This window comes from Rana temporaria, chromosome 3 (assembly GCF_905171775.1).
Source record: "Rana temporaria chromosome 3, aRanTem1.1, whole genome shotgun sequence".
NCBI lineage: Eukaryota > Metazoa > Chordata > Amphibia > Anura > Ranidae > Rana > Rana temporaria.
In genome coordinates, this window is record NC_053491.1 from 356112996 (window position 1) to 356185084 (window position 72089).

Sequence of the window (72089 nt, forward strand, 5' to 3'; positions counted from 1 at the left end):
AGAAATCGATCCGCTGGAATCCAGTCCAGCGGATTGATCCGATGGTCTGTACAGACTCACCGGATCAATCCGTCCGAATCCATCCCTCGCATGCGTCGTAATGATTCGACGCATGCGTGGAAGTCCTTATATTACAGCGTCGCGCACGTCGCCGCGTCATCATCGCGGCGCGACACGTCACCGCGGAGGGAATTCCGCGGGGATTTTGATCTCATGGTTAGTACAACCATGAGATCAAAATCCGCCAGAGGATTTATCCGCGGAAACGGACCTCCGGACCGTTTCCGTGGATCGATCCTCTCGTGTGTACTAGGCCTAAAGGTAATTTTAGTACAGCACATGCTTTCACTCCGGTGTTATTAGGCATTTGTACTCAAACAAAAATCACAGAAAAGACACCTCTGTTTTTCTGCATTGCGGGTGGTAGGTTCTCTTTAATTCTATTTTAATTTGCCCAAATAGTTTATTCTCCCATCAGTTGCTGGTTTGTCATTATTCATCTTATCATCATCATCATACAGTGATTGCATTGTTTTATTTAGATTTACTGCACAATTTCTAGAAATGAATATACAGCCTACCAGAACAGCTCTGGGTTATTTAATTTGCTCACACCCAGTCTCTGGGAAAATTATTAATCAGGTTGAACCTGAACAGAATAAGTAATTTGATTTTCTTCTAGCCAGATGCATATGAATTTGAAAAGTGGAGGAACTTGCTGTTGGTCAGGCATGACTACTCTCCTCTGTCTTCAGAGCAACCAACTGTGGTTCCCAGATTATGAATCAACAGTGCAACAAGAAGGTTCATAGCATGTAACACAATGTCCAATAGAAAATTACTTCAAGTATAAAACTAAAAGCAAACTTTTTTTTTCATTTTGGACAAAGTTAAGTTGAATTATAACACCTATTCTATTTTAATTGTCGCCTATCCCCCTGTTAGGCACCTATCAGTGCCCACAGTGCCACCTATCAATGTTCCCAATCAGTGCCTCATCAACAGTGCTGCCTATCAGTGTCACCTACCAGTGCCACCTATCAGTGCCCATCAGTGCCATCTTATCAGTGGCCATCAGTGCCGCCTTATCTGTGCCTATCGGTGCCCATCAGTGCAGCCTATTAGTGCCCCCCAGTGCAGCCTATTAGTGCCCATCAGTGCCACCTCAGCGCATATCAATGAAGGAGAAAATTTACCTGTTTGCTAAATTATATAACAAACTTTGAAACATGTTTTGTTTTCAAAATTTACCGTCTTTTTTTTGTTTGTTTAGCAAAAAGTAAAAACCCCAGTAGTGATTAAATACCACCAAAATAAGGCTCTATTTGTGTGGGAAAAAAAAGATAAAAATGTCATTTGGGTAGAGTATAGCATGACCACGCAATTGTTATTCAAAGAGCGACAGTGCTGAAAGCTGAAAATTGGTCTGGGTAGAAAGGGGGTTTAAGTGCCCAGTAAGCAAGTGGTTAAAGCGGGATTCCACCCACAATTTTTTTTTTTTAAAGTCAGCAGCTAACACTGTAGCTGCTGACTTTTAATAAGGACACTTACCTGTCCTAGTCGCCCACGCTGATGGCCCCCCACGATGCCGATCCCTCGATCTGTGCAGGTCCTGCACCGCCATCCACACTATGGGAAACAGGCAGTGAAGCCTTACTGCTTCACTGCCCGTTTCCTACTGCGCATGTGCGAGTCTCACGCCGACTTATGAATAGGCAGCTGCTCTCTGGGATTACACACAGTTCCCAGAAAGCAGTGTGCCTCATTCACTAGAAGAGGATGCAGAAGAAGACAGACCGTGGTTACGGAAGAGGCAGATTATGGACTTCCGCATAACAACAGGTATTTCTGGTGAGTATACAGTATAAAAAATATATATATTTTCTTTTTTTGGAGGATTTTTGGTGAAATATTTTTTTCCTGGGTGGAACTCCACTTTAAAGTCTGCTCCAATGCACCTTGCTAACGAACATGCATTGCAGCGCACTACCACCCACTACTGTGCATTGAAGTGCTCAGCATCACAAAAAATACTAGTATGCACCTTTTTTGCAGCCAGCAGTCCATCAGGAATGAGATCTGCATACGTACATTCTGCCAAGCTGCACCAATGTAAGTATTTACGGTAATGCAGAGTTTACTCATTAGTTTTGTTTTAAAATATTTGTTATGTTATGTTTTGTTGTTGAGTTAGGTTTACCATAATTAACCCCGTCTGAACTATGCTTGCAGATCTCATTATCAGTTGAAAATTAGATGCGTACATTGTCTGTCCTAACAAAGGGTTAAAGATCTCAAGGCTTAGGTGGTACATTGTATGCATATGCACTTTTACAAAAGTTTTCCCTCAGTCTGTGCTCTAGTTGCACATTGCAAGTTATTCTGCACAATACAAGCTGCGTAAAGAGCCCTGTGTATAAACCTGCTCAAAACAAACAACTAGAAAAGCAAGAAATATATATTTTAAATATTTTTTTGGTATGTATGACTGGGAACACATAGCAAACACATAGGGGCAGATCCACAAAAGGATTACGCCGGCGTATCTACTGATACGCCGGCATGATTTTAAATTTCCCGCGTCGTATCTTTGTTTTGAATCCTCAAAACAAGATACGACGGCATCTGGGATCGATCCGACAGGCGTACGTCTTCGTACGCTGTCGGATCTAAGATGCAATTTTTCGGCGGTCGCTAGGTGGCGTTCCCGTCGAAATCCGCGTCGAGTATACAAATGAGCTATTTACGGCGATCCACGAACGTACGTCGGCCCGTCGCTTTTTTTTCCGTCGTTTGAGTTCGGCTTTTTCCGGCGTATTGTTAAAGCTGCTATACTGAGGCGTACTCAATGTTAAGTATGGTCGTCCTTCCCGCGTACAATTTTGAATTTTTTAGGTCGTTTGCGCAAGTCATTCGCGAATAGTAATTTGCGTAGAATGACGTCACCGTCGTAAGCATTGGCCGGTTCCGGTTTAATTTCGAGCATGTGCACTGGGATACCCCCAGGGATGGCGCATGCGCAGTTCCAAAAAAACATTGTTTACGTCGGGTCACGACGTATTAACATAAAACACGCCCCCATCACTTCCATTTGAATTCCGTGCCCTTACGCCGCAACAGATACACTACGCCGCCGTAACTTACGGCGCAAATTCGTTGAGGATTCAAACCAAAAAGAAGTAAGTTACAGCGGCGTAGTGTATCTTAGATACGCTACGCCCGGCGCAATAATGCGCCGTTGTATGTGGATCTACCCCATAGTTGGGGTTTTGTGTATTAAAAGCAGGTCTATAAAGATAGAGCAGGCTGAAATATGATGAGGTTCCTTGGCTTTTCCACACTCTCACTGCTCCAAAAGCAAAATGCAGACATACGGTAAGTAGGCAAATATTCTCATGGCATATTTATGAGCACGTACCACCATGTTTCCTCTGCAGTTGTACTGTAATGGCCATGTTTTTCAAAACAACTGATTAAAAAATCTCAAACATTTTAAATTAGCCCATTAGCCCAGCCTTTCTCTACCCTTTTACAGCTTAGGAACCATTGAAATCATTTGGAAGTCTAAGGTAACCCCCTTCTACTAAGAAAAATTACTAATAGCTGGATTTAGATAACTTTACGCCGGCGTATCAGTAGATACGCCGACGTAACTCTGAATCTACGCCGTCTTAAATTTAAGCTTATTCTGGAAACCAGATACGCTTAAATTAGGCTAAGACACGAGCAGCGTAAGTCTCCTACGCCGTCGTATCTTAGGGTGCAATATTTACGCTGGCCGATAGGTGGCGCTTCCGTTGAGTTCGGCGTAGAATATGCAAATGACTAGATACGCCGATTCAGAAACGTACGTGCGCCCGGCGCATTTTTTTTAAGTCGTTTACATACGGCTTTTTCCGGCGTAAAGTTAGTCGAACAAATAGCTGGCCTAGTCAATGTTAAGTATGGTCGTCGTTCCCGCGTCGAAATCTACAGGTTACATAACAATTGCATTATCAGTTTTAAATAGAAGAATAAAAAAAATGCATAAGAGTATGAAGACTTTTTACAACACTCCCCTGCTCCATATACAGTAATTATAATCAAATAACTAAAAATATAAAAAAAAAAAAAGCAAACTGGAAAAAATTGTAGCTTCCCCTAATACTACTTGTCAGTGGAAAAGTGTCCCCTTGCTATAGTAAGGAAAATGTACCTTTGCATTGATGGTCACTGCATGTAGAAGTGTTGAATGCCAGGTCAGTAGTGTGGACTCATCCCGCATACAGACGGTCATTTTTTGCGATGGAAAAAAAATGAAGTTTGAAGTGATGAAAAAAAACTTCATTTTTGAAACTTCATTTTCAAAAACGATGTAGCATACACACCATCGTTTTGAAAAATGGTGAACAAAGTGACGGCACTCTAAAGGGGAAGTTCTATTCGCCTTGAGGCTGCTTTTAGCTGGTTACTTGTTAGTAAAAGACGTTTCGTGCTTTTTTGTCTGTTACAGCGTGATGAATGTGCTTACTACATTATGAATAGTAGTTTTACCTCCCGTCTCAAAACTTGCTTCTGGGCATGTGCGGGTTTAAAACGTCATTTTTGCCCACACACGATCATTTTTTATGACACAAAAAATGACATTTTAAAAAATGACATAAAAAATTCGAGCATGTTCGAATTTTTTTTTTGTCATTTTTCAGAAGACATAAAATGACATTTTGCCCACACACGATCATTTTAAATGACATTTTTAAAAATGTCATTTTATTTCATCACAAAAAATGACCGTCTGTACGCGGCATCACAATACATCCTAAAATAGAAAAACAGCAAGAAGAAAAATATACGGATGTGCAGTACAGCTTTTTTTTATCCGATTGGACAGGTCGTTAGTTTTGAGGTACAGAACAGGCAGATTGCATCTGGAAATTTTTAGAAAATGTTCTACTTTTATGTCAAATGTAATATAGTAAGATGTTAGGGATTTCATGTTAGGGATTTTAAACCTGCCACAAAAAATGACTTGTCTTTGCAAAAGCTACATAGTAAGATTTTGTTTTTCAATCAATCATATTGGGTTGATGCTGCTGTATGTGAGCCAATGGAAATTGTAAAAGGAAACAAAATTAATAAACGTGCAATTTATGTGATGCCACAATATAGTGTTGCTGATGCTGTCTCTGAGAATCATAATGTTCTGTAAAATCACATACAGTCTCAAAGTGGTTCCAGAGTCTAGGTGTTTTTTTTTTTTTAACTTAAAGGGGGTTGTAAAGGTTCACTTACCTTTTTCTTTGATTTCCCTTCTAAATGTTTTTTTTCTTTGTCTGAATTTCTCACTTCCTGTTCCTCCTCAGTAAGCTGTTCTGGCTGGCTAACCCCCATGGATGATGGGGGCAAGCTTATGGAGGAGAAACAGGAAATGAGAAATTCAGACAAAGAAAACAATTTTTAGAAGGGAACTCTGTCTGTAACTCTACACAGTAATGCAAGGCTTTCTCCCTGGTGTGGAGTGTCGTGTTCGCCCCCTCCCTTGGACTACAGGAGAGTCAAAACGCTCTCTACGTTGCAGATGGAGAAAGGAGCTGTGTGTTAGTGGGCGTCCTGACTCTCCTGTAGTCCAAGGGAGGGGGCGAGCACAACACTCCACACCAGGGAGAAAGCCTTGCATTACTGTGTGTAGTTACAGACAGAAGAACAGGAAGTGAGGATTTCTCAGAAGAAATAAGGACATTTAAAAGCAAAATGGAAGGATGAGGTAAGTGAAGGAGGACTGCACTAAGGTAAAGGAAGCTATTTAGGGGGAAAAAATTGTACCTTTACAACCCCTTTAATGACCTTCCTGCACTGCAGATTTCCAATCATCAGCAGGAATGGCTGGATGTCCTTTATATGAAATGACAGGGCTGGAACAGAACAACACCTCCTTGGAGGAGGAAGCATCAGTCATCATTCCTTAAAGTATGTCAGCGAAGCAGAACAGAAGTGATATGCATACTAAGACAGCTGCTATACAAATAGCTGTTTCAACCCTGTACATTTTATGTAAAATAAGATGCTAATTCATGTTAATATTTTTGTTAAGAGCTGAACTGTGTAATCATGTTTGCCTCCATACAAGTATATAACAATGCCATCCCTTTAATTATCACTCACTTTACATAATTGCAATTATACATAAGTTATTTTTGAAGAATCAACAACAAGTGGGACACAATCATGAAGTGGAACGAAATTTAACGAATAAAAAACTGAAAAATTGGGCGTGCAAAATTATTCAGCCCCTTTACTCTCAGTGCAGCAAACTCTCTCCAGAAGTTCAGTGAGGATCTCTGAATGATCCAATGTTGACCTAAATGACTAATGATGATAAATAGAATCCACCTGTGTGTAATCAAGTCTCCGTATAAATGCACCTGCACTGTGATAGTCTCAGAGGTCCATTTAAAGCGCAGAGAGCATCATGAAGAACAAGGAACACACCAGGCAGGTCCGAGATACTGTTGTGGAGAAGTTTAAAGCCGGATTTGGATACAAACAGATTTCCCAAGCTTTAAACATCCCAAGGAGCACTGTGCAAGCGATAATATTGAAATGGAAGGAGTATCAGACCACTGCAAATCTACAAAGACCCTGCCGTCCCTCTAAACTTTCAGCTCATACAAGGAGAAGACTGATCAGAGATGCAGCCAAGAGGCCCATGATCACTCTGGATGAACTGCAGAGATCTACAGCTGAGGTGGGAGACTCTGTCCATAGGACAACAATCAGTCGTATACTGCACAAATCTGGCCTTTATGGAAGAGTGGCAAGAAGAAAGCCATTTCTTAAAGATATCCATAAAAAGTGTCGTTTAAAGTTTGCCACAAGCCACCTGGGAGACACACCAAACATGTGGAAGAAGGTGCTCTGGTCAGATGAAACCAAAATCTAACTTTTTGGCAACAATGCAAAACGTTATGTTTGGCGTAAAAGCAACACAGCTCATCACCCTGAACACACCATCCCCACTGTCAAACATGGTGGTGGCAGCATCATGGTTTGGGCCTGCTTTTCTTCAGCAGGGAAAGGGAAGATGGTTAAAATTGATGGGAAGATGGATGGAGCCAAATACAGGACCATTCTGGAAGAAAACCTGCAAAAGACCTGAGACTGGGACGGAGATTTGTCTTCCAACAAGACAATGATCCAAAACATAAAGCAAAATCTACAATGGAATGGTTCACAAATAAACATATCCAGGTGTTAGAATGGCCAAGTCAAAGTCCAGACCTGAATCCAATCGAGGATCTGTGGAAAGAACTGAAAACTGCTGTTCACAAACGCTCTCCATCCAACCTCACTGAGCTCGAGCTGTTTTGCAAGGAGGAATGGGCAAACATTTCAGTCTCTCGATGTGCAAAACTGATAGAGACATACCCCAAGCGACTTACAGCTGTAATCGCAGCAAAAGGTGGCGCTACAAAGTATTAACTTAAGGGGGCTGAATAATTTTGCACGTCCAATTTTTCAGTTTTTTATTTGTTAAACAAGTTTGAAATATCCAATAAATTTCTTTCCACTTCATGATTGTGTCCCTCTTGTTGTTGATTCTTCAAAAAAAATTACAGTTTTATATATTTATGTTTGAAGCCTGAAATGTGGCAAAAGGTCGCAAAGTTCAAGGGGGCCGAATACGTTCGCAAGGCACTGTATAAGCTATTATTGGCAGCATGTGATCTGGTTATTCTGGACAGATTCCAATGGACCACTAATAGTTTTATGCTTGTGATTAGGGTTGTCCCGATACCACTTTTTTAGGACCGAGTACAAGTACTGATACTTTTTTTCATGTACTCGCCGATACCGAATACCGATACTTTTTTTAAAATGTGTCCCCAAATGCAGCCATGTCCCCCCACATATATCCAGCCGTGTCCCCCACATATATCCAGCCATGTCCCCCCCATATATTGCAGCCATGTCCCCCCATATATTGCAGCCATGTCCCCCCACATATTGCAGCCATGTCCCCCCACATATATCCAGCCATGTCCCCCCACATATATCCAGCCATGTCCCCCCACATATATCCAGCCATGTCCCCCCACATATATCCAGCCATGTCCCCCCACATATATCCAGCCATGTCCCCCCACATATATCCAGCCATGTCCCCCCACATATGCATCCATGTCCCCCCACATATGCAGCCATGTCTCCCCACATATTGCAGCCATGTCCCCCCACATATATCCAGCCATGTCCCCCCATATATTGCAGCCATGCCCCCCCACATATTGCAGCCATGTCCCCCCACATATATCCAGCCATGTCCCCCCATATATTGCAGCCATGTCCCCCATACCTAGTAGATGATGATGCCGCCGCCGCTGCCGCAGCATGCGGGGAACATTACAGGCAACTTTCGTTTGAATAGCTGTCCATTCCTTGCCGCGCCGTGTATAGACACTCCCCCTTGCTCGGAATAGGACGGATCTGTCCAATACCGAGCAAGGGGGAGTGTCTATACACGGCGCGGCGGGGAATACAGCTATTCAAACGAAAGCTGCCTGTAATGTTCCCCGCGCGCTGATTAATGCGGCAGTGGCGGCTTTGCGGTATGTGGAGTGCGGCGGCGGCGGGGTCAAGTATTCTATTCAGGCATTGGGGGCATTTGTGGGAGTACAAGTACTCCCGCAAATACTCGGTATCGGTATCGGGACAACCCTACTTGTGATGCTGATCAGTTCTCTCTGAAATGGTAATGCCCAAATTAATCTTCAATTTAAATTAGCAAAGTACATCAAAATAGAAAAAGTGCAAAATCTTACCTTTTTCTCCGCCACAGCATGAGTAGAAAATCCTGTCCCCTGCCAGCAGCTGCATTGTGGGACACACCAATAGTTTTACCTTTAATTCAACCCAGCAGGTTGAGGCCCCGTACACACGGACGGATAATCCGCCCGAAGATTTCTGTCTGATGGTTGTACACACCATCAGACAGAAATCCGTGCGTAAACAATACGCGGGGCGTGGCCGTGCCGTCGCCGCGTCATCGTGCGCGGCCCTGGAAGTTCAATGCTTCCACGCATGCGACGAATCAGTACGACGCATGCGAGGGATGGCGGTCGGTCGGACGTGTCCGGTGAATCTGTACAGACGACCGAACACGTCCGACGGACAGGTTTCCAGCGGACAGATTTCTTAGCATGCTAAGAAATTTTTATCCGCTGGAAACTGTCCGATCCGCCGGACAATTGTCCGCTCAGGCCTACACACGACCGGATCTGTCCACTGGAACTGGTCCGTCGGACCAGTTTCAGCGGATAGATCCGGTCGTGTGTACGGGGCCTCAATGGGAAAAAAAACCTGACAGCTCAGATTGGAGCTGCTGTACTAACAATACAATGTTAGTAGAGCGATTTCCCCTGTTGAGCTATTGTGTTCCGAAAGGGGGGTGCCCCCCCCCGCCAAAACTCTCTGGTCAGTGCAATTGGCTGAGAGCGCTGATAGGGAGCCAGTCAGCTGCTGGTTTTCCAGCATGCTTTTCCGACAGAAGCTGGCCGACCAGTGATGGATGGTGTGTGTTGGTGCATTGATGCCTGTTCACACCATAACGAGTGCTGGTCAATGTGGTGGCATTTTTTTCTGAATTGCAAACTATCTTTCTAAAAAAGCTGCATGTACCTTTGTGATGCATGTTGGTGCTTTAGGTAGTCTATTAAAATAATGAGGCTACCCTAACGCAATGCACAATAATCTACAGTAATGCCGCGTACACACGATCGGTTCGTCTGATGAAAACGGACTGTTTTCATCAGACGAACCGATCGTGTGTGGGCCCCATTGTTTTTTATCCATCGGTGAAAAAACTAGGAACTTGTTTTAAAATTATCTGATGGTTAAAAAAACGATAGAAAAAAAAACGATCGTCTGTGGGCACGTCCATCGGCTAAAAATCCGCGCATGCTCAGAAACAAGTCGACGCATGCTTGGAAGCATTGAACTTCATTTTTCTCAGCACGTCTTGTGTTTTACGCCACCGCGTTCTGACACGATCGTTTTTTTTTAACTGATGGTGTGTAGGCACGACTGATGAAAGTCAGCTTCATCGGATATCTGATGAAAAAATCCATCAGACCATTTTCATCGGATGAACCGATCGTGTGTACAGGGCATAACAGTGTGAAAGCTGGTTCACACCAGATGCAGCGGAACTGCATTGGGTGGCTATTGCAGTGCAGCTCAGGGGCATAATGCCTTGTCTACTTGCAGTGCAGCGGCTGGTTCACTCTAGGACGCGGTGCTTGACAACACCTGTATATTTGTACATGTGGGAGTCGCATTGGGGCATGTTGCATTGGACAGCTCATTATAAATGAACGCACTGTAATAAATCTCAACACACACATATTTAGTGTATGTTGCCTTTTATTGCAGTGCACCACAGTGCATTGTGGCTGCGTAGGTACATCTGGGTGCTTTACTGCAAAACTCTGGTGTGAATGACCCCCGGGGAGATGCTGTCATTTTACCCAGCCACACTTTTCTTGTGTTTTTTAGTAGGGGTACCCAATTTTTGTAAAAGGTATCAAAAAATATTTATTATATAAAAAAAATTGCACATGTATACATATCAAAAAACATACAAAACACACAAAAGCTGCACATAAAACATAACCAAAACCATCTAGTACTCCTTGAATACAAGTTCTTGGTGGCTCCCCTATGGAACCACCCTATGGACCATAGGGGAGCCACCAAGAACTTGTATTCAAGGAGTACTAGATGGTTGTGGTTATGTTTTATGTGCATCTTTTGTGTGCTGTATGTATTTTGATATGTGTACATTGAGTACGGTTATAGCCAGGGCTGGACTGGGACAGAAATTTGGCCCTGGACTTCATCCAGACTGGCCCACTTTGACAGGTCTCTTCCATGGCAGCTGGGCAACTCCCGCACCCCAGCCACCCAAGCCCCCTCTCCCCCTTCACTAGCTACTAGCAGTTCTACTTTTATTAGAGTAGAACGGCTGGTACTGGTCCTCTTATAGGCAGAACCAGTGGGGAAGCTAAACATTATTTAACCCGGGGCAAAGAATCAGTTCCGTGCCCCCCTTATGGGTAGGGTTGCCAACTCATCCCTTTAAAACAGAACACATATTAATTACACAGGTTCTGTGGCTGATTAAGGAGGTAATTAAACTCACTTGGTGCCTTATTTGCATTAAATTAGCCTCAGAACCTGTGTAATTCATATGTGTTCTATTTTAAAGGGATGAGTTGGCAACCCTACTTATGGGACAAGATTAGGCAGAAGTGAGAAACTCCCAGGTCATAGCTGTTGAGTCAGCTGTCTGCCCCCTCCCCCATGCTCCTCTGTCGTCCCCCTTGCTCCTCTGGTCCTCCCCCTGCTTCTCTGTTCCCCCCAGGTGAACACTGCGGGAAGGGAGAGACAAAGGAGCAGAGGGGGGCGGCAGTCCGCTGTCACTGAAGCCGGCCCACTGAGCCATCGGCCCACCGGGAAACTCCCTGTAGTCCCAATGGCCAGTCCATCCCTGGTTATAGCCCTTGTATTTAGTGTGTTATTGTCCATATTCTGTATATAATTGATTAGGATGAGGTACCAGACCTATATGGTCTACCAAATGGGGGTCTTCCTCCCAATTTCCTATTTTCATATTACTGTAGTGCAGGGATATGCAATTAGCAGACCTCCAGCTGTTGCAGAACTACAAGTCCCATGAGGCATAGCAAGACTCTGACAGTCACAAGCATGACACCCAGAGGCAGAGGCATGATGGGACTTGTAGTTTTGCAACAGCTGGAGGTTCGCTAATTGCATATCCCTGCTATGCATGAACACAAATCACTAAATATTCCATAGTGCAATCACTTCCCTTGAAAGTGGCTGGAGAGAACTAAAAAAAAAAATTATAAAAATATTTTTAAAAAAATCATGTCCTGTGTAAAGCTGGCCATACGCCATACAATTTCCTTATTCAATTCCCTTTGATTTTACCTTCAACTATGTAGTGCAAGGGCCTGCCTGATTACATACAGATTGAAAGTGTTAAGGTTTGACCTCCTATTATATGGTTTTGGTAAATCTAAAGGAAAGCTGTAGAAGAAAGATGTGTAATTTATGGCCAGCTTTAGTGAATGATGGAATACTAATTAATTAATTGATCAACAGGATACAGGTTTAACCTGTTCAGCTGGGTGACGTGTTTCCTATAGACTCGGCTTGGTTGTGGTTGCCCAGGAGAGAAGGGAGTGATTGCTGCTGGTGCTGGATCGCCTGGTAATTTGGATGTGTGTGATAGGGAACGATCTATGGTAGGAATGTTGCAGATTTGTCCCTAACTGAATGATCGATGGCTGTGATTTTTACAGATTTATCACTAACTGAACATTCTATGGCTGGAATGTTGAAAAGTAAGGTGCTGAAAAGTCTGGTAATGTAGTATGAGTAACCTGAGTTTTCATGCACTAAGGGACTGACACACATAGTTACAATTACTGTTTGTAGATCCGTTTTTAATTTAGTAAAAAAAATCATATTTTGTTATAGGTATTTTACAAATCGCAATGAAACCTTTTTGTATAAAATAAGCCAGTATTATATTCAGAATAAATACTCCCTCATTTAGGGGAAATGGCACTCTGCTCCTCTCAATACAATACACTGCAATAAAAGCTATGACGGTATCCCAGCAGCTAACTGTCCATTGAAATAATCTAACAAAGTTGGCATCTAGTAGGGTTGTTGCCTGCTGTATCAAACTTTTGGGTGGATTTTTTATTTAATTTTTTTTATTTTATTTTTTTGTGTTCCCAGCTAATTTTCTGGCTGTCTGACTGTGCGCACCTGTAAAATATAGATGTGACTTTTTTTTAACTGTATTATGTTTCCTTTTTGCTTCAATGCATGTTTGGTGTGGTTTTGAAAAGCATACCAAAGATTCAGAAATTTTACCAATGTAAATTATTTATTTTGTAAATCTGGTCAAAAAATAATCAGCGTGAAAGGGGCCTATGCTCTATTCGCACTAGTGCTATTTCAAATGTGACGCAATGCAAATCGCTTGGTTTACACCTATGCAGGTTGTGAGTGATGTGTTTTTCAGGTGCGTGTTTTTTTTAACAATTTTGATGTGTGTGTGTGTGTGTGTGTGTGTGTGTGTGTGTGGTGTGTGTGTGTGTGTGTCCGTTGCCTTGTGGGAGTAACCAGCAGAAATGCATCAAAAACGTAAGCACTGCCATTTTGATGCATTTCCATTGAAGTCTATGGAACCAAAAATTAAACCTACTGCGGGAGAAGGGGAAAAAAATCTCTGACCCTTTCCTTAAAACACACCTGTGGAAAGAGCACAGATGTGAACATGACCCATAGGAAGCCATGTTGGACTGTAGTGTGCTTCTGCACTGAAAAGCATAGGTGGGCCTTCAATGGTGCCTGTTCTCAGTGCAACTCAGCATGGTGTGATTTATGAGAGGTTTCTGTATTACTTTGGTGTGATTCCAGGAAGGATGCCAACTCATCCCTTTAAACCCAAACCTATATGAGTTACACAGGTTCTGAGGCTCATTTAATGCAGATAAGGCACCAAGTGCATTTAATTATCCCCTTATTCAGCCAGAGAACCTGTGTAATTCGTATGTGTTTGGGTTTAAAGGGATGAGGCGGCCATCCTAGATTCTAGTGCAGTTATGGCCCAGTAGAATAGGCAAACCGCATCCAAGTTGCACGACCTAATTGCACTGAAAATCTTATTGCAGCAGGGTAGACTTGGCCTTATGTGTAGTCTCGGGTTACACCCACGGGTGGTTTGGCCCATGAGCATCAGCTCCCAATGTTTTTGGGCAGCTGCCAGACACAGGTAACGGTACTCAGAATTGTGCTTTGAGTCTAGTAATCCAACCAAAATACACTTAACGCAGTTGCAATGCCTTGCAGGCTGATTGCAAAAGAAGAAGGCTCGGTTCACACTTGTGCGATGCGGGAACCCTGCAAATCCACTGCGGGTTCCCGCATCGCACCCGTCTCGCATGATAGTTCACACTGCCATATGCAAACTGCTGGGAATGCCAATACAATGTTAATGACACCCCCATTTCAGCTCTCATATCGAGAACTGACCGTTTAAACATGAATCCATGCGATCCCGCACCATGCACAAGTGTGAACCTGGACTTAATTACGTGCTTTTTTTTTTTTTTTTTTTTTTTTTACTGCAAATATATGTGCATTTATAATTTTGTTGCAAAAGGTGGATATGCAGTGCTCTCTATATAAACTTTTTTTTTTTTTTTTTTTTTTCCTCCACTCCTTTTCAGTACACGTGCACAAAACGGTAACAGAAAAGTGTCAAAATCTGCAGTATCCTATGAAAATACTTCTGTATGCATGTCCAGCTCTTCCAAAGAGTCTGGTCCTTCAGCTTAGAAATTGCCCTTTGGAGAGGCTCCAATGCTGTGTGTGCATTGGTAAACATCCTGTAGGTTTACCTAAGCAAACCAAAAGCCCACGCTGTTCTCATCAGTTGGGATGTCTTCATATGCATTATTATAAAGCAGCCCATTCGTTTGATTGGGCTGCCAATATTAGGAAAATAATAAGTTGCGCTATAAAAAGTGAATAAACATATTTGAAATAAATATAATATATGAGAATGTACTCCTAGAGGCAAGTACCCCTGTAGTCATACACACACACACTGCAAAGTAAAACATATGACTCAAATACATTCAAATAAGTGACATCAATATTGGAACAGAATGAGGAAGGGAAGGAAAGTCAATCACAAGTCAAGTGAACTGCCAATATGCCAGGACAGATTATTATTATTATACAGACAGTTTTCGCAGCGCTTTACAACTTGAGGGTAGACAGTACAAATACAATACACTTTAATAAAGTAGGAATCGGAGGGCCCTGCTCCTTAGAGCTTACAATCTAAGATTGTACATACTGTATTTTCCACTAAGGCGTGATTTCACACCTATGCATTTTTAGTGCTTTTTTTTTTTTGCTTTTTTTCCTGTAGCGCCCCCTGGCTTTCAGCATGGGCACTACGCCTAAATTTAGTGGGACGGGAGAGTTACTTTGCTCGCTTCCAGTGTTTGTTTAAATTTGGGACCTTTGTCATTCTGGAAATATTCACTGGGTCAGTCTGTGGTCAGGAAGTGCAATGCCACCCCTGGCCGGCAGCTGGCGCCAGAGGGGTTCTAGCAGATCAGATCTTCTCTCAGCAGCCAATTAGAGGATGTTTTCCCTCGCAGGGCATGCTGGGGGAGGGTATATCTGGGACAGAGGTCATGTGTTGAGGTTCTTCTTTTCCGTGGGGTCCCCGTTCCAGGTGCGGTACCCACCTTCAGGGTACGCGCATCCATGGACCCCGCCGGCGCGGCCCACCTGGCCAGAGCTGAACTCTGCAGCGAACCTCATCCTGATGAGAGAAGGGATCTCAGCGTTCCACTGGGTTCCAAGGCCTATTGAAAGAATCCCAGCCTGGGGTCAGGTGTCCGGACCACTGACAGGTATGCTTGCTGTCATCCGGGGACCATTTATAGAAAAGCCTACTGGGAGCATTCTCCTTCCTTATTCACTCAAGTCCTCTATTGGAATTGGCCTGTGGCAGGGGCCCTAGAGACAAGTCTGTGTGAGAGACCTGTTCCTCCTAGTATTATCCTAAGTGACGCTCCGGCTGCCGGGCCTATCATAGGAGTCTGTCCGGGGGCACTTCACCCACTCCGAGTAGAGTGGCGACGTGTAACCAAATTGGTTCAATGCAGAGCAGTGTATTGCTCAGTTCTATATCCAGGCCTGATACCGATGGTTCTCTTCTTCTTCCTTCATCAACTTTGACCTCCCTAAATTGTGTTGATGTTGGCCGTGTTTGGCCTGGGCAATAAAGCATTGAAACTCTTTATTGAATGTCTGGACCTTCACTCACTGTTGCTATTCTCACTGTTTTTTTTTTTTTTTTTTTTTTGCAGATTTGCACTACAGCCAATTTAACAATTTCCTATGGACCAGGTTCTGTAGTGCAAAAAGCACCAAAAATGCATAGGTTGTGCGCTGCCATTAATTTTTAATGGCATCCAAATACATGAAGGTTGTTACAACACATTGGTGCCAAAGGACTACTTGGTTTTGGTAAATCTGAAGACAAAAATCTGCAGAAAATCGAATGGTGTGTGTGGGGCCTTAGATTCAAACCTGTAAACAAAGTGCCAGTAAAGGCCAGGTCTTCAAGTGCATACCAATTTACGACATTCTAGCTGTACCGTTGCATTTTTTTTTTTTAGTGTTTTTTTAATAATTCAGTTTACCACTAGATGGCAGTGTAGTCCTTTCTGATGGTTGTCTGACCTAAAAATTCCTTTTCAGTTTCTGTATAGCTGGGCTTGCCAACTGTGCATAAAAAATACAGATTGTATGAAAATAAAATGCAGACAAAGGCTGTGTTTGGAAAATAAAAATGGCCACAAAATTTCCTGCGCTTGAGTATAAACAGATTACAATATTTTATCGCCTCTAAAAATGATTTTTGTTAAATGGAGACGTTTTCTGTACTCCAGTGTGATGAGCAATTGTCGCACAACAGTTACATGCCAACATTTAACTACTAAAGTGTTACTTCTACAACACAGCTGTGCAGGGCCGTCTTAATAGCATAATTGGCCCCTGGTCAAAGTAATACTCTGGGGGCCCCTACAATGGAGACAGTGCAGGTAAACGGACATCAAGTAGGTAGGAGACAGACAAGTGGGAGTTTCCCCTTTTGGGTGGAGCTCCACATTAACTACATGAACAATCATTCTGTACAGCAAAGAAACACTACATCCCTTCCTTCGAGTCCCGAGCATTCAAGCTGCCAGGGGTGGGGTCAGAGCATCACTGGCGCTCCGGCCCTCCCTGCTGGCTGTGAAATGGGTATCATTCTGCACAGCGAACCCCTGCCAGCCTGCCTCCCCTGTATATCTATCACTCTGTGCCATCATGGGGCCCCCCAATTTTGAGGCAGCGTGGGCTCAAGGACCAGCTGCTTTGGGGAAAGTGCAGGGGCCCCCCATGCAGCTGGGTCCCCTGGGCAGTGCCCAGGTGTGCCCTCTCATTAAGACAGCCATGCAGCTGTGTACATAAAAATGTAGGCCTTAATGTTTTTAACGCTTCTCCTAGAGGTGTGTGTGTGTGTGTGTGTGTGTGTGTGTTTGTTTGTTTGTTTGTCTGCCTCTTGACACCCCTGTATGTTGGCCTATGTGTCCATGCACACACCTGCATTTAGAAGCAGAAATCCCCACTGCCAGCAGTGTTTTAGCAGGGAAAAATTTCTAAATGTGTGTGTGTGTGTGTGTGTGTGTGTGTGTGTGTAGTACTACCCCGGGAGGAGCTGCTGGTTATTTTTGGGTGGCACGTTGCCTCTATTTTCTCGCTGTCCAGGGTGAAAGGAGAGTCTGAAGAATTTCAATGTTTACACAATGCACATCTTTTTCTTGTATTTATTTTTGCAGAACTTTAGAAAAGAAGGGTGGAAGGGTAGGTAGGTTCAGGTGCATAATCGCAAATAGGGAAACACTCCTGCTTCCCACAAACCGTTCTCGTCGCCAGAGTGGGTATTGCTCTCCCGGATAGGTCCCTCTCACTGGCCTAGCAGCAGGGATGGCGCACAAAGTAAAGTACAGTCTCTGCCACAGACCTTCCTTTATGAGGAGACACTTTGGTCCGGAATCCTCTGCCACAGGATTCAGCCCCCGCATCTCTCCAGCTTGGCTTCAGTAGAACTTTTGGACCCGACAGGCGACACTCTCAAGCCCTCCTCAGACAGTGGTATCCAACCAAAAAGCTGCAAAAGAACACACAGGGGGGCGCAAACACCTAGTGCATTACTCAAGGTTTATTGGAGAACCAAATAGCCAAACTAATACTCGCAAACAACCAAAGTAATGTGCAAGACATTCTCTGATGGTCAATCAAGGTGATGACAGATGACCACACAATTGGACATGTGCATTAGTTTTCGTTCGAATTTCAGGTATTTTTATTAGTTCTAACAAGCGAAAACGAACGTGCAGAATCTGAAAGATCCGACATAAAAAAAATGCTTTGTTTTCATTGCTAACTGTTTGATATAGATAGGAGATTCAACATGATGCTGACAATAGTAATCTGTTTCTATCGAACCTGTGGTCGAATGTGCCTAACCTTAACTCTATTAGTCCAAGATTATTTGACCTGGAGAGGAAAGATTCGACATTATAGAGACAGTGTTTGGGTAGACCATTCGACATGACCGACGAAGATTCGACGAAACAACGAAAAACGTACAAACGTCAAATCTGTCATTGAAGGCTTATGGTGTCTGTCGCAAGTTCTAAGAAGATTCGACAAGCAGCTAAACTGTACAACGCCGCAATCGTATATTTTCGGTCAAAAGCTCGGCCCATAGGCTATAGAAGAATTTTGAATGTTGGTTGACTAGTAGTAGTAATTTATAAATATAATTATTACTAGTGTCATACAACATTAACATTGTTCTTCTATAGCTTGTAGGCAGAACATTTGACGGAAATGTACGATTGCGGCGTCGTATAGTTTAGCTGCTCTGTCGAATCTTCTTGGAACATTCGACAGACGCCATAAGCCTTCAATGGCAGATTCTACCTTAATTCGGATTTTTCTCAAAAAAGCTTTTTTTTTTTTTTTTTTACGAAACGGATAAAAACGAATTTCTGTAGTAACTAAATACATTTATTTTTTGGACGAAAATGAAAGTCCGAAACAAAATATTTCAGTGTGCACTTGTCTAAACACAATTGGCAAGCTAATGTGTTTTGGGGACACCTCCCCTTCCTCAGAGCTCATCTCTAAGGAAGGGGATACATCCCTGAAATGCGTTTATCCTGCTTACATTGTCAATTTTGTGGTTATCCATCAGAGAGTGTCTTGCATTATACTTCTGTTTGTGGGTATTAATTTGGCTTTTTGGTTTCTCCAATAAACCTAGGGTAATGCACTAGGCATTTGCGTTCCTTGTGTGAATTCTTTTTCTTTTTTGTGTTTTTATTCCTCCCCCTTTTTTTTCTCTTTTTTTTTTTTTTTTTTTTTTTTCCCTCTTAAACCAAATTTGCCCTGTCTAACCATTCACATTAAATACAGAGGGTTTAGTTGCACACATTTGCAAATATATGTGGAAGCTGAAGTGCCCATGTCAAGGTTCCTATGTAATGCAGTCCCAACTCTAAAGTTTTAAGAGTCTCCAAGTTGGAGCATGTATAGGTTTGGATACATTGAGGGCAGGCTTGCCTCGAGGGAGCCCACTCTCTAAAGGCATAGGGACACATTGAACACCTAGCAATAAGCACAATAGCAGCTAAAGGCATCCAAAATGACCCCACACTATATCGGCTCTTCACTGCATGATCTAAAAAAGAAGGTTCCACTTTGATCAGGCCTCTCTGGATTTGGTCAGTATTGGTCCCTTGGTGTTGCAGTGTGTGGCTGCAAATGGGCCCACCCGTTCACCATGATGATTTCATAAACCTAGTTTTCTTCATAATAATAATAATAATAATAATAATAAACAATTTTGGACTGATTTCTGGGTTTTTTTTTTGTTTATTTTTTTTTGTACCAGTATCCAACGCTATGAAAAGTGCTGCATCTGTTCTCCAGTCACCGAAAATGGCTACGGAGTATGTTGACAAAAGGAGTAAGCCAGAAAAACCTTCAACTTCCTCTTCTAGTAGAGCACTTCCACTCAAGTCTAGCAGGCAAAAATCCACAACATCAAAAACTCCAGTTAATCCGGTTTCTACGCCAGAGGACATTTTAACAACAAGTATTAGTCGGCTTTCTGTGTCTGATAAGCAAGGTCACACCAGGTGAGGTAGACAACAAAATATTTTATTTTGGGAATGTTTTACAGACTGGGGTGGACGTATTCTATTGCTGTAGACTTGTGGTTTTATTTCTGAGAGTACCTCCACTATTAACAGTCAAACCATGGAAATTAGAATTTGTAAAGGAATATGGACAAGAAGGGTGTCATGTGTGCTTAATCTTTTATTTTTATTTTTGTTCCAAAATGTGTTTATTAACTCTTCAGCAGTAACAGGTAACAAGACATATGGCATAGCAGTATTCATAGATACATAGAGTGGGTACCTGCGGGCGCAGCCGCTAACCCTTACACTTATAGAACATAGGTAAGCATCACATAGCGGCAGTCCATCAGTCGTATGTGGTAACCATCACATGGAGCTTCAACAATCAGTCCCATATGCTTGTGAGTGTGGGTTACGGCTGGAGGCGATGATGCGCCGAATGCGTAATCAACGCGGAGTAACCTAAGCCTTGGGTAGAGCTTCCAGGGAAAGAAAGTGTAATAATCCCTATAACTAGCCCTAGGGCTTATCGAGGGCAGTGGTGGAAGGCCAACCAAAGGTGAACACCTACATGTAGGATGAGTTTCTAGGCGTATCGCCCTAACCTTAACTCAGTTCTGGTGGCAGGGTCTTTCCGCATAGAGACGTCCCCGTGAACCGGAGAGGGCGTGAGTATATTTAACCAAAAAGATAAAAAGGATAAAAGGTAAGGAGGGAGGGGATTGGGTCGGTGGGGGAGGGAGCAGACAATGGGGGGGAGTGGATTGGAGGTGAAATGCAGCCCGCCACAGCTCAGCGGGGGAGGAGGAGGCTGGGTTTCAAGGTCAGAGTCGTCAAGGTCAGGCTGTCCTGTAGTCGGCAGTCGTAGTGAAGTGTTTCCAACAAGCCCATGTCTCGTTGAACCTCGCAGGGTTGTCATTGGCTTGATGGATAAGATCTTACATCTCCATTGTTCTTTGGATTCGTTGGAACCAGTCGACTAGCGAGGGTGGTTGTGGGGATAGCCACCTAATCGGGATGCACATCCTCGCCGCGTTCACCATGTGCATGGCCAGTGATCGGTTGTAGCCCCTCGGGAGCGTCTGGGCATGGTGGAGGAGATATTGCGCGGGCGTAAACTCTAATGTATCTGTTGTTATGCGTGCAATGTGATTGTGGACCTCTGTCCAGTAGGAGGTGAGTGACGGGCATGTCCACCACATGTGGAGGAAGGAGCCCGTCTCCTGGTGGCATCTCCAGCAGATTTTCGGGAGCGTGGGATCAATTCTGTGTAGTTTGAGCGGAGTCTTGTACCACCGGGAGAGGAGCTTATACACGTTCTCCTGAGTTTGGACGTTAGCCGAGCCCTTGTGGGCCCGTCTGTATATCGCTTCCCATTCCACCTCCGTGAGATCAAGAGCGATATCCCTCTCCCACTGTTGGTTGGCCCAGTGTATTTTGGACGAGTGCGTGGAAAACAATAAGCCGTAGATTATAGAGATAAGGTGTCTTTGTGGTCCCTTACTGGCACAAAGGTTCTCGAAGGGGGAGCAGGGTCTAGACCAATGGGGGTTCGGGGCCGTTCTGTCCAGGAAGTGTCTGATTTGTAGGTAGATCCAGAAAGGGAACTCGTCTTTGTCGGTCTTAGCTGCCAGTTCTGCTTGGAGCAAGAGTCTACCTGAGGTAAAGAATTGGCCCGCCCGTACCGACGCATGAGGCCAGCCGTCTGCCAGAAAGGCAGGGTGCATACCTGGGGGGAAGTCAGGGTTCAGTCTGATGGGGGGGTCAGTGGGCCGCTTTGGTCCGATAGTTTGTGTTTGGTGCATGCTTCCCGGAAGCCCCGCAGCGATGGGAGTATGAGGGGATGGTCCCTGCAGGCCGGGGGGGTGTTGCCCCGTGAGACCCATGGCAGGTTGGACAGTTGGAGGGAAGAGAATGATTGTTCCAGCCCCACCCACTGTTTGTGTGTCCCATTGGTGGCCCAGTCCACTATTCTAGTGAGGCTGCATGCTAGGTAGTATTTGTGGAGGTCTGGGAGGCCTAGGCCACCTTGTAGTTTGGGGACCGTGAGCCGGGCATAACTCGGGCGGGGGTGGGTGCCTCGCCACACAAAGGTCGTGCAAGCCGACCTAAAGGATGAGAAGAACGCCGGGGGGAGCTTGATGGGGATCGCTTGCATGGCGTACAATATCCGGGGGAGGATATTCATCTTGATCACCGCCACCCTACCGAACCAAGACAGGTGTTTCGAGGACCATCCCCTCAAGTCCTTCACTACCGCTTGGAGCAGCGAAAGATGGTTGAGGGCGTATAGGTTCGAGAGGGAGGCGGGGAGCTGTATCCCCAAATATGTGATGGCTCTGGCGCTCCATTTAAAGGGGAAGTTTACCTGACACAGGTCACACAGGGTTTGAGGCAGGGAGACGTTCAGAGCGCATGATTTGGAGATGTTGATTTGCAGATTTGAGAGGAATTTAAACTCCTTAAGATCCTTCAGGAGGTTGGGGATAGTCGTGAGGGGATCTCTTAAAAATAGGAGGATGTCATCCGCGAACGCGGCGAGTTTGTAGGTCCGGTCTTTTATGTCAATCCCTTTGATCGTCGGGTTCGCCCTGAGTCGTCGTAGGAAGGGTTCTAGAGAGGACGAAAATCAGGGGAGAGAGGGGGCATCCCTGGCGGGTCCCGTTCGAAATGGAGAAGGCGTCCGGCAGGTGGCCGTTCACGCTGACCCTCGCCGTGGGGCCCGCGTAGAGCATAGTTATATAGTTCAACATGAGCGGCGGGAGATTGGTGGCTTCGAGGGTCGCACGCATGAAGTCCCATGCCACTCTGTCGAACGCCAGTGGTGTATATTTAGAGCCGTGACGGTATTGTCCCGTGCCTCCCGGCCGGGGACAAAGCCGGCCTGGTCCAGGTCTATGAGTTTGGGCAGATATGGGAGGAGCCTGTTTGCAATCGTCTTAGCGAACCACTTAAGGTCCACGTTGAGGAGCGAAATGGGTCTGTAGTTGGTCACTACGGTCAGGTCCTTGTCTGGCTTGGGAATGACTACTATGTGGGCGGACAATAAGTCTCGGGGAGGGGTGTGGGTGTTGGCGAAGGAGGCAAAAGCCGAGACAAAAAACGGTGTGCGGACCTCGGCGTAGGCCTTGTAGTACTCTGCGGTCAACCCATCTGGGCCCGGGCTTTTGCCCGCTTTCAGTTGTTTTAGGGCCGGGCCCACCTCATCACCGTTTAGGGGCCTGTCTAGTTCCGTCCTAGCCTCCTCCGTCAACTTGGTAGGGCCGTATTGGCGCAGGAAGTCGGCAATTAAGTCTTGTGTGTTTTGAACGTTCTGCGTAGTCGGGGAGGGTAGATTATACAGGCTGGAGTAGTACTTAACGAATAGCTTAGCAATGTCTGGAGAGGACTGCACTTTTCGGCCTTGGTCGTCTGTCAGGAAGTGGACGGTCGCCTTGGCTCTTTTGGATTGCAGGGCTTTCGCCAGCATTTTGCCTGCTTTGTCACCGTGTTCGTAGAAGGATTTCTTAGCCAGGGCATAGCTACATTTAATCTTTCTACCGATAACCTCCAGGAGTTCGGCCCTGGCCTGGCTCAGTTCCTGCAGTGTCGCGAGAGCTAGCGAGTGTTTGTGGGCGGACTCCAAGCGCGCAATCCTCTCTAGTAAAGTGTTGTAGTGTTTGCGTCGTTCCCTATTGCGTTTGGCGGCTGCGGCTATCAGAAGGCCCCGAACCACACATTTGTGTGCCTCCCAGTTTACGATCGGGGACGTGTCGTCTGGATTATTTTCCCGGAAATACGCCGTGAGAGCTTCCTTCAGCTCCTTAGCTACTGTCGGGTCTGTGAGTAGGGACGGATCTAGCCTCCACACCCTCGCTCGAGGGTGGCAGGGGGGAGGGGTCAGTGTCGCTGATATCGGGTGGTGGTCCGAGAGGAACATGGGCTCTATGTCCGCAGCAGTCAGCTTGTGTAGATCTTCCTGGCTAACAAGTAGGTAGTCGAGTCGGGAGTATCGGTTGTGTGGAGCCGAGTAGAATGTGTAGTCCCTGCATGTGGGGTTTAAGGCTCGCCATGTATCGTGGAGGAGATGGTCCTGGAGGATCGCTTTAATCCTCCTCAGGGCTGCGTATGGGGTCGATGATGTGCCAGTGGACGTATCCAGTGCTGGGTTGAGGGGCACATTGAAGTCGCCCCCCAATATCAGCATTCCTGACTGAAAGGGCGTCAGTACCTCTGATATGGATCGAAAGAAAGGGACCTGGCGCGTATTTGGTGCATATATGTTGGCGAGTGTGACGGTACGGTTCAGGTACGAGCCCTTCAAAAACAGGTACCTACCCTCCGGGTCAGCCAGCGACTGACACTGTAAAAGGGCATTTTCTAGCTACCAGTATGGAGACCCCCTTCGTCTTGGCATGGGAGTTTGTGGCGTGGTGGACAAGCGGAAAATTAAAATTGTGCAGTTTGGGAGTGGCACCTGATTTAAAATGCGTTTCCTGCACAAACACCACGTCTGCCTGGGCTCGGTGCATGGCCAGGAGGAGTTGGGCTCGTTTCTCAGGGAGGTTCAGTCCCTGCACGTTCACCGAGATCACTTTCAGTGTGGGACTAGCGGTCTCTGTCGTCAAGTCCGTCGTTGTGGTCGTCCCTACAGGCGTGCAGTAGCACGGGGGGTGGCGGGGAGCTTCTGAGCTGTGGCGGAGTGAGGGTAGGCCTCGGGCGGGGGTCTCCCGGAGGCAGCCCTAGGGTCAGAGACTAGACGGGAGGGAGGGCAGAGCCGCTGTCAGGGCTACCACCCGTCTGGTTCTTGAAATGGGATGGGGGGGGGGGGGAAGGGAGGGTCCTCGCGAGAGGGCGGGTGTTCGCGGGGAAGGGGAGGGGTCCGGAGTGGATACCAAAAAGCCCTCCTCCAACGAGAGGGGGTGTGAAAACCGATTTAGATGGGGGGATCTATGTCCCACCACCTACCTAGAGTGAAACACACAATCGGTATGTTGCGGCCGCACGGGGCACCCACACCTAGAGGTAGGTCCGGGCACCACCGCGCGGTACGTCCGGGGGTTGGCCGAGTCCCAGCCAGAAAACGTCCGCTATGGGTGAAAAAAAAAAAGTAACTACTAAGGAGAACCTGAGCCCGTGTCGCCACCTCAGAGCGGTCAACCTTGCGTTGTCACAAGGGGTGAGATCCCAAGGGCACCCAGCTGAGGATGGACGTGGTGGCATGGGCCTATTCCGTTGCTATAGGGGGTCTGCCATTGGTGATACCGTACAGTCCCGGGTCCCAGCAACATGGCCCGCTGCAGAGTGTGTCGTTCCCCACCCGATGCCCCCCCCCCGCGGCCGAGCCGCCACCGAGACGTCGGAGCCGAGCCGCCCGCGGGGGGGCGGCGAGAGAGAGAGAGACACCGGCACCCCCATCCCGCCACAGGCGAAACCTCCCGATCCCAAGACCCCGGTAAATCGTCCGCTAGCACATGTGTATGCCCAGTAACCGGGCAGCAATCCGTTCACGTTTAGTCTAGATGAAGGACGGGATAACGGGAGCACGGGATCGCGAGCGCATACTTATCCAGAGTCCGGGTTGCGATCAGCTCTGTCCGCTCCAGCGCCAGGTGTTGTAGAGGTGAGACAGTCTGTAGGGGTAGTCTTCGTGCGGGGCGGAGCGGGGGCCCGTCGGTGCTAAGAGGTCCGGATGAGGGAGCGCTCGGGCCTTGTGTCGTTGCTTGACCGCGGCCCTACGAAAGTGTCACTGTCTGCCATGTAGGGGGAGTTTCCCCGGGCGGGGACATCGTTCCGACTCGCCGGGGGTCTTGCGCAGTGTATTTGCAGGCCTCGCACTAGGAGCGGGGGTAGAGGAGGAGTGGCACAGTCGTCATCATCGGTCCAGGCAACGAGAGGCGATCCGGAACGGGCATCCAGGGCTGGGGCTCCGGTGTCGAGGTCTCGGGTCCGTCGGAAGCTATGTCTCCCCGGAAGTGGCGCGGTCGGGGCGTGCCGGAAGAGGACGGTGCACATTCCCAGAGGTCCGGTGGCGGAGGCGGGCGCGGGGCATCATGGGGGATGTAGTGCGGAGGCCGGCCACGTCACAAGGATTCCAAAGAGCTGCAGGGGGAAAGCTAGCTCGTGATGTCACACTCCGGGGGCGTGGAGGTGGAGGCCGTTGGTGTGAATCGCTGGGCGTGGCAACAGTCAGAGCGGGAAACCGCGTATTCTAGCAGCCTCTATGAGACACAGGGAGTTCAGGCACAGTCTCCACAAGTAAAGTTTTAAAGTTAGTAAACACCCAACGTGGCAACTAACACGCCAACAACACAGTGGGTAACAGTTTCTGTATGCAGGTATCTGGGCAGTCAGCGGTCTCTTCGGGCTCTTCGTGACCCCGGCGAGGATAGTGGACCTCGGTCCCCCCTGGGCCCCGGAGCTGCAGTTGAGTTGCGTGAGCCGGAGTGAGATCTTCTCCTACGGTATCCCGTCGGTTGCGTTTCCATGCTGTCTGCCTGAGGTCCATTCCAGCGGCCCACTGAACGGCGGTATATGGCATACCATTCAGGGACCGCGACGGGCTGTATACCCAGGGCTTCAAAAAAGTGCGGGAGGTCCTCAGGAACCTTCAGCTGTACGGTGCGGCCCTGGTGAGAGGCCGAGAGGCAAAAAGGGAACTTCCACTTGTATGGTATGTTCTCCGATCGCAGGACCTCTAGCAGGGGCTTGAGGTCCCTGCGGTGTTTCAAGGTGATCCCCGAGAGGTCCTGGAACAATTGGATCGGGGCTCCTCCGTGCTGAAGGCGCTGTCCCCTGGCCCGCCTCAGGATCTCCTCCTTCAAGCTGTAATCAGTGAGGCAGCATATAATGTCTCTGGGGGGGTCCGTATCTCTGCCTCTAGGGCGCAGTGCCCTATGGATCCTCTCCATGGTGATCTGCGTGTCTAGTGGTCTCTGGAGGATTGAGTTAAAGATGCTTGTCACTTTGGGCCGGATCCGGTCACTCTCCACAGCCTCCGGGAGGCCCCGCACGCGCAGATTATGGCGTCTTCCCCTGTTCTCCAGGTCCTCCAAATGGCGGTTGACCTCTCGCAGCTGCAATGTGTGGTCATCAATTTTCCTCGTTGAGCGCTGGTGGACTAGGTCGTGATCCTCCAGGATGGTCTCCACTGCCTGCACTCTCCCGTCCAGCGCTTTAAATTCCAGGCGCAGGTCGGCAATGGCCGCCGCGAGCGCCTCTTTGATGTCCGTCGCCACCGCCCTCAGATCCGTGATGGTGATCGGCTGTGACGCCGGTACCGGGGTCGGTGCGGAGTCCCGTCCCCCAAAAGCTCCCGGGGGGGGAGCGTGTGGAGTCGCTGAGAGGACGATCTCTGGCCCCTGAGATGAGGTCTGTGAACGGCTTCCTCGCGTTCCCTGGCGGGAAGCCGCCATGTTCCCGCGGCCGGTCCGGAACATCTCCGGGATATTGTGCTCAAGCGCATCAGTGTGTTCCCGGGGGGGGAACGGGAGCGGGAGGCGGAGGACTGCCTCGATGCTGTGCCCATGTCTCTGGTGGGGAAAAGCGGGTGGAAGGTGCCCAGGGCCGGACTGGGAATAAAAACCAGCCCTGGAAAAATGTCATACCAGCCCCATAGTTTTAAAAAATTTCGGACACTAGCGGGGGTTAAAAGTGCCCCACTGCCCCCCGAAAAGCACTGCAAAAAAGTTAGTAAAGCACCGCTAAAAATTGCATCGCTTTACCGCCGACGCCCCCAACGCCTCAATGTGAAAGCAGCCTAAGGTAAGGGGGGGGGGGGGGGTTACTGATATAAGGGGGAAACCTTTATATCAGTGTCCCTTTACATTATTGTATTAACTCCCCCTTACATCAATGACCCCCCCCCCTTAGGCTGGCCTTGCGGCGCTGTCACTGACCTCCTTTTAGGTGCACCTTGCAGGGATCAGTCAGGCGGCTCCAGCTTGGTGGCTCTGGTTTTCCTATAGTCTCCTTTCCACAGTCCACTCACCTCTGACTTCTCCCGTGACCCCCATCCCAGCGACACTCCCACTCTTGACTCCTCTCCAAACTCCCTCAGAGACTGCAGACTTCACATGATACAGGAGATGGTCAGAGACTGCAGACATGATACAGGAGATGGTCAGACTGCAGACATGATACAAGAGATGGTCAGAGACTGCAGACATGATACAAGAGATGGTCAGAGACTGCAGACATGATACAGGAGATGGTCAGAGACTGCAGACATGGTACAAGAGATGGTCAGAGACTGCAGACATGATACAGGAGATGGTCAGAGACTGCAGACATGATACAAGAGATGGTCAGAGACTGCAGACATGATACAAGAGACCAATGCAGAGAGAACAGGCAAAAAAATATATATAAATGCACATTTTTTTACCTGAAAATTTTTTGTATTTATTATTATAATAAATACATTCACATTTTATTATTATTTACAGTATATTATTATTTTATTATAATACATAAGTTAACTCCATGAGAGAGTGGCTACAATGGCGAGAGAGAGAGAGAGAGAGAGAAAGGGGTTGCAATGGTGAGAGAGAAAGGGGCTGCAATAGTATGAGAGAGAGAGAGAGGGGCTGCAATAGAGAGAACGAGAGGGGCTGCAATAGAGAGAACGAGAGGGGCTGCAATAGAGAGAACGAGAGGGGCTGCAATAGAGAGAACGAGAGGGGCTGCAATAGAGAGAACGAGAGGGGCTGCAATAGAGAGAACGAGAGGGGCTGCAATAGAGAGAACGAGAGGGGCTGCAATAGAGAGAACGAGAGGGGCTGCAATAGAGAGAGAGATATAGGGGCTGCAATAGTGAGAGAGAGAGAGGGGCTGCAATAGAGAGAGATATAGGGGCTGCAATAGTGAGAGAGAGAGAGGAGCTGCAATAGAGAGAGAGGGGCTGCAATAGTGAGAGAGAGAGGGGCTGCAATAGTGAGAGAGAGAGGGGCTGCAATAGTGAGAGGAGCAGCAATAGAAAGAGAGAGGGGCTGCAATGGTTGGAGGGAGAGAGGAACTGCAATAGAGAGAGAGAAAGAGGCTGCAATGGTGGGTGAGAGACAGGAGCTGCAGTAGAGAAAGAGGGGGCTGCAATAGAGAGAGAGAGGGGCTGCAATGGTGAGAGAGATAGAAGTGCTGCTATAGTGTGTGAGAGAGAGGGGGCTTTAATGGTGGGAGAGAGGGGGGCTGCATTGGTGGGCGAGAGAGAGAGAGGGGGGCTGCAATGGTGGGAGAGAGAGGGGGCTGCAATGTTGGGGGGAGAGAGAGAGGGGGGCTGCAATGGTGAGAGGGAGAGAGGGGGGCTACAATGGTGGGAGAGAGGGGAGCTGAAATAGTAAGAGAGGGGGAGAGAGAGGGCTGCAATGGTGAGAGAAATGGGCTGCAATAGTGAGAGAGAGAGGGGGGGCTGCAATGGTGGGAGGGAGAGAGGGGGGGGCTGCAATGGTGGGAGGGAGAGAGGGGGGCTGCAATGGTGGGAGGGAGAGAGAGGGGGGCTGCAATGGTGGGAGGGAGAGAGGGGGGGCTGCAATGGTGAGAGAAATGGGCTGCAATAGTGAGAGAGAGAGAGGGGGGGCTGCAATGGTGGGAGGGAGAGAGAGGGGGGCTGCAATGGTGGGAGAGAGGGGAGCTGAAATAGTAAGAGAGGGGGAGAGAGAGGGCTGCAATGGTGAGAGAAATGGGCTGCAATAGTGAGAGAGAGAGGGGGGGCTGCAATGGTGGGAGGGAGAGAGAGGGGGGCTGCAATGGTGGGAGAGAGGGGAGCTGAAATAGTAAGAGAGGGGGAGAGAGAGGGCTGCAATGGTGAGAGAAATGGGCTGCAATAGTGAGAGAGAGAGGGGGGGCTGCAATGGTGGGAGGGAGAGAGGGGGGGGCTGCAATGGTGGGAGGGAGAGAGGGGGGGGGGCTGCAATGGTGGGAGGGAGAGAGAGGGGGGCTGCAATGGTGGGAGGGAGAGAGGGGGGGGCTGCAATGGTGGGAGGGAGAGAGGGGGGGCTGCAATGGTGGGAGGGAGAGAGAGGGGGGCTGCAATGGTGGGAGAGAGGGGGGGCTGAAATGGTGGGAGAGAGAGGGGGGGCTGAAATGGTGGGAGGGAGAGAGGGGGCTGAAATGGTGGGAGGGAGAGAAGGGGGCTGAAATGGTGGGAGGGAGAGAGGGGGGCTGCAATGGTGGGAGGGAGAGAGGGGGGCTGCAATGGTGGGAGGGAGAGAGGGGGGGCTGCAATGATGAGAGGGGGCCTGCAATGGTGGGAGAGAGAGGGGGCTGCAATGTTGGGGAGAGAGAGAGAGGGGGGCTGCAATGGTGAGAGGGAGAGAGGGGGGCTGCAATGGTGGGAGAGAGGGGAGCTGAAATAGTAAGAGAGGGGGAGAGAGAGGGCTGCAATGGTGAGAGAAATGGGCTGCAATAGTGAGAGAGAGAGGGGGGGGCTGCAATGGTGGGAGGGAGAGAGAGGGGGGCTGCAATGGTGGGAGAGAGGGGAGCTGAAATAGTAAGAGAGGGGGAGAGAGAGGGCTGCAATGGTGAGAGAAATGGGCTGCAATAGTGAGAGAGAGAGAGGAGGGGGGCTGCAATGGTGGGAGGGAGAGAGGGGGGGGGCTGCAATGGTGGGAGGGAGAGAGGGGGGGCTGCAATGGTGGGAGGGAGAGAGAGGGGGGCTGCAATGGTGGGAGGGAGAGAGGGGGGGCTGCAATGGTGGGAGGGAGAGAGAGGGGGGCTGCAATGGTGGGAGAGAGGGGGGCTGCAATGGTGGGAGAGAGGGGGGGCTGAAATGGTGGGAGAGAGAGGGAGGGCTGAAATGGTGGGAGGGAGAGAGGGGGCTGAAATGGTGGGAGGGAGAGAGAGGGGGGCTGCAATGGTGGGAGGGAGAGAGGGGGGGCTGCAATGGTGGGAGGGAGAGAGAGGGGGGCTGCAATGGTGGGAGAGAGGGGGGCTGCAATGGTGGGAGAGAGAGGGGGGGTTGAAATGGTGGGAGGGAGAGAGGGGGCTGAAATGGTGGGAGGGAGAGAAGGGGGCTGAAATGGTGGGAGGGAGAGAGGGGGACTGCAATGGTGGGGGGAGAGAGGGGGGGGCTGCAATGGTGGGGGGAGAGAGAGGGGGGGCTGCAATGGTGGGGGGAGAGAGGGGGGCTACAATGGTGGGGGGGAGAGAGAGAGGGGCTGCAATGGTGGGGGAGAGAGGGGGGGCTGCAATGGTGGGGGAGAGAGGGGGCTGCAATGGTGGGGGGGAGGGGGGCTGCAATGGTGGGGGGAGAGAGAGGGGGAGCTGCAATGGTGGGGGGAGAGAGGGGGGCTGCAATGGTGGGGGGGGAGAGAGGGGCTGCAATGGTGGGGGAGAGAGAGGTGAGCTGCAATGGTGGGGGAGAGAGGGGGCTGCAATGGTGGGGGGAGAGAGAGAGGGGGACTGCAATGGTGGGGGGAGAGAGAGAGAGGGGGGCTGAAATGGTGGGGGAGAGGGGGGCTGCAATGGTGGGAGAGTGAGAGGGGGCTGCAATGGTGGGAGAGTGAGAGGGTGCTGCAATGGTGGGAGGGAGAGAGGGGGCTGAAATGGTGGGAGGGAGAGAAGGGGGCTGAAATGGTGGGAGGGAGAGAGGGGGACTGCAATGGTGGGGGGAGAGAGAGGGGGGCTGCAATGGTGGGGGGAGAGAGAGGGGGGGCTGCAATGGTGGGGGGAGAGAGGGGGGGCTACAATGGTGGGGGGGAGAGAGAGAGGGGCTGCAATGGTGGGGGAGAGAGGGGGGGCTGCAATGGTGGGGGAGAGAGGGGGCTGCAATGGTGGGGGGGAGGGGGGCTGCAATGGTGGGGGGAGAGAGAGGGGGAGCTGCAATGGTGGGGGGAGAGAGGGGGGCTGCAATGGTGGGGGGGGAGAGAGGGGCTGCAATGGTGGGGGAGAGAGAGGTGAGCTGCAATGGTGGGGGAGAGAGGGGGCTGCAATGGTGGGGGGAGAGAGAGAGGGGGACTGCAATGGTGGGGGGAGAGAGAGAGAGGGGGGCTGAAATGGTGGGGGAGAGGGGGGCTGCAATGGTGGGAGAGTGAGAGGGGGCTGCAATGGTGGGAGAGTGAGAGGGTGCTGCAATGGTGGGAGGGAGAGAGGGGGCTGAAATGGTGGGAGGGAGAGAAGGGGGCTGAAATGGTGGGAGGGAGAGAGGGGGACTGCAATGGTGGGGGGAGAGAGAGGGGGGCTGCAATGGTGGGGGGAGAGAGAGGGGGGGCTGCAATGGTGGGGGGAGAGAGGGGGGGCTACAATGGTGGGGGGGGGAGAGAGAGGGGCTGCAATGGTGGGGGAGAGAGGGGGGGCTGCAATGGTGGGGGAGAGAGGGGGCTGCAATGGTGGGGGGGAGGGGGGCTGCAATGGTGGGGGGAGAGAGAGGGGGAGCTGCAATGGTGGGGGGAGAGAGGGGGGCTGCAATGGTGGGGGGGGAGAGAGGGGCTGCAATGGTGGGGGAGAGAGGTGAGCTGCAATGGTGGGGGAGAGAGGGGGCTGCAATGGTGGGGGGAGAGAGAGAGAGGGGGACTGCAATGGTGGGGGGAGAGAGAGAGAGGGGGGCTGAAATGGTGGGGGAGAGGGGGGCTGCAATGGTGGGAGAGTGAGAGGGGGCTGCAATGGTGGGAGAGTGAGAGGGTGCTGCAATGGTGGGACAGAGAGAGGGGGGCTGTAATGGTGAGAGGGAGAGAGGGGGGCTGTAATGGTGAGAGGGGGCCTGCAATGGTCGGGGGAGAGGGAGGGGGCTGCTGCAATGGTCGGGGGAGAGAGGGGGGCTGCAATGGTGGGAGGGAGAGAGGGGGGCTGTAATGGTGCAATGGGCCTGCAATGGTCGGGGGAGAGGGAGGGGGCTGCTGCAATGGTCGGGGGAGAGAGGGGGCTGCAATGGTGAGGGGAGAGAGGGGGCTGCAATGGTGAGGGGAGAGAGGGGGCTGCAATGGTGAGGGGAGAGAGAGAGAGGGGGGCTGCAATGGTGGTGGGAGAGAGGGGGGCTGCAATGGTGGTGGGAGAGAGGGGGGCTGCAATGGTGAGGGGAGAGAGGGGGCTGCAATGGTGGGGGGAGAGAGGGGGGCTGCAATGGTGATGGGAGAGAGAAAGGGGGGGCTGCAATGGTCGGGGGAGAGAAGGGGGCTGCAATGGTCGGGGGAGAGAAGGGGGCTGCAATGGTCGGGGGAGATAAGGGGGCTGCAATGGTCGGGGGAGAGAAGGGGGCTGCAATGGTCGGGGGAGATAAGGGGGCTGCAATGGTCGGGGGAGATAAGGGGGCTGTAATGGTCAGGGGAGAGAGGGGGCTGCAATGGTCGGGGGAGAGAGGGGGGCTGCAATGGTCGGGGGAGAGAGGGGGGCTGCAATGGTCGGGGGGAAAGAGGGGGCCTGCAATGGTGGGAGGGAGAGAGGGGGCTGCAATGGTCGGGGGAGAGAAGGGGGCTGCAATGGTCGGGGGAGATAAGGGGGCTGCAATGGTCGGGGGAGATAAGGGGGCTGTAATGGTCAGGGGAGAGAGGGGGCTGCAATGGTCGGGGGAGAGAGGGGGGCTGCAATGGTCAGGGGAGAGAGGGGGGCTGCAATGGTGGTGGGAGAGAGAGAGGGGGGGCTGCAATGGTCGGGGGAGAGAGGGGGGCTGCAATGGTGGGGGGAAAGAGGGGGCCTGCAATGGTGGGAGGGAGAGAGGGGGCTGCAATGGTGGTGGGAGAGAGAGATTATACAGTTTACAATTTGCAGAAAAGGTAGGGGGAGAGAGGGGGGCTGCAATGGTGGTGGGAGAGAGAGAGGGGGGGCTGCAATGGTCGGGGGCTGCAATGGTCGGGGGAGATAAGGGGGCTGCAATGGTCGGGGGAGATAAGGGGGCTGTAATGGTCAGGGGAGAGAGGGGGCTGCAATGGTCGGGGGAGAGAGGGGGGCTGCAATGGTCGGGGGAGAGAGGGGGGCTGCAATGGTCGGGGGAGAGAGGGGGGCTGCAATGGTGGTGGGAGAGAGAGGGGGGGGCTGCAATGGTGGGGGGAAAGAGGGGGCCTGCAATGGTGGGAGGGAGAGAGGGGGCTGCAATGGTGGGAGGGAGAGAGGGGGCTGCAATGGTGGTGGGAGAGAGAGATTATACAGTTTACAATTTGCAGAAAAGGTAGGTGACAGAGAAAGGGGGGTGCACCATGCAACCCCCCCCCCCTCTCTCTGCACCTACCTTTTCTGCAAATTGTAAACTGTATAATCTCTCTCTCACACCACCATTGCACGGTGCACTCCCTCCCCCCCCCTCCTCTCTCTGAGATTATTATACAGACAGTTTACAATTTCCAGGGGCAGCAAAGGTAGGTGACAGAGAGAGGAGGGGGGGCCCGGGGGGTGCACCGTTATATGGTGAGAGAGAGATTCGAGACAGTCAGTATACAGGATGTGAAATCTATGTGTTCTTTACCTTGTGCTCCAGGGTGGCCGGGCGTTCACTTCTTCTCCTCTGCCTTCACATGTGACATGGGCGGTGCTGGCGCCGCACGGGAAGATGGAGCAAGATCTGACGTTCGGGTCTTCCTGCTCGGCTCCTCCCCTCCCTCGTCGACACGTGACATGATCGCTCCAGTCAGCGCGGGAAGGAAAGTGCAGCGGCGAGCATGGCGGCCGCAACCCGCCGGCGGCCGGCCCGCCGCTGCTTTTAACATACATCATTAATGTGTGAGGCATTAACATGACAGTGAGTAACACTGGAGAGGGCAGGCGTATAATTGAAAGTGCGGCCGCGGCCGCAATGGCGGCCGCCGCCGTGGCCCACAGGCAGCTGAGCTGACACATTTTTGATTGGCAGCAGGCGGCCTACCGGGAATTTTCCCGGTCTCCCGGTAGGCCAGTCCGGCCCTGAAGGTGCCGCTAGAACTGATAAGGGCTCTGAGGTGGCAGGAGCTCTGTGATCAGGCAGCCATCTTCCAGCTCGGCCACGCCCGCTTAATCTTTATTGTGCTCTGATATATTTGGTAAAATCCATGAAACCCAAAGGCGGGAGCTTGGCCTTTGTGTCTCCTCAGGAACATGAAGGGTGCTTGGCTCCGAAGGTGCATGCAGAAACACTAAGGCCAGAAGTATGTAGAACCTTGCCCAAATGGTTTCTTTAGTGAAGGGTAAAGTTAATGCTGCAACATACAGTACACATATATTTAAAATAAAATGTTGGGCTCTCATATTTGTAGCTACAATCTAGGAAGGCTGTCTTCTGTTCCAGCATAACTATGTCCCTGTACACAAAGCCAGTTCCATGGTGTGGAAGAACTAGTCCTGACCTTCAGCCTATTGAAAGGTTTTGGGATTGATTGAGAATCAGTCTTTTCACAAATGTGTGCGTTTTATTATATATATATATATATATATATATATATATATATATATATATATATATATATATATATATAATCCCTATCTTCACCACACTTTTTTTTATTTTTTCATAAATAGATTTATTATTAATTTGTGTGGTAAATGTGCATCAGTTCCCTCACACCACACTAGAATCTTGTGGAAAGTACCCAGAGTAGTGGAGGCAAGTTAATAACCTTGGTTTTGGACTGGGATGCCCAACACTATTATATAGTGTACTTTGTGGTGCGTTCTGTGCTTTACTCCACTTTGAGAGGGGGTCAGTTGTAGGATTGGGGAGACACTAGTTCCAGGTGCTTTAACAGGAAAAAATGTTTTGCTGAAATTACTGTTTACATGGTATAGAGACATAATAGTTAACTGATTCCTTTTTAAAAATGATTAAAAATAGATAAAAATCCATCATATAATGTACCTGCAGTTTCTAGTTTGGTTTTTGCATGTTTCCTGCTTCTGTGATGTACAGGGCAGTGATGGTTTGGAAAACGAAACTGATTGGTGCTGAGGGGTTTTAGACACACACAGTAATCACACCTCCTTGATTAGTGACCACAGAGAGAAAGCTCCCAGGACTGTGGTTATCAGGAAACAGACAACCAGGAAGTGTGGAGATCAGAGAAGAATTACAGCAACTTGAGAGCAAAACGAACAATGAGGGCATAAAAACAGCACTGCATTACGGTAAAGGAAGCTATTTAAGATTAAAAAAAAAAATCCTTTACAAACCCTTAATTTGGGTTAAAACCAACTTCAGGCCAGATTAATTTATCACTTTCTGCTTTTTTTACTTGGGAAGCGCAACACATGAAAATGCACAGAAAAATGTAAAAAAAATTTGCAGATTGCAACGTACCACAAATCTGAATAGCCTCAGTGAATAACATTGCTTTAAAGAGGCATGTTTTTCTTCAAAGCATGAAAACGCTAGGGTGTGAATGGGGCCTTAAACTAGAACATATCTGAGAGTCTCTGCTTATACTGACCTTGTGTCTTGGTTGGTGCTAAATGACTATGCAATATTAGCTGAAGCTTCAGCCAATGAGTTTTAAGCAATAAATACATTTTTAATCTGAGAACAAGTGCTTCTCTGCTCTAATGTGTTTTATTTTCCTTAGAACAACTCGGCCAGGCAAGTCAACACTAGAAAGGAAAAACCCTGAAACAAAAGGTGTGCAATCTCCTCCTCTAAAATGCAGCACTTTGCTAGATGTAGCTGATCTAATTTTGAAGAATGTCTGTAAGAAAATAATCATTATGGCTGGAGCTGGAATAAGTACACCAAGTGGCATTCTGGATTTTAGGTGGGTTATGTGGCAGATTTTCTGTGCTGTAAAATGCTTTTGACATGAAATGAAGCTAGGAGTGGTGGACATTTAGAGTTGGTTGACACTGGGGCGACCTGGGATCCGACTTCAAGTCACGCGGTCGAGAAAATTAATGGAAGTGAATGGGAGCTGTCTTAATGTACACTACGACTTCAGAAAAGGTTCATGTACTACTTCAATCCGACTTCTAGGCAACTTGTACCCATTGATTTCAATGGAAGTCACCTCAGAAGTCGGATCACTGTCTTAATTGAAGCAACAATACAGGAAGATAACATGCATTTCTCAGGCAAACCCCTCCCTCCCGCAGAGCTGATTGTTGTTTGATTGGCCACTGGAAAGCCTACTGTCCTGGAGGCAACTTGCCTGATTCATACTCAAGTCGTGTCCAAGTTGCCTCCCAAAGTCGTGCTAGAAGTCGTGTTGCCCCTGTGTGATTGGGCTTTTACTGTTCCATTGCACTTTGTAGCAGATTTGAACAAAAAGTAAAGCTTTCCTCCATTGGCAACAAATGGTGCATTTTCTGAAGTTATTTTACATTGTAACCTTGGATAATCCAAGAAGAATTTACCAAATTGTGTGGGAACTGAGAACCAAATTTTCATATAATGCTTCATACTTTTAGATGAGCAAGGCCCTGTCTTTACTGCACTAGATACTTTTGAAAAGGCTTTAGATTTAGGTTTTTCACATTTATTTTTTATTTATTTTTCTTTGGATTTATTTTGCATACTTGGTTTTCTCATTACTTTTTTGTTTCCTCCTCGTGTTTTTGACTTTGCTGTGTCCACTGGGCTCTTTGTCCTTTTTTTAAAGAAGATATGGAGTTTTTAGGCCTCATGTACACTTGATGTTGTAAAAACGCCAGTAGCATTGCTGCGTTGGCAAGTTTAAAAAAAATAAAAAAAAATAAAAAACCTCTCTGCTAAAGTTATGGGATCAAAAAGCTCAAACGCCAGTTAGCCATGTGTTTTACAGCTCAAAAACTCCTCAAAACCCACTAGTTCTGAGGGTTTTTTCCAGACAGAAAACGCCCCAGCCCAAAAATACTGATAACCGCTTTTGTGTGCATGAACACATTAGGATGACAACATGCTGGGGAGTTTACTGGCTGTAGGGGAAAAAAATGCCAGAAGACAAAAACTGCAGCTGTAAAAACATCCAGTGTGCATAAGACCTAAAAATAAACGGCGAACCCCCCCCCCCCAGATGGGAAAGTGGCGATTTGTGGCCTTGCCTTCCGATGATGTGGTCCTGGATCCAGGGTAGGGCTCCTCGAATCGATTATTGCTGCCCAACTGCTCCTCGCTTCAGCTTGCCGAGGGAAGAGCCAGGCCATTGCTTCTCCTCCACAGCTGAACAAGAAGTGGGTCCCAGCCAATCTGGTCTCAGGACCAGCTTCCATTACATTAATTTGCTAATGTCACACATGTGGGTGGGCTTGGGGCACAGTGCTCTGAGCCCACCCTTTTTTGAGCCCACCCTTTTTTAAGCCAATTGGAGCCTGCTTTAAAAAAAAAACAAAAAAAAAAAAACATTGAAATCCATGCATTCCGCGCCCTGCATGGAGATTAGAGGTCGGGCGCATGGCTTTGGGGGGGCGGCGCCACTAATCAACAGATCATTAATTTACAAAAGTCCATAAGATTATATGTGCATTTTAATGTCTTTTTATGCATGTTTTTCTTGTAAAATTCTAGCTTGTTTGGATATTTAACAGTCCCATCTTGGATGTGTTGTCGGCAGATTCGGAGCTCTCACTTAAGTGACCATCCAACAATCGCTCTTTTTGCTTCTCCAATGACAGTTAAAAGGGGATGTTGAGAAAGGAGGGTGGATAGTGGTGGTAATTCTACTGCCACAGAAGAAGAGGGAGTCGGTAGTAAAGTTTTTCAGAATTAAAACCGTATAGAATTATGATAACCAGGAAACTTGCATTTTTAGAATAAACTTGGAGGAGACCTATTGCATATATTCTAAAACTGGGTTTCTTGGCTAGTACAACCCTATATTTTAGGAACAATTGCTAAAAAGTGTTTGTCTATTAGTGAGCTTTAAACGCAGTGGAGCCTCTACCACCAGAGACCACTACTAAGAACTAAGGAGGGGGATTGATAATTGTCCATGTAACGACATCCTCATTTCTCTGTGTTTGCAGGACACCTGGCTCGGGCCTGTATGATAATCTGAAGAAGTACAAAGTGCCGTACCCAGAAGCTATTTTTGACATTGATTATTTCACATACAACCCAAAACCTTTCTTTACCCTAGCGAAAGAGCTGTATCCTGGGAAATACAAGCCAAATTATATCCATTACTTTGTGCGGCTGCTACATGAGAAGGGTTTGCTGCTGAGGTGCTATACGCAGAACATTGACGGCCTAGAAAGAAGTAAGCTTCTGCTGGGATGGGAAACTACGGCCTTGCTTTGTTTTTTCATAGTAACACAACAGTTTAACTTGCTGCCCTTCCTGAAGCTTATACTTACTGCTGTGTCGCTTTATTCTGGCACTGGAAGCAATGAAAGTCAGCACTGTGTAAGCTCTGAGTCTGAGCTTATGCAAGGCTGAGTGCTCCCCAATCGCAAACGCCAGCAATTTCAGATGAGAAGGAGGGCAACGTACCAGGTATGTTTGTTTGCTACTTTCTGGCACAGAATGGATTGGGTGGGGAGTTTTACAGGTGAGTTTGTGTTGCTGGGAGGGCAAAGGTAAAGCCTGGGCAATGCAAAAGCTATAGTTAACCCCAAGTCCAAAGGTAGCCCGTGCCCAAGTTTAAAAAAACAAAACGGACACCTCCATTGTGCAGCTAAAGAGCGCATAACCAGGCACCTGAACTCAAGTGAAATGTATTTTTTTTTTTTTTACAATTTTAGGTTTGTTTTGTTTTACTGTGTATGCATTTTTGGATCTGTGTGGTGCCTAAAAAAAAAGAGTAGATCTCTTTGGCACCAGTGAGGCCTGTTGCCTCTGAAGATTAAAGGTAGATGCAGTTTCAGGGGTGGCCCCAAACTAGTCTTGGGCACAAGTCTGATAGACCAACCACTGTCACTCTTACTGTGAAGAAGCCTTTTCTTATCTGGAGGTTAAATCTTTCTCCAGATGTGAAGAGTCCTTGTGGTTCCTGGGGGGAAAAAAAATACCTATTATTATTATTATTATTATTATTATTATTATTATTATTATTATTATTATTATTATTATTATTACTGATGGCTTTTAATGCCTTCCTACTGGATTATGTGTGCATTTTCAAGATTTTTAAACTCAGGAAAAATAACAAATTGGACCAAAGGGAGTTGGAGGATGCCAAATTTTTTAAGATTGTTACCTGTAATATGGAGGAGAATCCTGATGGCCTCAGTCTTCCAGGATGCGTTTAGAAGGAAGGGAGCTTTGTAGACTACTTGTGTTTTAGAAAATGTTGTGGGTCCAAAACTTTTTCTGCAGTCTGTTTACACGTTCACATATTTAGATCCTCCTCCTTTTTTCTGTGTGCATTCCTTCAAAACACATTTTAAAGCTGAACTTCAGGATATGCAAATATTGTCCTAAAATACAACAGTTGTGTATTTTTTGTATTTGTGTACTACACAGATCTGTGCAGTAAACTTTGCCTCTGTACAGGAGCTTCCTGTAATAAAGACCAGTCACTACTGCTCTTTCCCCTTGTACAGCGTGACTTGTCTTGTATCTTCCCCTCTCCTGTAGCTTTCTGTAAGCAGCCTGTAGGCAGTGGATCTGGTGAGTCCTTCCTACAACTCGGCTCTCTACTAATTTACAGACCCAGATATTATCTTGTAAATGGAATTTGGTGCAAAAAAAGTGGATTTGTATCTTGTGGCTATTGAAACGTATATTTAAATGCTTTTGTGCTCAAAGTTCGGCTTTAGTATTTTAAAATTTAAATCGAAATACCTAATTTTTTTTTTTTTTTTTTTTATGAGCTGAGTTTTATGCTTGCGGCATGTAAGGTAAGGGGAAATTACCTGGATGGACCATTATGAAGGAGATAATCAGTGCAGTCAGTGGCTGGTGAGGCACTGGCTAATATCAGAGCCAGATGCACATAGGTTACAAACCCAAGCAAGAGCAATAATTCTAGCACTAGACCTCCTGTAACTCAACATGTAACCTGTAAAAAGTAATGAATTTTGTCGCCATTTCACAAGTGTGCGCTATTTAAAGAGTGACATGTTGGGTATCTATTTATTGGGAGTAACATCTCTCACATTATCCCTAAAAAATCGGGTGTAACTTTTTAGTGTGGGTTTTTATTCATGTAACCGTTTCTTTTCTAAAAAACGTGTTTTAAAAATTTGCTGCGCAGATACCATGTAATATAAAAACTTGCAACAACCACCATTTTATTCCCGTGTGTGTGTGTGTGTGTGTGTGTGTGTGTGTGTGTGTGTGTGTGTTGAGTATTTTTCTAGCAAAAAAAAATTATGATTTTTACACGTAGGAGAAAAGTGTCAGAATTGGCCTGGGTGGCAAGGGGTTATTTCCTGTAAGTAATGCACAAAAAAATGAATTACAGTGCCTTGCGAAAGTATTCGTCCCACTTGAACTTTGCGACCTTTTGCCACATTTCAGGCTTCAAACATAAAGATATAAAACTGTAATTTTTTTTTTTTTTTTTTTTTTTGAAGAATCAACAACAAGTGGGACACAATCATGAAGTGGAACAAAATTTATTGGATATTTCAAACTTTTTTAACAAATAAAAAACTGAAAAATTGGGCGTGCAAAATTATTCAGCCCCCTTAAGTTAATACTTTGTAGCGCCACCTTTTGCTGCGATTACAGCTGTAAGTCGCTTGGTATGTCTCTATCAGTTTTGCACATCGAGAGACTGAAATGTTTGCCCATTACTCCTTGCAATACAGCTCGAGCTCAGTGAGGTTGGATGGAGCGTTTGAACAACAGTTTTCCGTTCTTTCCGCAGATTCTCGATTAGATTCAGGTCTGGACTTTGACTTGGCCATTCTAACACCTGGATAGGTTTATTTGTGAACCATTCCATTGTAGATTTTGCTTTAGGTTTGCTTTAGGTTTTCGATTATTGTCTTGTTGGAAGACAAATCTCCGTCCCAGTCTCAGGTCTTTTGCAGACTCCATCAGGTTTTCTTCCAGAATGGTCCTGTATTTGGCTCCATCCATCTTCCCATCAATTTTAACCATCTTACCTGTCCCTGCTGAAGAAAAGCAGGCCCAAACCATGATGCTGCCACCACCATGTTTGACAGTGGGCATGGTGTGTTCAGGGTGATGAGCTGTGTTGCTTTTACGCCAAACATAACGTTTTGTATTGTTGCCAAAAAGTTGGATTTTGGTTTCATCTGACCAGAGCACCTTCTTCCACATGTTTGGTGTGTCTCCCAGGTGGCTTGTGGCAAACTTTAAACACTTTTTTTATGGATATCTTTAAGAAATGGCTTTCTTCTTGCCACTCTTCCATAAAGGCCAGATTTGTGCAGTATACGACTGATTGTTGTCCTATGGACAGAGTCTCCCACCTCAGCTGTAGATCTCTGCAGTTCATCCAGAGTGATCATGGGCCTCTTGGCTGCATCTCTGATCAGTCTTCTCCTTGTATGAGCTGAAAGTTTAGAGGGACGGCCAGGTCTTCGTAGATTTGCAGTGGTCTGATACTCCCATTTCAATATTATCGCTTGCACAGTGCTCCTTGGGATGTTTAAAGCTTGGGAAATCTTTTTGTATCCAAATCCGGCTTTAAACTTCTCCAACAGTATCGCGGACCTGCCTGGTGTGTTCCTTGTTCTTCATGATGCTCTCTGTGCTTTAAACGGACCTCTGAGACTATCACAGTGCAGGTGCATTTATACGGAGACTTTATTACACACAGGTGGATTCTATTTATCATCATTAGTCATTTAGGTCAACATTGGATCATTTAGAGATCCTCACTGAACTTCTGGAGAGAGTTTGCTGCACTGAAAGTAAAGGGGCTGAATAATTTTGCACGCCAATTTTTTCAGTTTTTTTTTTTATTTGTTAAAAGTTTGAAATATCCAATAAATTCCGTTCCACTTCATGATTGTGTCCCACTTGTTGATGATTCTTAAAAAAAATTGTTTTATATCTTTGTTTGCCACCTGAAATGTGGAAAAGGTCGCAAAGTTCAAGGGGGCTGAATACTTTCGCAAGGCACTGTATATATTAAGATAATTTTACTATATTTTCAAAAACTGTACTCAAGTAGGTGGCTTAACGGACACATTTCTGAGGTTTTGAAGTTATAACTTCCAACCAGTAATTTCACAGTGAATGGATGAATATTAAATTATGTTGCAACCTAAATATCTAGATTAAAACGGTACCTTTTCATCAGATTCTCGTTCTCCCTCTTAACTGTGTGAGAAACATAGGATTGTGGGTGAATCTTGTACCCATAAAACCCATGCCTTTTCCTTCTAGTTAAGAGGGATGCATGCCCTCTTCTATCTCACTGCAGTGAGAGGTGTCCCTCCACGGCAGCATTTTTATTGGACAGCTTGGGCCAATGGTACTTTACCATTTGGTCCAAGACTCCAATCTGTCCGTTGAGCTTGGTTCTTCTGACAAAAAGTGAGACACTGTGGGCTCATCTTCTGTACACTGCAAACAGAGTGTTCTGGCTTGTATTTAAACTGGCCGCTCTGTATGTAGCGTCTGACAGGCTGCGCAAGGAGCCCCGTATCTCTGGAACCTGGGGTCGTAGGAGCACCAAATTCTGACCAGTGGTTGGGTAGGACTTCAGGTCTCCAACGACCCTCCTAAGCTTCGATCCCTTTTTTAAAAAAAATAATTATAAATTATGTTCATGGCCCTGCCTCCCCTGCACGTCCCTGGAGATGACCCGGGGGTCGCCACAGTTCCCAGTAGAAACTGCAGGCCGAAAGTATGGCTGAAGTCTAAATGCTAGAGAATTTCAGTAAAGGTGTTCTACTTTTTCATATAATTGTCCTTTGTACAAATCACCCAGAAAATGTATTCCAGGCTGTGTAATACACCACACTGAGAAGGCTTTTCTTGGCGTCCCTTCTACAGCTTTTTTTTTTTTTCTGAGCCATCTATAGGCTTTCATAGTGATACAGCTGCATACATGCATAGTACTGCATCATGTAAAGGGGGTAAGAATAAAAAAAAATCCATTACAATTTGCTTATTCTCTTCTAGTGGCTGGCATTCCTTCAAAAAAAATAGTGGAAGCTCATGGAACATTCTCGTCTGCCTCATGTCATCTGTGTTACACCCCATTTCCTGCAAAAGAGGCTCAGGTAGGGCTAACATCTCTGCCTTGCAATATTGCATGGGGGAAAAAAAAAACACAATTTTTATCAATAGTAAATCTGGGGAAACCCTGATACCGTTGTCATACTTGTACAGTACTGCTTTTTGTTTTAATCACTGTCCCTTTTCATATAGCCTAATTTGTATGGCTTTTTCTCTAGTATTAAGTACGTGGTTCTGCCTACAGGTGTCGCTGTGAGATTGGCAGCACCAAACAGGACCAATTGGAGTGGAAAGGGGCTGCTTTGCAGTTGCAGCACATCGGTGCTGGCTTTAAAGGGTTAAAACAAAAAGGAGGTAACCAATTGCCTCCAAAGACCTGTTGCAAATGTAAATTGGCCCTTAAAGTAAAGTGGTTCTAGAGGGTTCCAGCAGTTACCCACTTTCCCAGGAACTAATAGCAACATGAATTTTTGACCAAATAAAATGAGCCTATACATTCTGCATAGGCTTGTGAGAAGTTTATTTTATAAAAACTTCACCTGAAAAGGGAAGTTCCTCATTATTCCACTACCCTCCAACATTTTTGTTTGTGTCTTTAAATCGGGGAGTGGGTATTTATTTTTGCCAGGTACCTGTTCCCACTTCTGAACAGATTGCTTGGGGCCACATGTCAAGCACAACGCCCACGGGATGAATTTGGCCAGCCAGGCCATTTCATTGCACCCATGGCCTTTATTTTTATTTTTTTTTCAGAATTGGGTGGAATTCTGTTCTACCCCCTCCTGGCTCTCGTCTTTGGCTCACCACTGTCACTTGTAAACACAAATGCCTTCTGTGTTTGCAAGGACAGCTTTCCTCTTGGTGACTCTCAGACCCCTGAAACTGCACTCTGTACACAGCGCACCCCTGAACCCTGCACGGAGTAGGTAGCGCACCCTTAAACTCTGCATTACGTACATTGCTCACCCCTGAACTCTGTGCATAGGACGGCCCCTAAACTCTGTACATAGCACATCCTAAACTCCACAAACCATGCACTCCTCGTATTTATTGCCCCTTTAAGATCCTGCCCACTTCTAATGCAAATTGGCCACACTCACCATTTGATCGTTTAGTAGGGAAAGGGAGCGTGGTTGAGTTCCTTCACCTATTCTCTGAAGGGAAAAAAGCCCTTGATAGATTTATATATTAATACAGATACAATTGACAAATGAGGGCAGCCATAATGTGGGCCACGATGAAATTGAGTTTGACATCCTTAGCCTGGGTAATCTGGGGGAAAGTTTCCCACATCCAAGATGTTTGTGCCAGGGACAAGAAGGCTGACAGAGAATTGGCCTGGGTGAGGACAGCACTGGATCCCTGTTAAGTGTGGGTGTGTGGTGTGTTTTTTTTTTTTTTTTTTTTTAAACTAAGTCAGCAGCTAAAGTATATAAGTATTTGTAGCTGCTGACCTCTTCAGCCCCCCCCCCCCCTGCCTTTATTGTTATTTGTTTAAATACCGATGGTCCTTTTTTAACTTGCTATCTGTTGCTAAGCTGTGTTCTTGTATTCTTCTCTTCTAAAGGACTGCATAATGAGTGACAATTCTCCTCGTTGCAATGTGTGTCATGGAGTTGTCAAACCTGACATTGTATTCTTTGGTGAAGACCTTCCAAAAACATTTTACAATTTTTCAAAGGACTTTCCAGAGGCAGATCTGCTGATTGTAATGGGAACTTCATTAGAGGTATCTTACTTGTTGTTCTAATTTATGTTATCCATGAAATTGTTCTAGTAGTGCATTAATACATGGGAGGCCTTTGTTAAATTCCAGCGATAGGTTGGTAGAGTGCTGGACTTGGTGAAGGTTCTGAATGAATATCTTGATTGCTAATAGGTGCCAGCTTTTTAAATGCCTGATGGATCTCCTACAACATACCGGGTAAAGACTGTTTTTTTTGTTTTTTTTTTTAAGGGGCAGGGCTAGCGATGGGTGTTAAAGGAGCCATGTAATGAAATTTGAAGCTTGCCAGTGCTGGCTTCTGTCTGGAAATTCTAGTTACCCTGCCATCTATTTTTTTTTTTTTTTTTTTATAATATTTTTTTTAGGGCATTTTGCATTGTAGACCCAGTGCCAGCATACGGTAATTTTGTTGTGAGAAAAGTGCGTACACTTGACAATGCGCTATCCCCTAGTTCAATTTGCAAGGGGATGTGCCCAACTGGTGATCAATAAAAGGTATGTATTAGGGTTGTCCTGATACCACTTTTTTAGGACCGAGTACAAGTACCGATACTTTTTTTTTTTTGAAGTACTGGCCGATACCGAATACCGATACTTTATTTTAAATGTGTCCCCATATGCAGCCATGTCCCCCCCCCCCCATATGCAGCCATGTCCCCCCCCCCCCCCCATATAAGCAGCCATGTCCCCCATACCTAGATGCTGCCGCGCCGCCGCTTGGTTAATACGGGCGGGGAACATTACAGCTTTCATTTGAATAGCTGTAGTGTTTCCTGCCGCGCCATGTATAGACACTCCCCCTTGCTCGGAATTGGACAGATCACCCATCCAATCCCGAGCAAGGGGGAGTGTCTATACACGTCGCGGCGGGAAACACTACAGCTATTGAAATGAAAGCTGTAATGTTCCCCGCCCATTTTAACCAAGTGGCAGCGTTGCGGCGGCACGGGGGGGGGGGGGCGGGGGGCCTGAGTATTCGGCCAGGCATCGGGGGCATTTGCGGGAGTACAAGTACTCCCGCAAATACTCGGTATCGGTCCCGATACTAGTATCGGTCCCGATACTAGTATCGGTATCGGTACAACCCTAGTATGTATAGGTGTGTTGTACCAAGATTCTCTTTGTGAATCTTGGGAAGTCCGCTGCCAGCTAGATGGTGGGAGGCCTATGGATGTGGGAGGCCTATGGATGTGGTGTATCTGGATTTTGCAAGAGCATTCGATACAGTTCCCCACAAATGCTTAATCTACAAGCTGAGGTCTGCAGGCATAGACCATAAGGTCTGTTCTTGGATATCAAACTGGTTACAGGGCGGGTCCAAAGGGTGGTGATAAATAACGTGCACTCAGACTGGTCTGGAGTGGTAAGTGGGGTACCCCAAGGCTCTGTTGTGGGACCAATTCTGTTTATTTATAAATGATATAGAGGATGGGATAAATGGCTCAATCACAGTTTTTGCGGCCGACACAAAAATAAGCAGGGAAATAACTTCACATCAGGATATAGAAATTTTACAGAAAGCCCTGAACAAAATGGAGTGGGCAACTACATGGCAAATGAGATTTAATGTGGAGACATGTAAGATTAAAATCATAAACGCAAGCTACTCACTGGGGGGAGAACCTCTGGGGGCAATCAAAGATGGAGAAAGATCTGGGGGTCCTAATAGAAGACAGACTGAGCAATGGCATGCAATGCCTAGCTGCAGCTACCAAAGCCGGCAGAATTTTAGCATGCATAAAAAGGGATATACTCCCAGGGATAAAACTATAATCCTGCCACTATATAAAACTCTGGGTTAGGCCACATCTGGAGTATTCGTCCAGTTCTGGTCACCAGCTAGGGAGAGAGAGTCCGAAGAAGGGCAAATAAATTATTAGGGGGACTTGAGGACCTCAATTACGAGGAATGACTACAAGCACTAAATTCTCGCTGGAGAAGCGATGCTTGAGAGGGGACAATAGTGATTCCAGTGTAGGGGGGGGAAAAAAACTAGTGTCAGGGAGTGTACAAGGACATGGGGCCAGACAATGAGATTGGAGGAGAAGTGGTTTTACCTTAAACTGCGCAGGTTTTTTTTTCACTGTCAGGGTGATTAAGGATGTGGAACTCTCTTCCACGATTGGTCGCAGCAGGGAGTATTGATATTTTTAAAAGACTTGGACGTGCAGAAGAACACAACAAATAGGAATATGAATATGATCAGTTTAGAGAAATGTCTCTCTTTGATAGAAAACTGGATGACTAAGAGTTATCTGAAACTCAACAGTTCAAAAACAGAACTCCTTATGTTTCACTCCAGCCGAAAGAGTCAACTGGCAACAACCTGGACACCCCCGCCCATTCTGGGCCAAATCATCACCCCTAGCTCCAAAGTCAAAGGTCTCGGGGTCATCTTCGACACCTTCATGACAATGGACGCACAAATAGGGTCAGTAGTCAGCGGAGCGCACCATCTGTTGCGCCTACTACGCAGACTTATTCCATTTATCCCCAAAGAAGACGTAGCAGTCGTGGTGGGAACAATCGTGAATTCCAGACTGGACTATGCTAACGCCCTGTACCTCGGACTCCCAAAGTACCAAATCTCCCGTCTGCAAGTCGTTCAGAATACGGCCGCCAGACTGGTGACTGGGAAAAAAAAATGGGAATCAATCTCACCTTCGTTGAGAACCCTTCACTGGCTGCCAGTAAAAGACAGAATTGCATTTAAAGCACTCTGCCTGACACATAAGTGCATCCATGGGAAGGCTCCGCAATATCTTTGCGACAAGATAGAACCTCACAATTCGAATCGCGTTCTGCGATCCACCGACCAAAATCTGGTCAGGGTACCAAAAACCAAATACAAGTCCAAAGGAGAAAGAAGGTTTGCTTTTCAGGGTCCTAGACTATGGAACGCTTTACCAACCAGCATTCGGTTGGAGGAAAACCACCTGACTTTCAGAAGACGGATCAAAACTCTGCTCTTTTGATGTCATGAGACACGAACAACTAGTGCCCAGAAGCGATTCAGTTCGCATGCGCCGTGCTTTACAAGTTTTTCATTCATTTTTCATTCATTAAAGACTGACTTGCGTACACCTACACAGGTTGAACTGGATGAACTGTTGTCTTCAATCTCCTCTACTGTCTAACGCTGTAACTGTGTTGTAAGCTTGTTGGACACCCCCCAGAAGATCAAATTTATGTCCACAGATGGTGCACATACCATTAAACGGGTGCTTTGCAAAACCAGATTTGCGGTGCATGTAATAACATACAATATATGTCAATTTCAGTATGGTCGAATGATGAGGATTATCCAATAGACTAGACTATGGGATCATTTAAATGATATGAGCAACAAATTTGGCCAAACATTTTATTGATCTTAAAGGGGAAATTTCTAGAAAATCCAGGCCATTGAAAGAATTGACAGGCCCATCAGAGGTTGGATTATTTTTTTTTTTTATCTTGTGTAAATGTGCGGATATTTCCATTAAACATGCATACCAGAATGGTTGAACTCTGAGTGGGATGTATTCCACTATTCTATATTATATAGCGGTGATCCCCCTCAGGTGCTTGACCTTGCTTTTGTATGAAGGAACAAATATTAAGATGTGTGAACATTTAATTTGTGGGCTCTCCTTTTTTTGTTTTTGGTTAATTCTCCTGACATCAAAGTGTTGTATAGCTCTATTAAGGGAATGCATACAGTTATAACTATGTGAAGCATTATACTCGCATCTAATGATTTGATGTGGATTTTAATATTCTTTCCCATAAGACCCAAAGTTCTTATTTGTGTGAGGAAAAAAAGGGGTAATGCAGAAATTGGAATAGATATCGGTTTCGATAAAGCTGACACAAGTTTATAGGGTAAAAAGGATTTTAAATTATAATACACAAATGCAGTTTTGTTTCATGTGTGCTGCTGTGCACAACAATGGAAATTGCATTATCTTCCATGGTGCCAGGCTGCCTAAAAAGGTGCATGTGCTTCTTTTGGAGCAATTCGAAACCTGCCTTTTTTGTAAACACTCCCTATAATTGTGGGTTTGTGAATAATTTCATCTGTGTATGGCCTGATCTATGTATAGTCACTCTGACCTGTGGCTTTATGGCCTAATTTGTGGATAAGAGAACCTCCCCACCTGTTAAGCACCACCTACTCAACAAATGCTCAATACCAGTGAAATGCGTTGGTGGTTCAGGTGGTGCATCTTGCACTGGACTAACTGAAGCTTTTTAATTTTGAGTGTGGCTGCTGCCGTTTACCAACACTGAAACGTGTTAAGTAAGGTCAAAATGAAGTCGGTACTATGATTTGCATGTATTTTCTGGGTCATTGATTTGGAAATCGGTCACACAACAGCCAGGCAAAAAAAAACCACTTACAGAAGCATAGGTCAGCAATGGCTGGTTGTCCTGCAGGGGCTTGCTTGATTGGGGGGGATGTACAGTAAACAGAATGGATACTTTAGGTAGGTCCTCCTATATGACTTTGGTAAATCTATATTTGATTGCAATCCTATATCGCCAGCATATGACTCTTCCTGTTTTTATACCCTCAGGTTGAACCTTTTGCCAACATTGTCAAAGCGGTGCGACCCAGTGTCCCCCGCCTTTTGATCAACCGGGATCTAGTAGGTCCTTTTAAAATCAAAACAAGGAATAGCAGAGATGTGGCAGAATTGGGAGATCTTTGTGACATCACCAGGAAATTTGTCGATGCACTTAACTGGCAGGCAGACATGGAGGAGGTGATGAGAACCCAAAAATCATAGGTAAGTATTACCATATAGTTTCAGGTACAGTTATACTTCACTGTCTGAAGCAGTGGGTAATATTTATGTTAAAACGTAAGTTCTGTTGAACAAAATCCCCTTCAGGTCAAACAAGTATTTTGCAAGGAAACCTAGCAGCATTGGGAGATTGGTGTGTGTGTGTGTGTGTGTGTGTGTGTGTGTGTGTGTGTGTTTTTCCCCATCCAAAACACTGTGTGTGTGTGTGTGTGCTGCAAGAAACCTAGTAATTTTTATTGTGGGACTTTCAGCTCCACTGTAATGTAGAACTGCAGGGACATACAAAATATGCAGCGCTGTAATATGTGCAAAAATAATAATGATAATGTAAATAAAAGTGGTCCTTCTGTATTTAAAAAAAAAAAAAAAAAAACACAAATCTTCCAGCGGTGCAAAAATGTTCAGCCAACAAGATTGAGGGCTTACCGGAATTATTGGCTACAAACATGCATGAATTGCGCTAATCTTGTGGAGTTGGTGTGTCCTCGCCTCTATCCTTTGTGAAACTCCAGGTAAAGCAGAGAAAAACTTGTATGTTGTAATATTACAATATCGATAATTACACCCAAATGGATATCGCTCCCCTACAAAATTGTCCAAACGCCGATCACCAACCTTTACCCGTTATCAAATTGCACACTCACTAAAATTTTTAGGCAACAAGGGAAAAGTTGGCAATATCTGCAGGCTTCCATATCGGAAATGATTCACAATCTTTCTCACTTTAACAGAGTAGAGCTCCATTCATATGTCCCCCAAATACCAAAGGCAATAAACAAAAACATGCCTCAATAGGGGACATACTAAAAGGAATGACAAATGGATTCCCATAGACTTTAACAGGGAGATGGAATGCCCATAGAGAATAATGGAGTGGCCATGTTTAATATTGAGATTAGGTGGGATTATTATTTTTTATGGCATAACAAAGGTGAATGACAGAAGGGAATGTCCATAGAGTATCATGGGAAGCAAAATATAAACTCATTTACAAGCAGATCTTGGAGACATGGCAATTTCACCTTTCCCACCGGTGTTCCTTATATAGATTAGCAGATTGTAAGATTGAGATTATTTGGGATTTTCTATGGAATGACGGATAAATAAGAGAGGAATTATTCTCTATGGGCATTCCTTTCTGTCATTCCTTTTTTAGTATGTCCCCTCAATAGTGCAGTATTTATTGGCATGGACAGTGCCGATCCTGACCTCTCTGGAGCCCTAAGCACAATTCTACTAAAGGGGCCCTCTACCTGATCCGTGATACCGTGAGCTATGTAAACCATTTGCCATTGCCACACAGCCACACCTAACACTTCAGGGCTCCCAATACAATCCTGCCTCCTTTAACCACTCAACTACCGGCCGCTGTCAATTGACGGTGGCACAGTAGCTCAATTGTTCTGACAGGACGTCATATGATGTCCTCTTCTTTTAAAGCCGCTGGGGGGGTGCGCGCACCCACCGTGTTGCTGGGAACACGATGCGTGTGCCCAGCGGCCGCAATTTGACCAGTAACAGAGCATGACTGTGTGTGGCGTGTGTAAACACAGAGATCAACGTCCTGTCGGGGAGGGGAGACCGATGCTGTGTCCCTTGTACATGGGGACACAGATCGGTCACCTCCCCAGTCAGTCCCCTCCCCCCTACAGTTAGAATCACTCACTAGGCTACACATTTAACCCCTTCCTTGCCCCCTAATGTTAACCTTTTCCCTGCCAGTCACATTTATACAGTATCTGTGAATATTTATAGCACTGTTCACTGTATAAATGTGATTGGTCCCAAAAATGTGTCAAGTGTCCGATACGTCCGCTATAATGTCGCAGTCCCAATAAAAAAAAATCGCAGATCGCCGCGATTCCTAGTAAAAAAAAATTATAATGTTGTCCTCTTTTGTAGGCGCTATAACTTTTGCGCAAACCAGTCACTATACGCTTATTGTGTTTGTTTTTGTTTTTTTTGTTTTTTTTTTCAAAAATATGTAGAATACGTAAATATGTATAATACGTAATATGTATCGGCCTAAACTGAGTTTTTTTTTTAATGGGATATTTATTATAGCAAAATGTAAAAGTGTGTGTGTTTTCCAGATAGTGATGCCACTCATGCAGAGGGAGTAACCGCAGCACTGCATCTGGTGGCAGGCTATGGGCGGCACTGCATCTGGTGGCAAGTGGCACATTCACCTGACAACCCGCCACCAAATTTCCCATCAACCCCGAGACTACATTACCCCCTGCCCCCCCTCATCTTTTTTTGGTGAAAGTTAGAGCCGGGGTGTGTCCCTGAATGGCAGTTTGGAAATGTGGTCACCCTAGTGGTCTGTTTTTTTTTTTTTTATATATATATCTTTTTCTGCATAGTGTCTCAATGTGGAAGTGTCCCATCTTTGTTGAGGCAGGGCTTTGCTTCCTCATGTCGGTCTCCAGCAAGGATAACGGTGAGCAGCACAGTAGTGATCTCACAAATATTAGAATAGCAGTCAGGGACATCAGTGCTTTAGATCTCACACTGCAGATATACACTATAAGGCAACAGAACAGGTTTACCTAGGCGCACTTGCATTAACCACTTGAAGACCAGCAGCCGCAGTTATACTGGGCAGGGTGGCTCTCCTGGGCAAATCGCAGTCATTGGTACGTCAGCCGCTTTAAGAGCTCTAGGGGGAGCCGGTGCGACGCCAGAGCCGATGCAATCGCTCCTAACAGACAGATCTCCGTTCTGTCAAGGGAGGAGAGACAGATCTGCTGCTCCTAAAAATTAGGAACATCGATCGTCTCCATCTCCCAGGCACTCCCATCCCCCCCCCAGAGTTAGAACACGCACGAGGGAACACATTTAACCCCTTGATCGCCCCTTGCGTTAATACCTTCCCTGCCAGTGACATTTATACAGTAATCGGTGGCCATTTTTATCTCAGATCGCTGTATAAATGTCAATTGTCCCAAAAGTGTCCGCTCTGTCCACCACAATGTCGCAGTCCTGCTAAACTGCTGATCACCGCCATTACTAGTAAATAAAAATAAAAATAAAGAATTCTAATAAAAATGCAATAAATCTATCCCCTATTTGTAGATGCTATAACTTTTACGCAAACCAATCATCATACAATTATTGCAAATTATTCTTTCCAAAAAATTATTATTTTTTTTTTTTTTGCCAAATTTTTTTTTTTTTTAAATCATAATTTTTTTTTCCATATAATATAGCAAATATTTTTTTATTAAGTTCCGTTTCATTTTTAACTGTTTTGTCAATCCTGATCTTTTTTCAGAGGCTCAGAAAGATGTCGGAGTTTGAAATATATCCTCTCGAACACAGGCGTGACCACCTGCACTTTTTTTACTGTAAATATTTAACTTTGAAATAACTTATGTGTGATTTTTGTAATTATTTTAACATTTCATAAACATGTATTCTAACTTTTTCTTATTATGTATATTTGAATAAAACAATTTTGTCTTCGTAATGTGTATCATTCATTTTTAATGATTCTCATATGTTGCCCATCTTTATCCGATTTCAATTTGAAAGGCAAGTATAAAATGTCCTTTTTTTTTTTTTTTTTTTTTTTTTTTATTTAAAAAAAAAGGGTCTTTCAAAAAGCCAGCAAGACATTTAGCTTTTAAGCCTGGTACATGTGGGCCGAATATTGTCCGGTTCAACAGAAACCATCTAACAATCGGCCCATGTGTTTGGCAGCTTGTGCGACAGAAGTTGGCTGAATTTTCGATTTCTTTCAAAGGGGCATGCCAAAAAAAAATCTGCTAAAACACAATAGCTCCGGGATGAGATCGCTGTACTGACATTGGATAGTCACTACAGCGAGCTTCACCAGAGATTTTTTTTTATTTAATTTTTTTGTTCAACCCAGCGGGCTGAACAAAAAATAACTTAACTTAACAGGCTTTAATCAAACATGGTATTTAGGCATGGGAGCTAAAGGAGGTGATTTTTAGGCTGCGTAGGAAAAAGGGTCTTGATGATCCAAAGAGCAGATAGGCATCTCGGTGGTATGTAGTTTTAGGTTGTTCCTGGCTAGCTCCCCCTTATGGCTGCAACCGATGTAAGGCAAAGTATGGTTTGGTGGCTTGGGCAGAGGTACACAACTGATATCGCTTCCTCACACTCATTCTTCCCTGCACTGTGGCTGTAAGGATGAATTTAGCTGCCTGTCAATAGAGGAACTCCAGCCTGGCAGGAGTAATTCTGCACTATTTTTCTGGGCTTTACCTAACCAGTAGCAAGGAAAAAAAAGTGTGGCTGGGGGGGTACTTTATGGCATTCTTTAGGTCTGCTTTAATAAAATTGGGTTATCCTACAGATTTACATATATGCAAACTGTTTTTTTTTTTTCTCAAGCATCGTCCAGGACAGCCCATGAGACCTAGGACTGCTCCTACCAGGACAGGAAACGTGTTGCCCCACCAGATAAAAGGGTGGTCCTCCAAGCCCCATATCGGTATTGGTGTTTCCAGGGCCAGACTGGGAGTAAAAACCAGCCCTGGAAAAAATGGCATACCAGCCCCCTATCGTAACGTCATTATTTTCTTGTTCATGACAGGGAAAACCATGCACTTTAACCAAGCACATTTGAAGAGTGTATTATATATAGAGAAGACATAAGATATGAAAGCACATAGGGGGGGGAGATATATATATATATATATATATATATATATATATATATATATATATATATATATATATATATATATATATGTGCAAATTCCAGTTAAGTGGTCAATCATTAAGGGGGACCCCAGGAAGTCTGGCAACGTAGGGGGGGGAGACTCTGTTGACCAAAGACCACCTTCCACAGAAAGAATACACTAAGGTAAGGGGGGTGGGTTACTGATATAAGGGGGAAACCTTTATATCAGTGCCCCCTTACATGATTGCATTCACTCCCCTCCTTCCATCAGTGACCCCCCCCCTCTCAGACTGGCCTGGTGGTGCTGTCACTGACTTCCACTCAGGACTCTAGTTTTATCCTATAGTCTCCTCTCCACAGTCCACACACGTCTAAATTCTCCCATGACCCCCATGCCAGAGGCGCTTGCACTCTTGACTCCCCCAGAGACTGCGGACATGATAAAAGACAAGAGATGGTTAGAGGTTGTGGACATGATACAGGAGATGGTTAGAGACTGAGGACATCATACTAAAGATGGTAATAGAATGCAGACATAATACAAGAGATGGTCAGAGGCCGCAGACATGATACAGAAGATGGTCAGACTGTAGACATGATACAAGAGATGGTCAGAGACTGCAGAAATTATACAGGAGATGGCCAGAGACTGCAGACATGGTACAAGAGATTAATGCAGCCTCACTGTGCCCATCAATGCTGCCTCGCTGTTTTCAAATGCAGCTTCACTGTGCCCATCGAATGCAGCTTCACTGTGCATCAATACATACTCACCATTGCATGTGTGTCACGGAGCTGGGTCTAATCGGTGGCGCTGTAACAAGGTCCCGCCCCCCCTAGACCGACTTGTGTGATAGGTGGAACACTGATTGAATAAGTGTTCTATGACACGGTCTAGGGGGTGGGACCTTGTTACAGCGCCGCCGAACACACAGACCCAGCTCCATGACACACAGTGGGAGATGCCTGATGTGTGTGACACATAACGACATAAGAGGAGGGAGTGAAGGGAGCGCTGCAGCCAGCCACAGCTCAAAGCGACCCCAGGGCAGATGACCTACCTGGCAATTTCCTGGTAGGCCAGTCATACAATATAAAACATGGTGGTATTTCCCCACCCAGGGGAAATACAACCAGGTGCAATGCTCTGCAGGCAAAAAAAAATTATAAATGCAATTTTTTTATTACCTGCGAATTAATTCTATTATTATTATAATTAAGTTAACTTTTTCAAAAAAATAAATAAATCCATGAGAGAGAGAGGGTGCAATGCTCTGCAGACAAGTTTTTTTTTTTTATAAATGCACATTTAATTTGTCCAAATAAAAATAATAAATGCAAATTTATTATTTCCTTCCTGCAAAAGGAGAGAGAGAAAAAAGTCATGACAGATGAAGTATGGAGCGGAAGTGTCAGCGTGATGGAAGAGATGTATCGAGAGCGGAAACGCACACGGACGGTGGTAGAATGGTGCAGGGACAGAGGGAAGGAAGGGGTCCATCATCTACTATGTCACCTGTGATGGGATGTATGGATCAGGGAGAGATTGAACCTTAATTCCGCTCCACGGCCGTTCGCTTCTCCTGCTGCCCTCACAAATATCTATTAGTCCTGACTCACTAGTGGGCGGCGCTAGCAGAAATCGAGTACTAAGGCGTTCTCCAGCTCCCTTTAGGTATATCACTCCGCAGCCTGCTGTTTAGTGGGCGGCGCTGGTCGGATCAGAAGAGGAGGATCAAAAGCGGCTTTGCATCGGAAAGTGCGGCGGCGACGGCCACTGCTGTTGATTAAAAGGCAAGCTCCGAGCCAAAAGCGGCCACACAGGGCACTGAGAACAGGCAGCCTACCGGAAAAAATCCCGGGATCCCGGTAGGCCAGTTCGGCCCTGGGTGTTTCCTCCGGACAGAGGGTAACATGTTTCCTGGAACCTGGTCCCCTAAGTCTTATTGAAAAGAAAAAAAGAACGGAGGGCGCACCGACCTAGTGTGATACTGCTAAATGAATTTTATTAAAATTGTTAAAATCAATCATTATACTCACAATGTGGAGTTTAAAATCAGGCCTTTAAAAGACAATACAGCAGAAGTCCAGCAACATCAGCAGAACACGATAATCGCTTGAATCTACCATCGATGTAAGGACTGACGCGTTTCAGGGGCGTACCCCTTTCTTCAGAGCTTGGTGGTCTGCAGTCACCAAGCTCTGAAGAAAGGTTTTGAGATGGTTTCACACAGAGCCTCCTTTTTAGGTCCTCCTCTGGGGACCACCTCCATTTCACTTTTTTTCTCTTTCCACCTTTTCTTGCTCCTATATTTTTTTCTTTTTGCTGACAGAGAGTGATTAGCCCTGTTCACATACTCATCAATTTATGCATGTATCAAACTATTCGATATCTAATTGTTCTGTATATGTTTTCCCTTCCTCGTTTTTATTTTATCTCTGTTCTGCAGCAAACCATACTTAAGAGACTCTGTGAAGAAGCGCTGAAATACGCGCAAAACTGTTCAAGTCAATACACTGCAAGTTCCATCTTTCAGACGTTTTATGTCTGTACCTCCATCATCATACAGGACATTCTAACCTTCTAACGTGTTGTTTCCGGATAAGAAAGTTTTTACTTTACTATTGATATTCTGCACTATCACGTATGATTACTAGTCTACCAATTCCTGTTATGCCTTGGAGGCACCTTGCAATGTCTAGTTAGTTTGTCAGATCGCTATATTGGAATGTCAAGTCTTTTTAATATGAACTGTATTTTCTCTAATCGCCTTTCAGGACAACCTTGGAGAGAGCGCAGCTCCGCCTCTTCATTAGGAAACACATGCTAATCCTTTTAAAACCCTCCTCTTCCACCATGGCTTCAGTTATTGTGTTTCCTCCGCCATGGTGGAAGTGCATGCATGTGGACCAGAGGAGCTGCACTCTCTCCAAGGGAGGGGTAAGTGTACCTGTTTTCTGCTTGGGTGCAGAGGCCATCCCAGCCCTTCCTGGCGAGGGAAAGGAGCTCCGGAGTCTCCAGTTTCTCCCTGCTCAGTGGAGTGAATGCTCTGCGGGAAAGCTGCGCTGGGTGCCCGGGATCCGCAAGAGTTTTGGTTCAGGTGACCGGGCGGCGTTCCTTCACCGTGGTTGCGGTTTGAATTTTGCCGCATGTCGGTCCCGGGTCCTGTCGGGCGGGTGACGTCATGATCAGTAGCGCGGTCTTCCTGTAGGGGCGCAGCGGTGCGTGGTCCACGCTGCTGGAACGCAGAAGCCAAGGAGACAGGCCTATAGAGCGGCGTCTTCCGGGTTCCGGCCATCTGTGATGACGTCAGGACCCGGGAAAATTTAAAAACCACACAGTCCCAGCTGCTTCCCTGTTCAGCATGGAAGAGGGATCTGCAGCGATGGCGGATACAGGCGCCATAGACGCCGCTCCAGTCCAGGTAAGAGGGGCACAGTGGGGCCTTTTTATTCTTTACCTTATGGACTTTAGATGTGTTTTTGATTGTGCCTCCTCTGGGAGCCTGTGCTGCAGGGACAGAGTTAACCTTTCTCGGTCCCTGTCAGTGTTGCTTGTGGTGGTGTTTGTCTTTCCCTTCCTTATTGGTGGCAGTTTAAAAAAAAAAAAAAAAAAAAAAATGTTTTAAGTAAAACTTTCCTTTTTGTGTGTTTTATTGTAGGGAAAAGCAAAATTTTAAAAACCACCACCTAGTAGGAAATGCCCTTCTTGCAAGAACCCCCTTAGGGATTCCTGGCAGAAGCCAATGTGCAGAAGTTGTATCAGGGATCTGGTTGAAGAAGAAACATCTCAACAATACAAAGAATTGTTTTCTTCGGTACAGGAACTTAAAAGTTCTCTGGGGTCAGTAAAAACCTTACTGGTGACAAAACCAGTGGTTCATACTGAGGTTCAGCAATCACCACCCAGCCCTAGAGCTTCCTCCTCTAGATCAGAGAGGGCGGATTCAGGGGATGAGGGGACTAGTTCTCTTCGCTCAGGCATTGGCTCAGATGAAGAGGAAGAGGAAGATGAAAGTAGAAGTTCTAGATACAAAGTCTCCCTAGACGAAGTGGATGATCTACTTTCAGCAATTTATACCACTCTGGAAATTCAGGAGGAAAAAATTGAATTGTCTCTGCATGACAAAATGTACCAGGGACTAGATGAGTCTAAATCTAGAGTATTTCCAGTCCACAAGGTGGTATCTGATACTATCAGGAAGGAGTGGAAAGACCCTGAAAGGGGCCCTTTCTTTTCTAAAAATTTAAGAAAGAGATTCCCCTTCAATGAAGAAGATGCAGAAGTGTGGAAAAAAAAACCTTGTGTTGACGCAGCCTTTTCCCAAGTTTCTCGCCGCACAGATTTGGCATTTGAGGATATGGGAGTGCTAAAGGATGCCATGGATAAAAGAGCAGATTCCCTACTCAAAAAAGCATGGGACTCTACTTCACTCAGCCTAAAGCCAGCCATGGCCTCTACAGTGGTGGCAAGAAATTTGGAGTGCTGGGTAGAAAAACTTATGAGCCATATACAAGCAGGCACATCAAGGAAGGACTTGTTAGAATCTTTTCCTTTGATTTTGAAGTCAATTAGATATATGGCTGACGCATCCGCAGAGTCAATCAAGATGGCAGCCAGGTCTTCTGCCCTGGTGAACTCAGCCAGATGGGCAGTTTGGCTTAAAACTTGGACACAGCCTCAAAAGTCAAGCTGTGTGGTCTTCCCTTTTCAGGTGATTTATTATTTGGTTCAGACTTAGAAAAAGTTCTAGATAGGACAGCGGACAAAAAGAAGGCCTTCCCAGCCAAAAAGAAGCCACCCTTTAAGAAAAATTTTCGTGGTTTTCAACAAACCTACAAAAAAGAGGAAAATAAAAAACGTTGGTTTCCCCAAAAGGGTAGAGGAAGGGGGGGAATTCTCTTTAAGTCCCCTCAGGACCAGCCCTCAAAGGACAAATGACAATCTAACCCCTGTGGGGGGGAGATTGTCCGCTTTCTTACCTCAGTGGAGTCTGTGGGTCAAAAACCCCTTCATAAAAAACATTATTGCACAGGGGTACAACTTGGAGTTCGCAGATTGTCCACCTTCAAGGTTTTATGTCACAGCCCTACCAAGGGATCAGGAGAAAGCTTCCGCAATGATAATCCTGCTGAAGGATTTGATAGAACAGGAAGTTATTGTCCAAGTCCCAAAACAACAGGAGGGGAAAGGATTCTACTCCCACATTTTTTTAGTGAAAAAACCTTCAGGAAAGTTCAGTTTGATCTTAAACCTAAAAGTTCTGAACAAGGTTATAAGGTACAAACATTTCCGCATGGACACTATCCATACAATTACAAAACTTCTAACACCAGGGTGCTTCATGGCATCCCTGGACTTAAGGGATGCCTATCTTCACATCCCAATAGCCCAGGCGTCCCAGAAATTCCTTCGTTTAGCAGTCAACTTAGGGACGTCAATTTGGCACCTTCAGTTCAGGGCTCTACCGTTCGGTCTGTCGTCCTCCCCCAGAATATTCACAAAAGTGATGGCGGAAGCCTTGGAGCCCCTGAAACTGAGGGGGGTCTCGGTTGTTCCCTACCTGGACGACCTTCTGTTTTTCGCAGATTCAAGAGAACAGTTGGTGACAGATCTTCGGATTTCACAATCACATCTCAAGAGTTTGGGTTGGTTGTTGAATCTGGAGAAATCGAACTTAGACCCCTCACAGGAGACGAGGTTCCTGGGTTACAACATCAACTCAGTCCTCCAGAGAGTTTTTCTTCCCCAAGAAAAAATAGAAAAAATCAATTCCTCAATACGCCAGATCCAGACAAATCTAGCAGTATCAGTAAGGACAGCTATGGCAGTTCTAGGCCAGATTACAGCTTCGATCCCTGCTGTACAATGGGCAAGACTGCACGCCAGGCCTCTACAGAAAAATATCCTTCAAGTCTGGTCCCATCAGGAGCCCCTGGAAAAACTTTTCAAGCTAACTTCAAAAGCAAAGAGGTCCCTTTGGTGGTGGAGAGATCAAGCCAATCTATCAAAGGGTCTTTCTTGGGTCCTTCCTGTGGACAAGCGTCTGACAACCGACGCAAGTTCCTGGGGTTGGGGGGCTCACCTGGACGGGCAGACAGCACAAGGGTCTTGGTCCAAAGAGGAAGCAAGGAGGTCATCAAATTGGCGAGAACTAAAGGCCATATTGATGGGTCTCTTAGCTTTCCAACAGATACTAAAAGGACATCATGTCCAAGTATTATCGGACAATACAACTGCAGTGGCCTATGTGACAAAACAGGGAGGAACCAGGAGTCAAGGTCTGATGGAACTCGCCAACCAACTATTATCTTGGGCGGAAATAAATTTAGCTTCCCTGTCGGCAGTTCACTTGAAGGGGACCCAAAACTTGCTAGCAGACCTACTGAGCAGGAGGAGGATTGTAGAAGCAGAGTGGAGCCTAAATCAAGAAGTGTTCAATATGATCACAGTAAAGTGGGGTCTTCCTCAGGTGGATCTTTTTGCCAGTCATCAGAATTCCAAGGTTCAGGACTTCTTTTCCCTACACAGAGGGGATCAAGGGTTGGGCATAGACGCTCTAGCCCACTCCTGGGATTACCCTCTGTGCTATGCGTTTCCCCCATTTCCTCTAATTCCGCTGGTGTTGAGGAAATTCAGGGAAGAAAAGACAAGTCTAATTCTAATTGCTCCCTTCTGGCCAAAAAGGCCTTGGTTTGCAACAGTGTTAAATCTAGCTGTAAAACCCCCATGGAGACTTCCAGCCAGGAGGGACCTTCTAATGCAGGACTCGGTGTGTCACCCAGAGACAGACAGACTACATCTGTGCGCCTGGTTTCTGAAGAGGACATTCTAAAGGACAAGGGTTTATCTGACAAGGTAGTGAAAACCCTATTATCAAGTAGGAAGGAAGTAACCAGATCTATTTACAAGAAGGTCTGGAAAGTTTTTAATTCTTGGTGTTCTGCCAAGGATTTTCAAGTCAAAAGCGTGGTCTCGGTTCTAGAGTTTCTCCATGAGGGAATGGAGAAGGGTCTGGCAGCTAGTACGCTTGAAACGCAGGTAGCAGCCCTTTCCGTTTATTTTGAAAAACACTGTCTAGTGAACCGTTAATTTCCAGGTTTTTCAGAGCACTATCAAGAAACAGACCAGTGACTCTTAAAAATTTTCCAAGTTGGGACTTATCAGTTGTCTTACAAGGTCTAACAGGGGATCCGTTTGAACCGTTAGTAAGTGTTTCTTTGAGGAACTTAGTTCTAAAAACAGTCTTTTTGGTGGCAATAACTTCAGCAAGGAGAGTTAGTGAGCTACAAGCACTAGCCATTACTGAACCCTTTTTAAGAATCTTTTCGGATCGAGTAGTCCTACAGACAGATCCTGCCTTTCTCCCAAAAGTGGCATCAAAATTTCACCGTTCACAGGAAATTGTTTTACCCACTTTTTCTTTAAACCCTTCCAACGCTGGAGAAGAAGCGTTTCATACGTTAGATGTGAAAAGGTGTCTTGAACAATACCTCTCAGTCACTAGAGAGTTTAGAAAAACAAATGCTTTGTTTATAGTTTTTTCAGGACCTCGTAAAGGAGAAAAAGCATCCAAAAGTACGATAGCAAGGTGGCTTAAACTCACAATTACGGAAGCCTACAAAGCCAAAGGACTAACGCCTCCCTTAGGCATCCTACCACATTCCACAAGATCAACTGCAGTATCTTGGGCTGAAAGAGCAGGTGCTACACCTGAGCAAATTTGCAAGGCCGCCACCTGGTCCAACTACTCAACGTTCTTAAGACACTACAGGTTGGACCTATTGTCTGCCGCAGATCAGGCCTTTGGCAGAAAGGTGCTGCAGGCAGTAGTCCCACCCTAGGGTAAGTTACTTGTTTATCCTCTCCAAGGTTGTCCTGAAAGGCGATTAGAGAAAGACTTAGTTAGAACTTACCGGTGACGGTATTTCTAAGAGCCTTTCAGGACAACCGCTATTTCCCTCCCTTGACATATGTTAAAGTAATAAGTATAAATCTATCATGGTGTTGTGGTTTTCTGTGCTTTGTCTTCCAGAGAGTCGGACCACAATAACTGAAGCCATGGTGGAAGAGGAGGGTTTTAAAAGGATTAGCATGTGTTTCCTAATGAAGAGGCGGAGCTGCGCTCTCTCCAAGGTTGTCCTGAAAGGCTCTTAGAAATACCGTCACCGGTAAGTTCTAACTAAGTCTCTTTTTATGTTAAAAAAAAACTCAATTTTAGAGAAATTTTCTCTGTGTGACTATATTCTGACCAGCATACAGTGCCTGAAAAGTCCAACAACTCGCCCCTAGTTATTTTTCTGTTCATTATTGAGCTTATGATCAACTAAAACCCCCAGATCCTTCTCCACTACAGATCCCCCCAGTTGTACTCCCCCTAGCATGTATGATGCATGCATATTCTTAGTCCCTAAGTGCATAACTTTACATTTATCAACATTAAACCTCATCTGCCACATAGTCGCCCAATTAGACAGAGCATTGAGGTCGGCTTGTAAATTGGAGACATCCTGTAAGGACGTTATTCCACTGCATAGCTTGGTGTCCTCTGCAAAGACAGAAATGTTACTTTTGATCTCAGAACCAATATCATTTATAAATATATTAAAAAGTAAGGGTCCCAGCACTGAACCTTGGGGTACACCACTGATAACCTTTGACCATTCAGAGTAAGAATCATTAACCACTACTCTCTGAATTCTGTCTTTTAGACAGTTTTCTATCCATTTACAAACTGATCTATCCAATCCTGTAGAGTCGACCTTACCTTACACATGAGCCGTGTGTGCGGAACTGTATCGAATGCTTTTGCAAAATCCAAATATATCACGTCCACAGCCACGCCTCTGTCCAGGGTTTTACTTACCTCCTCATAAAAGGAAATCAGGTTTGTCTGACAACTTCTGTCTTTCATGAATCCATGTTGTCTGCTGCTTAAATAGTTTTTTTTCAGCAAGAACTCATCCATGTGGTCTTTTATTATTTGTTCCAGCATCTTCCCAACTATAGAAGTTAAACTAACAGGTATATAGGTACTTGGTAAAGACTTTGTTCCCTTTTTAAATATAGGCACCACATTGGCCCTGCGCCAATCCAGTGGTACTATTCCTGTCATTAATGAGTCCCTAAATATTAGATACAGTGGCTTTGAAATTACAGAGCTCAATTCTTTTAGGATCCGTGGGTGGATGCCATCTGGTCCAGGTGCTTTATCCACCTTTATTCTGTCTAAATATTTCTGGACCATATCACTTTTGAGCCATTGTGGATTTGGGGCTGTGTCACTACCACCCCCATTATGGACATGAGCACCCCCATGCTCCATTGTATACACAGAACTGAAGAAAGCATTTAATAAATTTGCCTTCTTTTTGTCCTCAGTCACCCACTCTAGATTATTTTATAAGGGGCCTACATGCTCGGACTTCATCTTTTTACTATTAATATATTTAAAGAATTTTTTGGGGTTTGTCCTACTATCTTTTGCAATCTGTCGTTCGTTTTGAATTTTTGCATCCTTGATTTCCTTTTTACATATCCTGTTATATTCTTTGTAACATTTAAACGACACTAGTGTTCCTTCATTTTTATATTTTTTAAAGGCTATTTTATTTTTGTTTATAGCTTTTTTTTAACTTTGACCGTGAGCCACATAGGTTTTAGTTTTAGCCTTTTAAACTTATTGCCCATGGGAATATACTTTACAGTGAGGTCCCAAACAGTCTTTTTGAAGAATTGATCTGTACAGTTTTGTTCCAGATCAGTAAAGTCAAGGTCTGGATGACACTTGTACCTGGAATCTGTACCTTGATAAACAAGTCGGCAATGGCAGCTCCATTTTTTTTGTCTTTAAATCTGGGGTTTGATTTTACTTAAAGGGGTTGTAAAGGAAATGTATTTATTTTTTTCCCCCTAAAAAGCTTCCTTTACCTTAGTGCAGTCCTCCTTCACTTACCTCATCCTTCGATTTTGCTTTTTAAATGTCATTATTTTTTCTGACAAATCCTCACTTCCTGTTCTTCTGTCTGTAACTACACACCATAATGCAAGGCTTTCTTCCTGGTGTGGAGAAAGCCTCTTGAGGGGGGATGAGCATGAGTGACACCCACTAACACACAGCTCCTTTCTCTATCTGCAAAGTAGAGAGTGTCCTGACTTGCCTGCTCGCCCCCTCCCCCCTCAAGAGGCTTTCTCCACACCAGGGAGAAAGCCTCGCATTACTGTGTGAAGTTAGGATTTCTTAGAAGAAATAAGGATATTTAAAAGAAAAATGGAAGGATGAGGTAAGTGAAGGAGCACTGCACTAAGGTAAAGGAAGCTATTTAGGGAAACATTTTTTTTCCTTTACAACCCCTTTAAAGAGCTGTGGCATAGCAAGACATACTCATCTATTTAGCTGCAGCGTCGGTCCGATGCTTCAGCTATCCCCTGCCGGTGTTCTATTGAGAAATGCCCTCCGTCAAAAAAATGCCTCCGATGGGTCTGTGCATGCGCAGTATGCAATGTCAGTCCAGCTAATATGTTGATCAGCTGGCGTGATGTTAACACGGAACATACGCAGATCGTCAGAAGCAGTATCTGACGATCTGCTAAGCGCAGAGGGAAAATTGAATTGTCAGATTCTGCCTCACTGTTGCGGGTTTTGGTTGTATTGAACAGTGTTTTCTGTCTGTTGCACGGTGGCTTGAGTGTGTTCGGCTGTGTCTAAGGGCGGGTTAAAACACACACTCAACCAGCCCTACAACGCACGCACACTCCGCTCCACAATAGCAAGGCAGAATCTGACAATTGCATTCTCCCTCTGAGCTTAGCAGATCGTCTGATACTGCCCTCGATGATTTGTTGATGTCACGCCAGCTGAATAACATCAGCTGGGGTGATGTTGTGTACTTTCGCAGACCCATCAGGCATTTTTTCAATATAACACTGGTTTTAAGACTGAGTGATCACATGACTGCTGATCACTTGGTCTTCACTGAGCAGAGAGCCATAACGGTCAGCTGAATCTGGGTCACAGGAGTGCAGAAATTGGTGCATTCCTGTGACCTAGAAGAGAAGTATGACTAAAAAAAAAATGTGGCTTTTTTAAAGTTTGTGCTAAACGTAAACTGGATTTGGCACGTAATTAATTAAATATAATTTATGAAAATGTTGGATCCACTCAGAGGCTGTATCACTGTATACCTCGAGTGGAAAAATTTTGCCAAAATCACATATCATTGGAAGTGAGAACAACAGAGGACTGTGAGGAATGTGAATGGGAATTCACTCAGCATGGGGGCAATGCTTGTAATGAGTCCATGTGTGTATAACCTAACAGGTGAATGGAAACACCGACCAGGTGCAATGAACAATGAAAAGTTCAATGAACAAATGGAAACAGTTCATGGGTATGCTTCCCAGTGGAAGGATAAAACACTTCAAACGTAATGCTGGTTCAGATAAAGAAAGTAGCAGTCATGGCTTGTCTGTAGCAATCTTCAGAAAATCATATAAAGAGGGTGGATACTCTTACCAGCTAAGGTGGACTTGCATGTTAGTACTAACATCAAGTCGGATACAGCATGGTGGTCACAGCGGACCCTGGGCTCTGTACGGATGGATCTGTGGGATGGTCTCTCCAACTGGAACGATGGAACCGATCTTTTCAGATACCTCTCTCAGGAACAGAAACCCAAATGGACAGGGCCGATGACTCATGGATCAACACAGCATGTGTGGAAAGGAAAAAAAATGCTCCAATGGTGCAGGTCAAAAAAAAAACGTGAAGGCTTTATTTGTAAAAAAATTAAACAATAAAATCACGTGAATAGTTATAAAAGGCAGTATGGGGTACTAAGCATGTTACCCGACGCGTTTCGGCTCTAAGCCATCAACAGGGGCATGTATCTGTACCCCCACACTGCTAAATTTATATGTACCAAATAATCCAAAGCTCCTCCCCAGGGAGGGAGGAGACAGGAAGTTAAACAATCATGGTAATGCATGGCATAAGCTGATGCGTATTTTACATATGCAAAACATGTCATACAAGTATACATCATAAAACCATTAAATAAAAATGCACATATGTAGCACAAAAATATAAAAAATTACTCGCAGAGGGTAAAATTTGACTTATACCAACTATTTGTGTAGCAAACCGTTTATCACAGTATATGTTAAAACATGTCAATGCTGAGTGTCCAACTGGAAGCTGCAATCCGCCGCCAGCCATAACACATCACCCCTTCTGGAAGAAGCACACACTCTCCAGCACCAACATGTATAAAAAAACGCACAGAAGCCCAGAACTTGAGCTAACACAATACACAGCTCCTGGAAATCAATCCGGAGCGTGTATCAGTGTACAGGGGACACCCTACGTGATTGGAGGACAACGGAGAAGGCTAGGGGGCGGGGCCGGTGACGCGAACCGATAAACATCCAATCGCTGTCATCAGCCACAGCCGCGCCCCCAGGTCAGGTCCGTATACTGAAGACTAATGGAGGGGGAGGGCCCCAAATCGCAACCTATTAACAGAGAGGATCGTCGATGACTGACAAGCATCAGCGATCCGACGTGAGGTGCAGAGAACGGGCGCGGTGACGACGAATCGCCAGCACGGCCGCCCACTGAACTACCGCCGACACCACGTGTGCTCGTCATGTGACATAAACACCATCAGTCTAGGGAAATGAACAAAAGCTACGGACGTACAGCGAATTACGTGATAACGTCATAATCGGAGAGCCAATCGAATGGGTGTATCAACAGCCGAGGGCTAATAGAGACAATTCAGCCCTGGGGGACACTCGAAGGGTAGGATGGCAAAACATTGATGCAAGAAACAAAAAATAGTTTGAAAATAATCTGTGTCAGTAGACATCCAAATAAACACAGTGAGAGTGCCTTGATGGAATTATCAGGAAAAGAAAAAATTGCGCTAATCTAATATAAATTAAGTGAATAAATGGGAAGGCTGCAATAGCGTGAACTAACACAAAACAAATATAAAAAGGAAGAAAAATTGCGCCAACCAATAATAAATTAATATAAACAGTGAAGTCCTTTGTGTCTTCTATAAGTGAGACACAAAAAAAATGTGCACTATAAAAGTGCATAAATCGTGAACAAAATGGTGAACAAGTTATTTAAAAAATCCAATAACAAAGTCCATAAACTGAAATTCCGACCCAGACAGCACCCAGTGTGGAGATGATTGACAGTTGTGACCCGCCACCATATGGACTGAGGCTTACCACAGGGTAATTTGATAACAGCGTTATTCAAATTATTTCAGGATACTTCCAGAACGCCGGATAATGGCCAAACATACACCAGGTCACGATCCCTTTAGGAAATCCACGATGGGGTGCAGTAGCATATAATAGCGAATAGCGTCCTCATAGCATGTCACAGCCCAGTCAGTGTCAACATAAAAGGAAGGAGACCGCACATAGGGTAGTATGCACTAACAGGTTTTAATTAAAAAAGATTTAAAACTACTTACAGACGAATGTAAATAGAGAGCGAATAGACATTTGCCGGCCGGCATCTAACAGGAGCCCTTCCTGTACGCGGTGACGTCACTGCACTCCGTCCCAGACGCGTTTCGTCACAATATGACGTTCTCAATGGGAATGGGCTCTGCAGTGAACCACCGCTTAATATACCCAGGCCTCGCTTTGACTGCCAGGAACCGGAAATAGCCAAATCACCATTTTGAAAATGGGAAAACTGGATATTTTACTGTGTGCGGGACCTTAAGTGCCCTTACTAGATAAAAAATATATAAATATAAAAAATATAAATATTTATGTGTGTAAATAAGGCTAAAGACAGGGAGCTATCCCTTTAATAAAAAAGGAGACAGTATTAAAAATGTAAGAATTGGTGTTTTGTGCATATAAGTGAATATAATACAAAACGTGCATAAATTAAAAATCCATCCTAAATAAATATAGTCAGTCCCTCTCGTGGTCAGGACTGGAATTGCCAACCTATAGATACTTATGTCAGAGTGAGCAATATCTCACACATATATAGATCAGGATGCTACAAACAAAAATAGTGACATTCTAAAGAAAAATTAAACGTAAATAGGAAACCCCAAGAGGGATTAGAAATTATATGAATAAATTAATATTCATATAAAAAGTATATATTCAAAACCTTTGGATCATGATTAAACCAACCCCCATATCCAAATTGGCATAATATTAATAGTGTAAATATAAGTGAATATAAATAGTGAACCAATCATTGGTGTAAAAATGAAAAATATGAAAATATAAAAATTATATAAAAAATGTAAAAAATAAAGATTAAAAAAATTTATAAAATATAGAAAATAGAAAATTGGTCCCATCCTGGTGAAGTCAAAATGAGGCTAAAAATTATTTTTTACAATAAATAAAACCACTATACAGAATCATTTTATACAACAATATAGACATAAAATTGTCATGGTGACATCAAGCATTATTTATAAACGCATTTATGTCTGTGTCTATATTTAGGCCATGAGGCGTATAGCACTTGAGCCGGTGTATCCAGGCCATTTCTAGCTTGGAAATTTCTCTAACTAGAGCACTCCCCCTCCAATTAGGTTTAAATTTGTCGATGCCTAAAAAGAGTGTATTTGATGGATCTCTGTTATGTTTAAGGAGATAGTGCTTTGACATTTATTTATTTATTTATTTAGGATGGATTTTTAATTTATGCACGTTTTGTATTATATTCACTTATATGCACAAAACACCAATTCTTACATTTTTAATACTGTCTCCTTTTTTATTAAAGGGATAGCTCCCTGTCTTTAGCCTTATTTACACACATAAATATTTATATTTTTTATATTTATATATTTTTTATCTAGTAAGGGCACTTAAGGTCCCGCACACAGTAAAATATCCAGTTTTCCCATTTTCAAAATGGTGATTTGGCTATTTCCGGGTTCCTGGCAGTCAAAGCGAGGCCTGGGTATATTAAGCGGTGGTTCACTGCAGAGCCCATTCCCATTGAGAACGTCATATTGTGACGAAACGCGTCTGGGACGGAGTGCAGTGACGTCACCGCGTACAGGAAGGGCTCCTGTTAGATGCCGGCCGGCAAATGTCTATTCGCTCTCTATTTACATTCGTCTGTAAGTAGTTTTAAATCTTTTTTAATTAAAACCTGTTAGTGCATACTACCCTATGTGCGGTCTCCTTCCTTTTATGTTGACACTGACTGGGCTGTGACATGCTATGAGGACGCTATTCGCTATTATATGCTACTGCACCCCATCGTGGATTTCCTAAAGGGATCGTGACCTGGTGTATGTTTGGCCATTATCCGGCGTTCTGGAAGTATCCTGCAATAATTTGAATAACGCTGTTATCAAATTACCCTGTGGTAAGCCTCAGTCCATATGGTGGCGGGTCACAACTGTCAATCATCTCCACACTGGGTGCTGTCTGGGTCGGAATTTCAGTTTATGGACTTTGTTATTGGATTTTTTAAATAACTTGTTCACCATTTTGTTCACGATTTATGCACTTTTATAGTGCACATTTTTTTTGCGTCTCACTTATAGAAGACACAAAGGACTTCACTGTTTATATTAATTTATTATTGGTTGGCGCAATTTTTCTTCCTTTTTATATTTGTTTTGTGTTAGTTCACGCTATTGCAGCCTTCCCATTTATTCACTTAATTTATATTAGATTAGCGCAATTTTTTCTTTTCCTGATTCTTCACTTACTATTATTGCTGCTTATCATATTCTAAAATATGGATATTTTCGATTTCCGGGCCAAGAATATGGTCAAATTGGATGGTGTTTTTGAGGTATATAAAGAGGATGAGGGTGACCTTGGAGGTATCTTTACGAGATTAAAAAACCTCTTAATATCTGAAAATCACACCAAATGGGATATTGCCTATTTAGAGACCTATATTAAGCTACAGATGGTCCCACGTAGCCTCCGATGGGATGTAGCACCCCAAAAGGGTGATATAGACCTTGAGGAGTGGTATAAATATTTTAATCAAGCTGGGGTATCATTCCTCAAATTTTTGGTTTCCAAAAAGACTAGCAAATTATTAAAATTGGATGAGGAGGTCAAGGTGATCAAGGAGAAACTTGGTCCCCTTGCCACCAATGACGAGTATAAAGAAAAATCTCTTGCTCTTCTTAAAGTCCTTGAGAAAGAGGATAAAGAACAGAGGGTTAAAAAAAAGAAAAAATATAATAGGGACCTTGGGGACTATCAAAGTGAGATAGTCTTCAATTGGCAGAAAAAACTCTTGGAGGAGGCGGCCAGATCCAATTCCAATGAGATGGACACCTCGGCCCCACAGGTTGTTGGGGGTACTGTGGGTTTTTCACAAATTTCCCACAATGCTCAAAAGAAAATTCTCAGCAACACCAGAGGAAGGGGTGGTTCCCTATACCAATCTCCTAGAAGGACCCCAAATGTCCCAAGAGGCAGTATTGCTCAACAGCATCAAAGCCGCCCTATGATGCCTCCTGGTCCACCCCTCAATCAGGGACCGGGTCCGGTTTATCAGGGTCCCCAGTTTAGATCAAGAGGGCCTAACTCTCGTGGTAGAGGTTGGAGTCACAATCCTCTAAGAGGTAGAGGGTCCTATACTGGCCATATAGATAATTGGAGATCAAACCAAACGGCTGATTGGGGTCCACACTCCCCGTCTACTTACCAATCATTTGGCGCATCAGGATGGGACTATAGTGTCCCAATCCAAAATTCCTTTTTTCCACTTAGGGATGGAGAGGGTCCTGATGAGTATTGGGGTTACGAACCCAACCCTCTCCCGATGCAACATTCTAATACCAACTATTATAACAGTTCAGCTAACCCCCCGATACCTCGACCTTCTAATGATCAAGGAAGTTGGGGTTTTCACAAACCCCAACAAGGCAAAAAAAGACAGGGAGAAAGAGGAGAGGAACCAGAGGGGGGAGGCGAACTAGAGCCGCCAAAGCGGTCAAAAATTTAAAGAAAGGACAGGGGATTTTTAATTTAAGTTCGAAGGTCTTGAGCGAATCAGAACAGCTCATTTTAGACCAAGGGCTTAAATTTGCACCCCCAAAGGGTCTGGATAAATTCCATACGTATATGGATATCCATAAGTTTGTTCGAAAATTAAGCATTAAGAGGTACATGGCTACTAACACCTTTTCCAATCCA

The 72089-nt window shown here is 45.7% G+C and overlaps 1 protein-coding gene across 3 annotated transcripts; it reads left to right on the forward strand.

The window, feature by feature from the left end:
• The first annotated feature begins 12164 nt into the window (after positions 1-12164).
• LOC120932667 (NAD-dependent protein deacetylase sirtuin-3-like) lies at positions 12165-53725 on the forward strand. 3 transcript variants are annotated; one of them, XM_040345209.1, is made up of 8 exons: positions 12165-12270; positions 19610-19856; positions 36290-36475; positions 38658-38890; positions 43681-43781; positions 45305-45466; positions 50023-50235; positions 53531-53725. In XM_040345209.1, the coding sequence occupies exons 2-7, from the start codon at positions 19621-19623 to the stop codon at positions 50233-50235; spliced, it is 1131 nt and encodes a 376-aa protein (XP_040201143.1). In that variant the 5' UTR covers positions 12165-12270; positions 19610-19620; the 3' UTR covers positions 53531-53725. The 3 variants fall into 3 exon arrangements, with proteins under 3 accessions (XP_040201143.1, XP_040201144.1, XP_040201142.1); XM_040345210.1 differs by having other exon boundaries at positions 12170-12305; XM_040345208.1 differs by lacking the exon at positions 12165-12270 and adding an exon at positions 12322-12404.
• The last annotated feature ends 18364 nt before the right edge of the window (positions 53726-72089 follow it).

What these genes read in the sequence shown, in the direction of transcription:
- LOC120932667 (XM_040345208.1), top strand. Translation starts at nt 12,344, where the DNA reads ATGGCTGTGATTTTTACAGATTTATCACTAACTGAACATTCTATGGCT. An exon ending in GATAAGCAAGGTCACACCAG is followed by an intron (nt 19,857 to 36,289) that starts GTGAGGTAGACA and finishes TATTTTCCTTAG; the next exon opens with AACAACTCGGCCAGGCAAGT. An exon ending in CATTGACGGCCTAGAAAGAA is followed by an intron (nt 38,891 to 43,680) that starts GTAAGCTTCTGC and finishes ATTCTCTTCTAG; the next exon opens with TGGCTGGCATTCCTTCAAAA.